The sequence below is a fragment of the Engystomops pustulosus genome, chromosome 6 (assembly GCF_040894005.1).
Source record: "Engystomops pustulosus chromosome 6, aEngPut4.maternal, whole genome shotgun sequence".
NCBI lineage: Eukaryota > Metazoa > Chordata > Amphibia > Anura > Leptodactylidae > Engystomops > Engystomops pustulosus.
This window is the reverse complement of record NC_092416.1, coordinates 76,125,969-76,198,057: the sequence shown is the minus strand read 5'-3', so window position 1 is coordinate 76,198,057 and position 72,089 is coordinate 76,125,969. Positions and strand designations below refer to the sequence as shown.

General features: G+C 46.8%; 2 protein-coding genes and 1 long non-coding RNA gene across 3 annotated transcripts in view; all 3 read right to left on the bottom strand.

The window, feature by feature from the left end:
* The window catches only part of SC5D (sterol-C5-desaturase), a 9,603-nt gene extending 8,094 nt beyond the window's left edge, over nucleotides 1–1,509 (bottom strand). Inside the window, exon 1 of the mRNA XM_072156644.1 lies at nucleotides 1,319–1,509. The gene's annotated coding sequence lies outside the window, so the exon portion shown is untranslated. The remainder of the gene's footprint in view (nucleotides 1–1,318) is intronic.
* Nucleotides 1,510–22,516: 21,007 nt separating this feature from the next.
* LOC140065787 (uncharacterized) lies at nucleotides 22,517–45,199 on the bottom strand. Its single transcript, XR_011848045.1, has 4 exons — nucleotides 45,147–45,199; nucleotides 26,935–27,141; nucleotides 25,332–25,418; nucleotides 22,517–22,607 (listed from the first exon to the last, which is right to left on the bottom strand). It is a non-coding gene; the product is annotated as an uncharacterized lncRNA (long non-coding RNA).
* Nucleotides 45,200–47,555: 2,356 nt separating this feature from the next.
* On the bottom strand, nucleotides 47,556–64,737 carry LOC140065938 (olfactory receptor 11A1-like). The gene is made up of 5 exons (XM_072113498.1): nucleotides 64,657–64,737; nucleotides 57,346–57,448; nucleotides 57,197–57,228; nucleotides 52,368–52,396; nucleotides 47,556–48,498 (listed from the first exon to the last, which is right to left on the bottom strand). The coding sequence occupies exons 1-5, from the start codon at nucleotides 64,735–64,737 to the stop codon at nucleotides 47,556–47,558; spliced, it is 1,188 nt and encodes a 395-aa protein (XP_071969599.1).
* Nucleotides 64,738–72,089: the final 7,352 nt, after the last annotated feature.

Here is a 72,089-nt window from a genome sequence, read left to right as displayed (position 1 = left end):
GGCCATACACAGAATAGATACCACAGCCAGCGCAGGGGCCATACACAGAATAGATACCACAGCCAGCGCAGGGGCCATACACAGAATAGATACCACAGCCAGCGCAGGGGCCATACACAGAATAGATACCACAGCCAGCGCAGGGGCCATACACAGAATAGATACCACAGCCAGCGCAGGGGCCATACACAGAATAGATACCACAGCCAGCGCAGGGGCCATACACAGAATAGATACCACAGCCAGCGCAGGGGCCATACACAGAATAGATACCACAGCCAGTGCAGGGGCCATACACAGAATAGATACCACAGCCAGTGCAGGGGCCATACACAGAATAGATACCACAGCCAGCGCAGGGGCCAAACACAGAATAGATACCACAGCCAGCGCAGGGGCCATACACAGAATAGATACCACAGCCAGCGCAGGGGCCAAACACAGAATAGATACCACAGCCAGCGCAGGGGCCATACCCAGAATAGATACCACAGCCAGCGCAGGGGCCATACACAGAATAGATACCACAGCCAGTGCAGGGGCCAAACACAGAATAGATACCACAGCCAGCGCAGGGGCCATACACAGAATAGATACCACAGCCAGTGCAGGGGCCATACACAGAATAGATACCACAGCCAGTGCAGGGGCCAAACACAGAATAGATACCACAGCCAGCGCAGGGGCCATACACAGAATAGATACCACAGCCAGTGCAGGGGCCATACACAGAATAGATACCACAGCCAGTGCAGGGGCCATACACAGAATAGATACCACAGCCAGTGCAGGGGCCATACACAGAATAGATACCACAGCCAGTGCAGGGGCCATACCCAGAATAGATACCACAGCCAGCGCAGGGGCCATACACAGAATAGATACCACAGCCAGTGCAGGGGCCATACACAGAATAGATACCACAGCCAGTGCAGGGGCCATACACAGAATAGATACCACAGCCAGTGCAGGGGCCATACACAGAATAGATACCACAGCCAGTGCAGGGGCCATACACAGAATAGATACCACAGCCAGTGCAGGGGCCATACACAGAATAGATACCACAGCCAGCGCAGGGGCCATACACAGAATAGGGACCTTAGCCAGCGCAGGGGCCATACCCAAAATAGGGACCATACCAAGAATAAGAACCATAGCCAGCACAGGAGCTATACCTAGCACGAATAATGGGCGCCTCAGCAGTGGCACCTGTGTAGTTGCGGATCATGCAGCATTACATAGCCTCTCTATATATAGATACATATAAAATACGGATCTTACGGGGAGCCCTCCGTTTCCTGCCCCGTGTTATTACCTGCTTCCCTCAGTGTCAGGTATCGCGCTGCAGCGGCAGTGTCGCAGGTGTCAGTAGCCGGGGGCGTGCTGCATGTGTTGTGACAGCGGTAAGTGGGCGGGGAGAGATGGACTGATGTGACATCACGTTCTTCTCTACTGGTAAGACGATCGACAGGGCGGTCATGTGAAGGAAAAGGGAGCAGCTTATTGGCTGGACTCCTGTCTCCTGTCGGTAAGAGACCCGCCCCTATGGCAGCCTGCAGCTTCGAGATAGGCGTGGTCTTTGGAGAGCGGTTTGCACAATGTAGGTAAAAGTGTTGTCAAGGGCGGGGCTACACAAGGGTGTGGGCGTGTTGTCAGAAGTGACCGGCGCTGGGTGATGTAACGACACCTAGAGGTCAGTGGTGGGTATAGCAGCACCTCTCGCTTACTGACTTCATATATGAGGCTCTTATAAGAAAGGAAGGAAAATATCTGCAGCAATAGTGGATTGTAATGTAGACGTATCCGGGGGCCCAAACCTTCTACGGGGTCCCTGACCACCCACCAAATGTTATACTGAAAAAGACCTTCACTAATGAAATCCTCATACGTCTGTCCCTGCTCTCATTACACATGTACACATGAGCCATTGCAGGAGCTTTGAGGACCTTCACTGTGCATGACACATGGGGTCAGGCATCTTCCAGTATCTTTTCAGTTGTTCTGTCTCTCACATAAAACTTGTTTCCAATCTTCCTCTGTCCAATGTCATAAACCCTGCTGGAGTCCAAACAGGGGGGTGCACCTACTCTATGGAGACCTCCAATTTAGCCCTTAAGCTCCTGCGAGCCACCTCTCGTGTCGCAGGCGCACCTGTGCCCCTTTCTGCTGCTGCCTCTCCCAGCAGCTCAATTACCTTGTCACAATCCAGGGCTGACTCCAGCAGTGGGGAGTGCGCGTCCCCGCCTCCTAGGGCTAAATTTACTCCACGCATTCGGCACCCAGATCCAGTCACTGCCACCACCCACGAGTTACTTAGGCCGCGGTCACACGTACCGCTAGACGTCCGTTCATAACGTAACGCTAGCGCACAGGGGGAGGTCCTCGGCCCGAACGCACATGCGTTTCCAGAGAAACGAATGCGATCGGCTTAACAATCGCATGCGTTTCCCTGGAAACGCATGTGCGTTCGGGCCAAGGACCTCCCCCTGTGCGCTAGCGTCGTGTTATGACGGACGCCTAGCGGTACGTGTGACCGCGGCCTAATACAAAGAAGTCCAAAGGCGCCTCAACCACACAGACAATGCACACTGATGATTCACACAGAACATGCAATGCCTACATATATTGGGGCTTATTTACTGAGGGTCTCTGATCGCACTTTCGTTGGACTGTTTGCTTTTTTCAGGATTTGCACGGTTAACAGGTATTTAACAGGTGTCTGCGCTGGGATTGTGTTGCACGCAATCGTTTTCCATGTGACAGAAATCGGGGGTCGTGCCGCCAGACAATCTGACTGAGCGCAGGATTTATCTTTCAATTTGTGCCGCAAGACAATGTTATTGTGCCGCATGAATTCAATGTTATTCATGCCTCGGCTTATGAGGAATCCAAGGAATAGCCAGCACCAATCAATAGTGCCCTGGCCCTTTAAAACTTCTGGCATGCACATACAGTGTATACAATTCATATATGCACATACATAGAGTATATTAACATCATGTACAAGCAGATACATTACATAGATATAATTTATTCCCATACATACATTATATTTACATCATGTATTCAATAAATAAACAGCATATATACAAATAAATAAAGCATATAAACCTCATATATATGCTGATATACACACCATATACATACAATAGGGTAGATTTATGAAAAGTGTCAGAAGCTACGACAGTGCAGAGTTAGGCTAGACAGTCTTATGCTGCACAAGATTCATATGAAAGTCTTATGCTGGATAAGTCTGTCGTAGTTTAAGATTGTCTAGGTATCTTTGCACCTCCTATTAGTTGGTGTCAGGCTTCTGGGATAGTGGACCCACTGGACCAACGTGGACGATGACGTAAGCCGACACCTGGAACTGGAATCTAAGTGGCACCTGTTTTTCACCAGAGTCCGCCACCAAGCGGGTTGGACTTGCAGCATTGTGGTGCCACCAGGTCGTTCCACAGGTGCGACTTTGTCCATGGTGGCAGCCAAGACATTGAGCAAAATCGTTGCCAGGGACAGACAGGAGGTCAAGACAGGCAGCACGCCGCACCGCTGGAGTCAGCCCTGGATTGCGGCAAGGTAAGTGGGCAGCAGCAGAGAGGGGCACAGGTGCGCCTGTGACACGGGAGGTGGCTCGCAGGAGCACCAGTGACTGTTGCCTTATTTTACGCCTGAAAACTGGAATACAATTCAGTCAGGTCAGCATTATTTTTGGTGCATAGACATTTTGGCGAAAAACCCTTGCTGCTTTTCATAGGCAATGCCCCTTTTGACAAATAGGTCATAGGAGTGCCTGAAAACTATCTAAAACCCTTTGTGTGGTGCACAAATGACTAAATAACTTGGCCTTAGACAATTTAATAAATCCTTCCACTTATATATTGTGGGGAATCACTCTGGCAGACGCTAGGTAGTAGTGCAGTAAGCAAGGACACACACACGTTATAATCCAAATTTATTCACATTCTTCAGTCAAATAACTTAAAGTGTTACTGAAAAGTTACTCACAAAAAATAGTGTGAGCACAGAAGGAGAGAGCCTTTGATAACAACTCCAACAATGCCTGTATCATGCTGCTGGCTTCTTCCTAGCCTGAGCTATATCTGGTATATATGAAATTAGATTCCCATTCAGCTAATTCTGATATGGGTGGACACTTCCTGATTGTAGGTGAAACAGCAAAAAAGAAATAAGTACAGCTCACCCATCCATAGCGGCAAACATCTACTGCATCAAGTGTGAACGGTGCCCGGGATCCAGAGAAACAGAAAATCCTGTGTCGGCTCAGGTCAGATAGAAATCACAGGTGAAGAGATCCAGCACTCATTCATGAAGAGTTAAAAAATCCATTTTCTTTATTGAACGTTGTTAAAAGATTTAGAGAAATGTACAAAAATAGAAAAAAGTGAATGTAAGCTTACATATCAAAAGTAAAAATACACAGATGGACCTACGCGTTTCGGACGCTGTATATTCCGTCCTTAGTCATGGTCTGGCGTGTACTGTGTATGAAGGATTTTTAAAGTGGATGTTGGGCGTGGGTAAGCTTGTGATGCGCTTGCGTGTGGTTTGTAAATGGATTGGTGGTTGGACCCATAGTAGGAATGGACACAAAATTAATGGAAGATATATAGACACTATTGGCATAGTAGTATCCTAATATAAATACATTGTGTCCGATCTGTTATTTAGTCCTGCAGGTGCTCGTGTATCCAATTTTAGTATCCAGAATATCTCCCTATTACGGAGCTTACGGATTTTGTCTCCTCCTCGTTTGGGGGTGGAGACCCTTTCTATAGCTGTCACTCGCAAGGTGGTAGTATTACCTTGGTGGAGATTTAAGAAGTGTTTAGATAGGCAAGACATGCCTCTATTAAAACTGTGATCTTTTCTCGTGGCATCTCGTACATGCTCTGATATTCTGATTTTCAGTGGTCGTATAGTAGAACCCACATATTGGATTTTACATGCCGTACAGGTAGCCAAATATATGACATAACGGGTATTACAGTTATTCATAGATAGAATGTTATATGTGTGATCTGAGCCAACAGAAGAGAAAGTTTTGGTAGATGAAATATATGAACATGCATTACATCTGGTTCCTCCGCAAGGGTAGGAACCTTTTACATTTAGCCATGTTTCTGAATGCATGTCTTTCTGGCTCAGATACACAGAGGGTGAAAGGATATCACCTATAGAGGTAGCTTTCCGAGCCACAAACCGACAGCCATTTTTTAAGATGTCATACAGTTTGTGATCTCCTGTCAAGATCGGCAGGTAAGTTTTCACAATATTTACTATTTTGTAATATTCATTACTATATGGAGTAGAAAATACTACCTGTTGTGGTTCATTATTGGAATATTTACTTGCTTCTACTAGTAAAGATGATCTGTCTTTGTTTGTGGCTTTTTTCTCTGCAATATTAATGGTATGACTATTGTAACCTCTATGTAAGAGGCGTTGTCTCATAACTTTACATTCTGATTTAAAAGTATGGTCATCACTGCAGCTCCTACGGGCTCTAATGAATTCTCCCACCGGTAGGTTTTGAGTGACATGTTTGGGATGACTACTTTCTGCATGCAATAGCGAATTCCCAGTAGTGGGTTTCCTGTATAAACGTGATGTGATGATGTTTTTGTCTGGATGGCCCGTTAAAAAGAGGTCTAGAAAAGGTATGGCATTATTTTCCTGGGTATACGTAAATTGTAGATTGTGAGTATTGTTATTAATGTATTTAATGAATTTGGGCACCTGATCTAGGGGACCCTTCCATATAATAAGCAAATCGTCTATGTATCTACCATACCAGGAAATAAATTCCTGGTATGGGTTACTGGCGTTATAAATAAATTGGTCTTCCCACATAGACACATAGATATTGGCCAGTGATGGAGAAAAGGAGGATCCCATAGGGCATCCCAGGGTCTGAAAAAAGAAACAACCATCAAATGAAAAATAGTTATTCTTAAGAAGAAATAGGGTCGTGTTCAAGATATAGTTTTTTAAATCTGGAGTATATGTAGTATATTTATTCATGGAGTACCTGAGTGCTTCTAGTGACTTGTCATGGGGAATGCACGTATATAGGGCAGAAATATCGCATGCTAGCCATATATGTTGTTCAGACCAATTTTGTTTAGACATAGCATTTAGGACTGATTTAGAATCCTGTAGATAAGCCGGGGTCTGTTTAACAATAGGCTGTAGAAATCTATCTACCCATGTACTGAGTCTTTCCGTAATGGATCCTACGCCCGATATGATAGGGCGTAATGGTGGTGGAAATTTGTTTTTATGGATTTTAGGTGTTGCATGAAAAATCGGTGTCATGGGTGCATCCGGAATCAGATATTCTGCCTCTTTGGTAGTAATGATACCTAATTGTGTACCCCAGTTAATATGTTCAGCTAGTAGTGACTTGATATGTGCAATAGGATCGGTGGATACAGGTTTGTATACTGAGACATCTGCTAACATTGTTTTAATTAGCTGTTCATATAGCCCGGAGTCAAGTATAACCACTGCACCACCTTTATCTGCATTTTTTATGCAGATATTGGTGTTCTTCTGCAGATCTGAGATAGCCCGTCTTTGTGATGGAAAAAGATTATTCTTACATGTTGCTTGTTGATCATAAAGTTTCTTAAGGTCTCTTTCTACCAAAAATTGAAAATTGTCCATATCTGTAGTCCTAGACGATATGGGGTAAAAGTGAGGATTTTTAGGCATAAAGGGGGGTAGTTGGTCCAAATGAATTTTGTTTTGTGCCTGATCTTGTATGGTTTCATGGTGAAGGTCCTTGAGATGGGAAAGTAGACATTGGTCTTGAAAGTTGAGGTCCTTAAATTCATTACTTAGGCTGGTATATGTACGATGGTTGTATGAGACTCGGCTGTCATCTATTCCATGGAAATGGCGCTTTACCGTCAAAGTTCTTATAAATTTATTTACGTCTAGTAAAGTATTATAGAAATTAAACTTTTTTGAGGGTACATAGTTTAATCCTTTTTCCAAGACTGACATTTGTATTGGACTGATGATGGATGCTGATAAATTTACTACTGTTAGTTCTTGGGGTTTCTGTTGTTCTGGTATTTCCTCGTGTTCGGGTATTGACCAGTACTTATTCCTATGTTTTTTCCCCGCTCTTCGTGTGTTTTTTCTAACGGTGGTTTGTGGTATGCTTGTCTGCCGTAGTTTTTTTGTTGTTGTTGTGTCCGATTCTGTGGATTTTGGTTGTATTGGTTTTGGGCACCGTTCACATTAGAAGTATTGGACGCCATATTTACTGCTTCGTTATCCGATAAATCCGTATTGCAGTCTGTGGATTCTTGATCTGAAGACAAGAAGGAGACCTTGGCTTTTTGATTTCGTTTCTTCAAAATAGATTTTCTGGGAAAATATTTTCTGTGTCTTTGCCAAGTAGACACCCCCAAACGAGGAGGAGACAAAATCCGTAAGCTCCGTAATAGGGAGATATTCTGGATACTAAAATTGGATACACGAGCACCTGCAGGACTAAATAACAGATCGGACACAATGTATTTATATTAGGATACTACTATGCCAATAGTGTCTATATATCTTCCATTAATTTTGTGTCCATTCCTACTATGGGTCCAACCACCAATCCATTTACAAACCACACGCAAGCGCATCACAAGCTTACCCACGCCCAACATCCACTTTAAAAATCCTTCATACACAGTACACGCCAGACCATGACTAAGGACGGAATATACAGCGTCCGAAACGCGTAGGTCCATCTGTGTATTTTTACTTTTGATATGTAAGCTTACATTCACTTTTTTCTATTTTTGTACATTTCTCTAAATCTTTTAACAACGTTCAATAAAGAAAATTGATTTTTTAACTCTTCATGAATGAGTGCTGGATCTCTTCACCTGTGATTACTTCCTGATTGTAACATCAGCTCATCCCACTGAAGCCAGAAGAGGAGAGGATGTTTGTGCTTCCAAAATATGCAGGACAGCTTCTTTGTCAGGCCCGGCGTCAGCACCCGGCTGACCCGGGCAAGTGCCGGGGCCCCAGAGCTTCCAAGGGGCCCACCACGACCATGTTCGGGTTCGCCTATTTAAAAGGCAGCCTCCGCTGATTGCAGGCCGCATAGGAGGTGGGCGGAGAAGGACCTTGGCAGCCCCGCCTTGCCCTACCCACCTCACATGTGGCCGCTCCGCCCTGCCCGCCTGCCCTACCCAGCCCAGCCCACCTGCTTCACCTGCGGCCCGGCCCGCGCGCCTTCCATCTCACCCGGCCGAGCACTTCACGTCCGGCCGGGCCTGCGCGCCTCATGTACGGCCCAGGCCGCATGCATCATAGGCCTGTCCGCCCTCTCCTACGCGGTCCCCTTCCACGTCCCGACCGAGTGACATCCAGCTGAGGTAAGTATAATTGCTACATCTGTAAATACATGTGTATATATGTTGTATATGTGTGTGTATGTTGTGTGTATACTGGATGTATGTGTATATATGTTGTATATGTGTGTGTATGCTGCATATACTGGATGTATGTGTATATATGCTGTATATCTGTGTGTATGTGTTGTGTATATACTGGATGTATGTGTATATATGCTGTATATCTGTGTGTATGTGTTGTGTATATACTGGATGTGTGTGTACATATGCTGTATAGCTGTGCGTATGCTGTATATTCTGGATGTATGTGTATATATGCTGTATATCTGTGTGTATTTGTTGTATAAACTGGATGCGTATGTATATATGTTGTATAGCTGTGCGTATGTATTGCATATACTGGATGTGTGTGTATATATTCTGTCTATCTGTGCGTATGTGTTTTGGTATTTTAAGTTTTTGTTTTTTAATGTCGCTACATAAGTTCACTGTTATGGGGCCCACTGAGGCTCTATCGCCCAAGGGCCCACTGAAACCTGGAGCCGGCCCTGTTCTTTGTAATTGCCGGCCTGTAGCATATCATGAGTCACATGCTTGTGACATCACTACAGGCCGTACATACCATCTCAACAAGCCTTCTTTGCTCTCTAGCTGTACTATATGGTTTCCCATGGCAACAACAAATGGAGATTAGCCTGGGGGACAAGGTAAAACCTCTGCTAGATGCTAAACAGCTACAGATAGCTAATCATAGTTATAGGGAATTGCTTATTTTTGCTTAATTGCAGAGTTAGGCAAAAGTTTTTATACTTTACAGTTGTACTTTAAATTCAGCCTCCACATAGGCATAAACAAAAACAAAACCTACTCGTCTGAGTACTGTCTAAGGCTACATTCACATGTATGGGGGACGTATATACGGCCGACCTATATACGGCCGATATACGTCCCACATACACTTCTATGGGCTCACGGCACCATATGGGAGCAGTACGGTGCCACACACGTGCGCCACCGTATCGCTCCAGAGCCCGTAGAAAGATAGGACATGTCCTATCTTTCTATGTGATACGGCGCCCCGGGGCTGTATATGCCTATGGAGAGTGGCACTGGTGAGCTGCGCTCATCCTCTGCTCCTCTCCGCAGCACAAATGTGGCCTAACCCAATTACAAATCCCTGTCTATACGGACACCTGGCTGCCAGGCACCCACTTTTGGCCAGCAGGATATATGTAGGCACACTTTGCTGTATGAGCAGTCCCGCATTCAGATCCTCAAAAGGTGACCCACCTGATTCTGTCTATATGAGGGACAAACAAGTCTTGTGACCTGCACCTGTGGGCTATACAAAAACCCAAGACCAAAACCCGGATGGAGTAGGTGCAACAACCTCCACCGGGGTCTGACCTTTTTGGGATGGCTGGAGTTAGCTGGAGTAATGCATACCGGAGTGGCTGGCAATGCTGCATTGTGGAAAGCGGTGCTTACAGGGCTTGGTATCAGCAGCGGAGACCTCCGCCACAGCCTGGCAGGTCTCCAGCATGTGGTGTATGCAAGAAAATGGAGGGAGAGGCTGACAGAGTAGGTTTCTCCCTGGGGCAATCCCAGTGTGTAGATAGGAATCCCTGATGATGGAGGATGGGGAACAGCCTAATCCAGGGATCACTCAGAGGTATGTTGGTACAGAATAATTTACAGTTCTTTATTGGAACAGCAAACAGCAGGCAACAGCCTTAACAGCAGTAAAGTTCAGCTGGTTAGAGGTAGCTGGGTGGAGCAGGTCCTCAGGAAGGTGCTCACCACCTAGAGGATGGTTGTTTCAGCAGCAAGGTGGAGGTACACTCCAGGTGTGGAGGTCTACAGGGGCCTCATGGCTGCCATGTGCTGAGGACTGCTGTGCCTAAGCACTCTCTGGGCTCTCCCTGGAGGAACTTCAGGGGAAAGAACCTTCCACACCCTAGGTTTATATAACTTTTTTGGGGGCTCTTTGTTTGTGCTGCAGAATTGTGGCTCAGGTGTCAGAATTGTGGCGCACAGTCCGATTAAGCACTAACATGCCCCTTTTGGTGCACATTTTTCTGTCTTGTCAGACACAGTGCAGCCACAACACAAAACTGGCACAGACACTTTATAAATACATGTACAGGTGGTGTGTGCAATAAATAAGGATGGAGAGGCTGATGTACTGGTTTCTCCCTGGGGCTGTAGGATGAGTCCCTGGGTAATGGACGGGGAAGCCCGTGGTGGTAAGCAGCCATATCCAGGGATCAGACAGAGGCAACATTGTGCAAATCAACTGACAGTTCTTTAGTGAACTTCAGAAAGCAGGCAACGGCCAAACAATAACACAGCAGATTCTAGTTACTGGAGTGGTCATGGAGAGTGGTTCGCAGGAATAGTGCACCAGCCTGATAGTAGATGCAGGCTGGCATAGTGGAGGTGGAGCTGTGTCCAAATTGTGGAAGCTGCAGCTCTGGGCTAGAGTCTCCTGACTCGCCCTAAGTGTCAGGCAGTAGGCATGAGGCACTATTGGTTCCTGGGATTAGTATCTGTGGCAGCACTGAAGGTGTGCTACATACACACTGTCTCTCTCTTCACTCTAACTCTGCAGTCTGAACCATGTGCTCCCACTGAACAGGGGTTTTTATACTCCCCCTGGTCAGGTGGTAGCAGCTCTCCAATCACACTCCAGCTAACAATACAGCCACATAAATGGATAATTACTTACACCAATTTACTGTTGCCTTTCCACGCAGTATCTACAGCTGCAATTACATCATACCTAGATTCCAGAACCTTCCTAGAGAGGTGATAAATCTCCCTTACAGCTCCTTACCTGAAGAGGGCGCTATTCACAACTACCAGCCTGCCTATGCATTAGCAGGGGTGTTGCATATGTTTATTTAATGTGTCCCTTGCTGCTTTATTTTATCCCATCAGCAGTCAGTCCCCTTCACCTCTTCAGATCTTATATCCACCTGGAAATCTATATCGGTCATTTATTTACTGTTGAATACCTATATTCACCTAAGAAGCTCAATTGAAACAGTTCCATCCACTTCTACTCTTTTCAAACAATAGATACCTATAAGTAGCATCAATACTTTGTACATGCAACATCCCCCACCAAGACCTGACCTGAGGGCTGGTACCTGACACTGGTACCTGAGTACCAGGCCTGACTCTGGTACCTGAGTGGCTGGCTTTAGCACGGCCTAGCTATGACTTACTCGCTTGGTCCCGGTAGGCAGATTGCAAGAAGAGGGAGAAGTTGCAGTATGGTGGAAGTAGTTCTCACTGTTGGACTCCCGTTATATGTATGTTTAAAGGATCCCTGGGTAGATGCTAGAGGGCAGGGCCTTGTTCTTAGTGACAGGCAGGGATCACACGTAGACAAGAGATGTAAAACATACACTCACAGTTCCTTTATTCCAGAAGACGAACACAGCAAAGGCAACAGGCCAAGGTAATATTCCAATCTGTCCAGGTCTAAGGTAGATGGGTGGATATGCTCACAGCCTAGTTTATGGAACTTTGGGCTGAAGAAGTTAGGAGCTGCTTTAGCAGTAATCCTTGGTAGGCTCTGTTGGGGGTCAGAGTTGCAGGAGGTCTGAAATCTGGAACTTTCCAGCTGCAGGGATTTTTGTATCAACATTACCTGGGGCGTCCAGGATCCAACCAGGGGCCTTGTGATAGGATTGGAGGATATTAAGGAATTAATACATCATTATAAACAATAGATATATTATTAAATGGGTATTCCCACAATGGCAAAATTCTTAAATGTACTCAGGATAACAAAATAACACATTCTCTAATTCACTGGTATTAACAAAAATACTGCATTTAACTGATATAAGTACAACCTGTCTCTATAAATCCATTATTTACACAATTTCAGTTCCTCCTAGACACGTAACTGTAACTTCTGACTTAGTGTCAGGGTAGCCATTTTGGATTTTTATGTGACTGCCATGGAGCTGAGTTTCTCTCTCTCTGCTCCCTGCACTCTAGTCCCACCCCCTGAAGTCCAGGACGGAGCTCTCACACTGATACACAGACACTGACTTCCCGCTGTGATACACATACACTGCATTTCTGCTGGCAGCAGCGTGGGGAGAACTACTAGCTACAGACAGATAAGTTCTTTATCTGGGGAGGCACAGCAGGAAGGCACAGCAGATCTAGTGTGTGGAATAGCAGAGATGTAGGACATGAGGGCGGCACGGTGGCGGAGTGAGTAGCACTTCTGCCTTGCAGCACTGGAGTCCTGGGTTCGAATCCCACTCAGGTCAACATCTGCAAAGAGTTTGTATGTTCTCTCCGTGTTTGCGTGGGTTTCCTCCGGGTACTCCGGTTTCCTCCCACACTTCAAAACATACTGTTAGGCTGTTTAGATTGTGAGCCCCATGGGGACAGGGACCAATTTGACATGCTTGTGCAGCGCTGCGTAATCTGTGTGCGCTATATAAATAAAGAATTATTATTATTATTATTATTATTATTATTATTATGTGCAATAGGCATCTCATGGATCTCATCATCTCTGATCTGTCTCATATCTCTTTCTATGTGTCAGATACTAATATAATGTTCAGAAGCTAGAATAAAGTGTTTATAAACCTGTACCCTGCTAATCTAACCACACAGTCAGCTCACAGAACTAGATGGATCATAATGTGTCTGCTTAGAGAGTTCACGCCCACACTCTGTAATCTTACACTGACTAGGGGGGAGTATAAAAACATGGGAAAACCCCTTTAAAGGTAACTTAACTTAGAAACCACTTAAATTGTCAGATTTAGTTGGCCATACTTCACATACACCTTATGGATATTGGAAGTGTATAAGATTTGTAAGGGACCTGTCCACCGGGCCATTACATACACACCAAACTGATGGTTACTAACTAAATGAATTTGATAATATAGTAAAAATAATCACTGTGCAATAACAATCGGGTAAAAAACGAATAGTTATTTACATCAGAAGGATCCAGAAAATAATGAAATGGAAGCAATGTTGACCAACATCCCAGCCACATGCCACATGCCTGCTATTTATAACGAACATCACTACTGACAGAAACATCCTCTGGCTACACGCGTAATTCGACTGGCAAGCTTGATTGTTGTCTTTTGGACTGATGAAGGGAGCGGATCGCAACAGAAACGTGTTGTTCTTCTGATTAATTTTTTGAGAAATAAAATGTCTTGAAACACATACAGCAGTGCCTCTGTATATTTCCGGTAATTTTCCTCCATTTCCCTAACAAAATTGGTCAATCTTTAATCGTGAATATAAAAAAACTAAATGGTCATTACACCTAAAAACATACATTAAAACAGTCTCAAAGCACATACAGTACTGATTGCATATAAAACAATCCACACTCTAGTACCAAGGATAAATAACAATAGTACAAAATATATTCATAAATAAGTTACATGCAGAGAAGATATATTAGTGCAATACTCAAAGGCTCAAAGTAGTTTAACCTAATAGAACAAGCCAAACACTAGGCAGAAGTCTGTATAATCAACCTGGGATCAGTGACCATCACCATACCTGGAAACACATTTCAACATCATCTTTCCCAAGGGGTACCGTGAACAGCGAAACGTGCATTGTGGTTCTGTGTTGGTAGTCCATGATCTTGGGGAACATGCACCAAAATCCTCAAAAGCTGTGGTCAAGTGGATTCTCAAACAACAGAGTAGATTTGCCCCTACCAGCAATGTCTTTAAACCAATTAAATTTATGAGTTTGATCAGAATATTCCTCTGCTTATCTCCACTCAGCCTCTCAGCCTCCAAAGCCTGATCTTGCTGATGTCTGCCAAAATATTTTAGACATCTAGAAAGGAATTTAAAGACCTCTGTTGCTATCCCTGTCATATAGCCACAACAGTTACTGTTTAAGGCACTAATCAGTGATATGGCAATTCACCACCAGGTGGCAGTATGTATCTGTGAATTCCTTTTGTATTCATTATAGTTCTGGCATCATTTGGATTCATGAGCGGAGAATTATCAAGACTTGTACGGTAGTTTTTTGGCTTACAAGTCCTGAAATAATAACTGTTACTTTCAAAAAGCCAGAAAATACGATTATTTTTCCCCTACTTGCAAGCTCCACCGTAAGTGGGCATGAAGGGGGAGCATCTGCCATTCCTTAGCTGTACCTGCACAGTTGATAAAACCTCTGCATTCACTGCAGAAAGTTTGCAAGTTTACACAAAAATACATCAGGTAGAGCTTGGCGTAATTTTTCCTGGCAACGAAACACATGCCGGATCCATAAAGAGGTCTCAACCTGGTGTACAAGTCCTGATAGATGTTCCCCAATATTTGTATGATTCTTGTCCATTAGGATGACATCATGTGTGAAGTCGTCATATGTCATGAGTGATTGCCCACAGTTCCAACAATCTTGTGATTTGCAGTACACCTGCTTCAACCAGAAGGATGTGGAAGTAAGACTTCTCATTACGGAGACTGCTAAATAATGCCTCCTTGTGGTTGTGTGGAGACTTTGACGCCATTGACGCTCCTAGGGGATTCAGGGAAAATATGCAAATAGGTTTTTCAGGGTGAGACCCAACCAGGTGGAAACAGTGCTGTCTATAGCTGGGAATCTGTTCCTTCTGGAATAGATATACTGGTTTGGTCTTAATCCTGCATCATGTCATTAGGCTTCCTGAAGGTCATGCTTGATGTCATGGGAGGTGCCTTACAAGGTAACTAAAAGAGGCATAATTTTCCTTATTTATGACTCATTTATGAACAAGACTGCTAGAAAATGAATATTATGAAAGAAAAATGTCATCTTTGTTTTAAGTAATAGTACTATATTATGAAATCCAGGAACAGAGTACTGTATATACTCAAGTATAAGCCAACCCGAGTATAAACCCAGGTACCTAATTTTACCACAAAAAACTGGGAAAATGTATTGACTCGAGTATAAGAATAGGGTGGGAAATGCAGCCTGTCAGGATCAGTGGTAGTGTATCCTCCGTACCACCACGGACGATGATGTAAGCTGACACCTGGGACCGTAGTCTAAGGGGTAACCGGTTTTCACTAGAGCCTGCCGCAAAGCAGGTTGGTTGCTGCGGTGTGGTACCACCAGCGCCTTTCTCCGTGGTGGCAGCCAAGACTAAGTGCTGAATCGTTAGGCAAACTCGTGGTCTGGGACATGCAGGAGGTCAAAACAGATTGCATAGGATCAGAGTTAGGGACATAAGGGAAGGTCTGGACGGGCAGCACAGGAGCGAGGTCAGGAATGGAATCGAGGTCACAACGGGAAATCAGGATAATCGCAGAGGGCTTGGAATACAGCTTCCTGTAAGGCTATGAGGCACAGAGATCTGTCAGGAAACACAGGAAGGGGCTGGGAATTTATCAGAATTGGCAGCCGGCCAGCGCCAATTATTGGTGCACTAGCCCTTTAAATCTCCGGAAGCCGGCGTGCACCCTATGAGACAGGGACTCATGTTCCGGACCGCCAGAGCCATCACAGGATTGTGGAGAGGTAAGAGCAGTGACAGGGGCCCACGGGCATATATAGGAGCAGTGGGTTGCAGGACCACCCATGAAAGTACCCCATCCCTTCGGCCTCACCCTCTTCTTGGACTGGAGGAATTTCTGCAGAAGGCCACAATCCAGAATGTTGTCCTCTGGCTCCCAAGACCTCTCCTCCGGCCCGAACCCCTTCCAGTCAACAAGAAAAAAACGCTTCCCTCTGATTGACTTCATACCCAGGACCTCTTTTACCTCTTTTTCATTGGTGGAATCCACCTCAGGAGCTAGAGGAGGTACTTGCCGGGAGAAGCGGTTCAGGATGACAGGTTTCAGAAGGGAGACGTAGAAGGAATTCGGGATGTGCATGGTGGGAGGAAGATGAAGCTTATAGGCCATGGGATTGCTGCGCTTCAGCACCTCAAATGGACCCAGATAGCGAGGACCAAGCTTGTAGCTGGGGATCTTCAGCTGGACGTATCTAGAAGACAGAATTCTGCCCAAGGTAGTGCCGTAGATAGCAGCCCAGAGTCTGGTTGACCCTCTCCACTTGACCATTAGTCTGCAGATGATATGCCGAAGAGAAGTACAGTTTAACTTGCAGTTAACCACACAGGAACCACTAGAAACAGGAAACAAACTGGACCCCTTGGTCCGAGACAATGTGCAGGGGAATTTCATGTAGCCGAAAGATGTGCAGGAAGAAAAGTCTGGCGAGCTGACGGCAGACCTGGCAGAGGAACAAAGTGGGACATCTTATAGAAGTGATCCGTTACCATCCAGATGACTGTATTACCGGAAGAAGATGGGAGATCCGTAATAAAGTCCATGCCTATGTGAGTCCACAGGGAATTGGGTATCGGCAACGGCAGGAGCAGACCTTCTGGCTTGAGACGTGACAACTTGTTATGGGCGCAGGAACCCACAAAATCTTGAACGTCCTTGACCAGATTTGGCCACCAGTAGCACTGAGATATGAGAGCAATAAATCTCTGCGCCCCAAGGTGCCCAGCCACATGAGAGCAATGTCCCCAAGTTAGTATCCTCTTCCGAAGAGCAGGTCAGACATAGGTCTTGCTAGGAGGAAGCTGCCATAGGTCCACAGGAGCAGCAACAACCGTATCGTTCCAGAGGAAAGATATGATGAGGAGCAGATTCTTCCCCAACGACATCAGAGGAACGAGAGAGAGTATTGGCTTTGATGTTCTTCTCGGCTGAAAGTGAATCAGGAAGTTCAATCAAGAAAAGAAGAGGGACCAGCGAGCCTAACGAGGGTTGAGATGCTGAGCAGTCTGGAGACACAGTAGATCCTTGTGGTCAGTGTAGATATAGACCGGATGATGAGCTCCTTCCTTATTTCCTCCGGAAGATAGCACCATTCCCCCAAAGCTAGATTTATGGCCAGAAGTTCCTGAGTACCAATGGAATAATTCCTTTCTGTGGTGAGAAGGTCTTAGAGAAGAAGATGCAGGTGAGGGTTCGACATTTGGGCCCTTTCTGGGTAAGAACGGCTCCAGCATCAATGGATGAGGCGTCAACCTCCGGAAGTCGACCTCTGGAGCCAGCGTGGGATTGCGAAGAGGTAAGAGCAGTGGCGGAGGTCCGGGGGCACAGATAGGAGCACGGGTGCGTCCCATGTCCAGCAGAGAGCCCCCTTAAAAAGTGAGTCAGTACTCACCCTCTGGCGCTGACCTTCAGCGTCCTCTTCTCCCCACATCCCGTCTTCGGGTTCTTGGACAGGCCGACAGATGCAGGACTGTGTGATCTGCCGGGACAGAAACCATACTGCCTTTTTTCCGTGGTTGTAGACAGCCAGGGCCCAGAATACCGAAGTGGCTGGCTTATGTGGCCATGGTCACGTGCCTGGTATTGGGACCGGAGGATGAGCCTACAGCCTGACTGGACTCCAACAGGTGTTGTGCTCAAGAAAAGTTGAGGGAGAGCCTGAAAAAAAGAGATTTCTCCCTGGGGAAACCCCTGAGGCACGTTGTGCAAATCAACTCACGGTTCTTTATTTGAACTTGAACAGCTGGCAATGGCTTAACATCGACAGCAGATTCAGTCTGGAAAGGTGGTAGGAGATAGCTGGTCTGCAGGAAGGGTTGCTTACACCCTGCTAGTAACTTCAGATTGGACTGGTAGATGGAGCCGAGTCCAGATAGTGGACCTCTGTTCTGGCCTAGTCTCCTGACCGGCAGCAGGTCTGAGACACCTCTGCTTCCTGATAGTGTGTCTGTATGGCAGATCTGCCATCAGATTTCTGTACCCTCATCAATCACAATGTTGTCCCCTATCCTGTGGAAAGTGGTTATTAAGTGGTAGCCCCGCCACTGCTCCGTCGCAGCTAGCTATAAGGTAGCATTTTTGAATATTTTAGGGCTTCTATGCCACCAACAAAGCTCTGATACACATCCCTCTGTTAGGGTTGGGTAACGCAGAAGACAGGGGATAGTGTGCCCTGAGCTTGTCCCAACCTCTGTCCCTTCCTATAGTCCCCCACGCTAAACCGTGGGGCGACTACTTGAAGACTCGAAATACACTGGATAAGTGTGGGAAGGGAAACACAAACAGACTGACAAACATAAAACACAAAAGAATGGTAAACTAGCCGGAGTCACAAAGAGAGGGTACGTCAAGAGCAAAATCAGTAAGCAAAGAGTCAATGTCAAAAACTAGCCGAGGTCACAACGATACAGAAACAGAGCAATACAACCTAATGCAGCAAGCGAGTGATGAAGGGATTTCAAACACTGGCACAGGTGACTAGGGAAGGTGCAATTTATGCAGCCAAAACTCCACCTCCAGAACCTGATAGGAGCTGGACAGCTTCTGGGAATTAACCCCTCATGGTGCAGAACAACCAGGCATCATGCAGAGGTACCACAAGTCCCAGCAGTTCCGAACACAACTCCTAGACAGCGCGAGATCTTAGCAGCCGCTGCCCGGGACGAGAGGTGGAGTTTGTGCGGATACGCGCCGGGGGTTCGGAGAACGCTGCTGGCACCAGCAGAAGAACCAGAAGTCCCAGCATTCTCCCTAGCGACCCTGACACCCTCATTTTATGCAAAGATACATTATAGCCAACACCTCAGGAGCAATACATCTAGCTAACACATGTAGCTTACAGATAATTGTCTAGATTGTATTCAGTTATAAAAAAAAAAACCCTTGTGCAAGTTTTAATCTGGGACTGTGAATAAGAACGGTTTAGTGTATTTGGAGCAAGACGGTTCCTTGAACAATATTCAAAAACAAGTTTCTGAACTCTCATATGCAGTGGCCTAACTAGAAGCTGATAGGCTGCAGTGCAAAGTCTATGCCAGGTTCTCAACTATAATGTATGGTTTATAATACAAGTCCTCTTGATTACATTGTGTGTATATTAACCCCTTAACGACTTGGTCTTTTTTAGTTTTTTCACTTCCATTTTTCACTCCCCACCTTCAAAAATCTATAACTTTTTTATTTTTCCACATAAAGAGCTCTGTTATGGCTTATTTTCTGCGTAACAAATTGCACTTCGTAGTGATGGTATTTAATATTCCATGGTGCGTACTGGGAAGCTGGAAAAAAATTCCAAATGCAGTGAAAATGGTGAAAAAACACATTTGGGACGTTTTCTTGTGGGCTTGGATTTTACAGCTTTCACTGTGCACCACAAATGACATGTCTACTTTATTCTTTGGGTCGCTACGATTATGTGGATACCAAATTTGTATAGGTTTTATAATGTTTTCATACATTTAAAAAAATTAAAACCTCCTGTACAAAATTTCTTTTTTTTATTTTGTCATCTTCTGGCGGCAATAACTTTTTCATACTTTGGTGTACGGAGCTGTGGGTGGTGTCATTTTTTGCGACTTTTGATGGCGTTTTCATTGCTATCATTTTTAGGACTGTGCGACCTTTTGATCACTTTTTATTAATTTTTTTATATTTTCCAAAATGGCAAAAAAATTTCATTTTTGACTTTGGATGCTATTTTCCGTTAAACTCAGCGAAAAACCGTTATTATATTTTGATAGATCGGACATTTTCGGACGCGGCGATACCTAATGTGTTTATGATTTTTACTGTTTATTAATATTAATATCAGTTCTAGGGAAAGGGGGGTGATTTGAATTTTTAGGTTTTTTTATTATAATTTTTTTTTTTTACTTTTTTTTCAGACTCCCTAGGGTACTTTAACCCTAGGTTGTCTGATCGATCCTACCATATACTGCCATACTGCAATATGGCAGTATATGGGGATTTTACTCCTCATTCATTACAATGTGCTGATAGCACATTGTAATGAATGTGTTAAAACAAGACATCTTCGGGCCTCCGTGAGACCCGAAGCTGTCATGGCAACGGATCACCGCTCCCCGTGACGTCATCGGGGAGCGCCAGCATTGCCGGCGGCGATCGCAGTGAAAGCACCCGCGATCGGTGCTAGCACCGATCGCGGGTGTTACCGGTAAGCCTTTGCTGCAATATGCAGCAAAGACTTACCGGCTATGAAGAGGGCTCGGCCCGCGAGTACGGCGCGCGTCGGGAAGGGGTTAAGGGATTAAGAAAGGGGGTGCCAACTGTGTATATTAATAAAATAGCCTTTAGTCTTCCAGAAGTTGGCACCAAGTATATAGTGTCACAGTCTATGGGAATAGTACATTAGGACTAAAGTCTTGTGGACTCCCTGGACCACCGCGGGAGATAAAGATGCCAGCCGCAACCCGGGAGCTGAGTCTAAGTGGACTTCTGGTCTTCGCCAGAGCCCGCCACAAAGCGGGATGGACTTGCTGCGGCGGGGAGCCACTAGGTTGCTCCACGGGTGCGACTAGGCCCGCATTGGTAGCCAAGGTAGGGACACGGGGCAGGCAGGACCACAGGAAGGCAGGACCACGGGAAGGCAGGGCCATGGGATGACAGGACCTCGGGATGACAGGACCTCGGGATGGCAGGACCTCGGAATGGCAGGACCTTGGGATGGCAGGACCTTGGGATGGCAGGACTTTGGAAGGACGGCTGGCAGGACCTCGGAAGTACGGCTGGCAGGACCTTGGAAGACCACTAGGATACCGGACCGCCACAGGATTACAGGACCGCCAGAGGATTGCAGGACCGCCACAGGAATACAGGACCGCCACAGGAATACAGGACCGCCACAGGAATACAGGACCAGCACAGGATTGGAACAAAGGAACACCACAGGAACACGGGAACAGCAGAGGAACACTGGAACAGCAGAGGAACACGGGAACAGCAGAGGAATCACAGAGGCGTCTGGAAACGCTCAGGAATCACGGAGGCATCTGGAAACGCTCAGAAAGGCTTTCACTCCATTAGAATGACCTGAAGGTCTGGCAGGGGATGCTGGGAGTCGCCAGGCTATATAGCCGAGCCAGGAATGCCAGAGCCAATAAGCAGGACACTGGCCCTTGAAGACTGGGAGAAGTTCGCATGCACCCCCTAGTGGCGGGAGCGCGCGACTGCAGGGAAGAAGCATGGGGCCTACACGCCGGGAGTCAGGAGAGGTAAGTGAGGGCAGGGGGAGCAGGGACCGAGGATCGCAGGTGTAAGCGTGACAGTACCCCCCCCCCCTTAGGGCCCCTCTTCTCTTCTTATTCAGCCCACTGTTCTTCTTTCTTTGCCTCCTCCAATTCTTCTTGGAGATGAGACACCTTGGAAGGAGAGCAGGCAGCGGGAAGACTTGGGAAGCCGCAGGCTGGGTCGGCCCTAGGCACACCAGAGCGGCCTCAGGGGAGGCCCGTGGAGACTCTACTGCCGAAAAACATAGCAGGGTGACTGAAGCAACGGGAAGAGTCGCGGGAGCCTGCTGCTAGGAGGCAATCATCTGTAAAGTGGCAGCGAGTTTGTCCAGGAGTCCTTTTTGTGCAGCAATCTCTTGGGACTTCTGGGCAATAGTGGTGGGAAGGTCTGCCAGTAGCTGGTAATAGTCCCTTAGGACTAAAGGCTTGGATTTTCTCCTTAGAGACATGTGTACCATTGACATAAGTATACAATGTGTTTCATATATATTATATTTTTGATACGCAATGTTAGTCTCTACATTCTAGGTCCTTTTTTAACTTTTAACTATGTATGCCTGACTAAGATGTATTGTTTCATTTTCTGTTTTTTAATGTGTATGTTCCGTCATTGAGTTCAGTGCCTAAGCTGAATTTGGTCATGTGACTTTATACTATCGCTACATAAACTCAGGATCATTTTGTGTTATGTTAGCCATGAAATGGATAAAGAGTTTATCCGAAATGCGTAGGCTACTAGCCTTAACTTATGTGACTACTCCATGTCAATTTATATGTACTGAAGATTCCTGCAATAAAGAATCTGTGTTTTTACCGTGCAAGTGGAGTTTCATATCTAAGAACCGGAATGTTTGAATGATCAAACAACAGTTGATAGAAAAGGCTGATATTTGACAAAATATGTGTTAAAATAACATCTATTTGGTAAGAAACAAGTTAATGTACAACTGTAAAGCACAAACAATTGCCTAACTCTGCACTAAGCAAAAATAAGCAATTCTCTAATTTACTATAATTGGCTATCTGCAGCTGTTTAGCAGCTAGCAGAGGCTTTACCTTGCTCCCCCAGGCTAATCTCCATTTGCCATGCTTTCTGGTTGGCACGGGAAACCGTATAGTACAGCTAGAGATGACAGGCTTGTTAAGAGGGGTTGAAGGACCTGTAGTGATGTTAAATATACCAGATATATCTCAGGATAGGAAGAAGCCAGCAGAATAATACAGGTAATAATACGTTGGTATTGCTATCAAAGGTTCTCCCCTGCTGTGCTCACACTATTTTTTAACTTTACAGTTATGATTTAAGTCTATGGAAATTGTGTACTTATGCTTCTAAATTAAGAACGTCCAGGGGAGATATTACTATCATTTCACATATTAGCAGAAAGGTGTAAGGTGCTGCTCCCTTCACTTGCTCACAAACATATTGGCTGTGTAGGGTCATATCATCTATGGAAAAGAATAAGCAATCCACCTGGTCTCCTTCCTCTTCATGCATCCCCTAGGGCTGCCCCGTTGCCTGGACTAGATTAATGGGCCTTAGATACCTTGGCTGAACTCCCTGTTTGGATGTGCTTTTCTAGGTTGAAATATGTATCAAAAATCCATCATCTTCTACTTGTTTTTATCAATTTGTGTTGTTGACTTAACAAATGACCGTTACATTAATAGGTTTTAGCTGCAGACAGAAACATCTCAGAGAAACAAGTACTGAGTTAATGGCATCACGTAAATCCACAGCCAGACTCCAGGTAGTGAGTTATCAGTGCATAAATGTCAGGACTTGATGTTCTAACTCATCACACACACATCCATATATCAGGCCTCTGCAAAGGGGCTAGCCGCATCACATCTCCTTACCATAAAATTGTGACTTTTTCATGCCTTTCAAGCCAAAAAGTGGTGTATTAGGCATGATAAATCTCTCCTCTGTTCCAATGTCTATGTATTATTATATAAATGCAACATCCCCCACCGGGGCCTAGCCTTTTCTTGGTGCCTGGAGGCAGACGGTGCCCAGAATAATGGAGTGGCTGGTGGTTGCGGCCTAGGGCATGCCGTTGTCATGGTGCTTGGTATGGGGACCGGAGGGCTGTCCTACAGCCTGGCAGGTCTCCAGCAGGTGGTTTTGCAAAAAATGATATAGAGGGAGAGGCTGATGTACTGGTTCTCCCTGGGGCAGCCCTTAGAGTCTGTAGTATGTGTCCCTGGTAGATGGATGAGGCGCCCTTGATGGTGATACAGCCATAGCGGGGACTAGACGGAGGCAATGTTGTGCATAAAAGTAACTTACAGTTCTTTATTCGAACCAGCGGTAACAACAGGCCAAACAATTCTGTACAAGTGCAGTACTGGAGTGATCTTGGAGAATGAACCTCAGGAGTTGGGTCAACATCCTGGATGCAGGGGCAGGCTGGGATGTAGCTGTGTCCAATGCTGGAAGCTGCAGCTTTGTCCTGTTTGTCCTGTTTTACTCTGTCTGTAGTTGCTGAGGCCTAGGAGCTTCTCATGTGGTGAGAGCTGGGCCTGAGAGATGTGCTCTCTCTGAAGTTTCTGGAACTCTCCCTCCTGTGTGGAGAGCTCGGTCTAAGACACATCTGCTTACTAGCAGAGCTGGGCCTGAAGAGATTGACTCCTCCCCTGACTAAGGGTTTAGTTAATCCCTGGTTAGGTGGTCTACTCCTCCAATCACACTCCCATTCACATTTAAGTGCATTGAGGAATTAGATGATAACAAGAAATAATGTTTAACCCTTGCCTATCCAGGCAGAATATACTGCTGCACAAACCTGAGTATATGTGTAGTGTCCTGCAGGGGAGCTCATCAGACTCACTACCTTGGGACACACACATATAAGGGGCTTATTCGCAACAACTCCTCTGCCTTGCATTGGCAGGGATGTTGCATAAACATTTAACAAGAATGGTTCAGTGGTGCCTTAGACCACCTGAATGTTTCCCAGTGTTTGTGTTTGTTTTGGGCCGGAATCATGGAGAGAGAGCTGGTAGGCCCGTTTAGGGTTCCTGAAGGTGTGAAAATGACTTTGGCATAGTACATAGAGTTTCCGACTGACCACTTTCTTCCATTGTACAAAGAGAAAAAGCAGACTTTCCAGAGCAAAATCATCTTCATCCATGACAATGCACCATCTCATGCTGCACAGATACCTCTGTATCATTGGCTGCTATGGGCATAAAAGGAGAGAATCTTATGGTGTGGCCACCATATTCCCCCATCAACCCCATAGAGAACCTTTGGAGTATCGTCAAGCAAAAGATCTCTAAGGGTGGGAGGCAGTTCACATCAAAACAGCAGCTCTGGCAGGCTATTATGACATCATGCAAAGACATTCAAGCAGAAACTCTCCAAAAACTCACAAGTTCAATGGATGCAAGAATCGTGAAGGTGATATCAGAGAAGGGTGCTATGTTACATGTAACTTGGCCTGTTATGATGTTTTGGATTGAAATAGCTTTTGATTTCAGTGGATGTCACCTCCTAATGCTGTATATTCAACAAATGATCATTATCAGTTCTTTACAACCTATAAAATGTTTGGGCGCTGCCATCTTGGCTTAGATCATTGAACTTGTGCGATAGTTAAATAGTTAGATAATGTAGATAGATAGATAGATAGATAGATAGATAGATAGATAGATAGATAGATAGATAGATAGAAAAGCGAGAATGGAAGGTAAAAATTACACATCTATAGATGGCAACTATTATGAGGGATGGATAGACAGATATAGAAGCTATAGATCGATGTATTGAAAGTGAAAGTAAAGTGTAATTTAAAAAAACGATTCTTAAAAAAAAAGGATACTAACTATCTATACTATCTTTCTACTTATCTATATAGCTTTTCTATCTATCTACTTACTGTAAAAAGTAGTAAAGTTCAAGTCCGCACAATTTGCAAGACCCCTTGGAGGCAGGGTGCAGAGACCACACAGGTCCTGGCTTGGTCCTTAGGTGAATAGAGAAAAGTGTCTTACACCGAAATGTTGCCACTTACTGCAATAAAGATCACCAACTTTTAAAAGCAGAATTTTGGAGTGCTGCCCGCTTTTTCCAAAATCCATTTACTTACTGTACCTATCTATCGACCTACCTACCTATCGATCGCTTACTGTACCTATCTATCGATCTACCAACCTACCTATCGATTTCTAAAAACCTATCTTCCTATTGATCTCTTATTTCTATTTGCCTAACTTTCTTTCTTTTATACCTCACATTTATCTATAATCTATCCATCATCTCTTTCTCTATTTATATATTAACTATTTGTCTATATCTGTCTATTTCTTCATCTAAAAAATGTAAAAACTGACACTTGCTATCTGTCCCATTGACTTCAATGTAAAAAAACGTAATATCATCTGTTATCCGGTCATTTTGGCACCATCTGTTTTGAATTTTTTTTTTTTTTAAGCAGAAAAAAAGTATTGCAAGCTCCATCTTTTTTTCCGTGAAAAAAAAACTGAAGCATAACGGATCACTGTACAACTGATGACAACGGATGGCATAAACATTTACAATTTCAATGGGATTTAAAACTGATCCATTCAATTTTTAGTTTTTACTTTTCTAGGCAGATACTAAAAACTGAAATCACAACCGTAGTGTGAACTGGGCCTAATAGAGATGTTAACAATCTATATTTTGTTGCAGTAATAATCCCATATCCACTTCGTTACTGTACAACATTACATCAAACTCTCTGGATAAATATTATTGATAATATTCACATCAGGTACAAGGACTAATGCTTGGATTTAAGATTAGTGCTAGCCTTAATGAAGGCCATGTGAAGTGGCCATTAGTGGTGTATTACTGGTGCTTGAGATTAAAACACTCTACAAATTAAGGCAACACATACAGCAAGTGTATTCCAATCTCTGCAAAACACAGAAAAGATGGGAATATGCAGGTCTTCTACCAGGTGATAGAAACAAACACAGCTGTCCTATGTTGATCGTTCAAACATCAGTAGTTACAAAATCCCCAAAATTCACTTTGCTACAAGGTTGCTGTAACTCCTATTAGTTTATTCTGAGTAACACAAAAAGTGGCAGCCATGTTTTCAACTTCTGACCACCTCAGAGAGTTGGAGGATTATTATCTCAGTTTGTTGAATAGTCCTTTAGGAATCACAGTATAACCCCAAATCGGTTAAACTGCAGGGATATGAAACCATCCAATAATGTAGCCTAGACCGTTATAAATGAATTTTTCCCCCAACACTGGAGGTCATTTATTAAGGGCCTGATTCACGTTTTCCCGACGTGTTACCCGAATATTTCCGATTTGCGCCAATTTCCCCAGAATTGCCACGGGATTTTGGCGCACGCGATCAGATTGTGGCTCATCGGCGCTGGCATGCACGCAACGGAAATGGGGGGCGTGGCCGAACGAAAACCCGACGGATTCGGAAAAACCGCCGCATTTTTTAAAAAAAGTGTCGCGGAGCTTGCACTTACCTTCACTAGGAATAGGCCGGTGAACTTGAGTGCGTTCCGATGCTCTTCAGCGCAGCAGCGCCACCTGGTGGATGTCGGAGGGACTGCCTTAATGAATCCCGACCGGACCCGAATCCACCGCAGAGAACGTGCCCCTGGATCGCGAATGGACCGGGTAAGGAAATCTGCCCCATCGTGTCTGTAGTACGGTTTCCTCTATGGTATCTCCTATGGAGAAAATTTGAACAACACAATTTTTATATATTTTTAAATCTTTTTCTTGCAAAAAATTGCATGGAACATGACGGATATTTTTTGATCATATAGTTTTACGCATACTGTTATTCTTACGTTTACTGGAATATTAAATTGTGCGGTATGTAAAAAGGACAGAAGGTACCATGCTGGAGTAACACCCCCCACACATTGGTTACATGTCTATCCACACTAAAGTTTATAATATTCCCCCATCCCCAGTGACTTCAAACATCATTAGATAAACTCCCTCCTATCTCATTACTTACATGTAAAGATGAGCGAGCACTAAAATGCTCGGGTACTCGTTATTCGAGACGAACTTTTCCCGATGCTCGAGTGCTCGTCTCGAATAACGAGCCCCATTGAAGTCAATGGGAGACTCGAGCATTTTTCAAGGGGACCAAGGCTCTGCACAGGGAAGCTTGGCCAAACACCTGGGAACCTCAGAAAAGGATGGAAACACCACGGAAATGGACAGGAAACAGCAGGGGCAGCATGCATGGATGCCTCTGAGGCTGCTTAATCGCACCATTATGCCAAAATTATGGGCAACAGCATGGCCATGACAGAGTGACAGAATGAAGCTAGATAGCATCTAAAACATCCAATAATTGACCCTGACACTATAGGGGACAGCATGCAGAGGCAGCGGCAGCAGGCTAGAGAGTGTCATGGCGACATACCCTAAATGGACTCAGGCTTCAAACCAATGGGTGGCAGAGAGGAACCAAAGGAGGTGAGCAAGAAGCGCTCAAATAATATCGGTACATGATAAAAGTTTGCCAGTATATTTTGTGGATTACACAGCAGGGTGGCGACAAAGTTAACATGGAAGCCATGAAAACAACCCAAAATTCTGCCTGACACAGCTCGTTTGATAAGGGGACCATGTATGGAGGCAGTGAACTAGTAGTAGATTAAAGGTGCTGCAGTTAAAACTTTGTTAGTTGGATCTTGGCATGGAGCTGGCGCTCCGCTGCCAGGCGAGCTTTCGCCAATCCAAGCCCCTGTCTCTAGGCTACTCCCCAAACAGCACTTCTAAGAACCTTTTGTATAAGATCAAGTGTAGTAGCGTTCTTATAAGTATGGGATATGGCGGGTGAGGGGAATGTAAACAGATGCGCAAGAAGCGCTGAAATAATATCGTTTAATCATAAAAGTTTGCCAGTATATTTTGTGGATAACACAGCAGGGTGGCGACAAAGTTAACAACTTTGATGTGGAATGCCCTGTAATAGCTCTTGGGCGGTGTGCCTTTTATCGCCTAGGCTCAGCAGTTTGAGCACCGCCTGCTGTCGCTTAGCGACGGCACTGCTGCTGTGCCTAGAGCTAGCGACTGATGGCGCCATGCCCACGGATGGTAATTCGGAGTAGGAGGAGGTGGAGGAGGGGTGGGAGGAGGAGGAGGTATAGTAGGCCTTTGAGACCTGGACCGAGGTAGGCCCCGCAATCCTCGGCGTCGGCAGTATATGACCAGCCCCAGGGTCAGACTCGGTCCCAGCCTCCACCAAGTTAAGTGTAGTAGCGTTCTTATAAGTCTGGGATATGGCGGGTGAGGGGAATGTAAACAGATGCGCAAGAAGCGCTGAAATAATATCGGTTAATCATAAAAGTTTGCCAGTATATTTTGTGGATAACACAGCAGGGTGGCGACAAAGTTAACAACTTTGATGTGGAATCCATGAAAACAACCCAAATTTCTGCCTGACACACCTCGTTTGATAAGGGGACGATGTATGGAGGCAGCTATATGGACGACTTTTGGAGGTAGCAATGGAGACAACGTGTGGAGGCTGCTATGGAGACAATTTAATTTGGATAGTGCCTGTATGTGGCAGTCCAAAAAAGTTTTCAAACCAGAGGAGCAGGTAGGTGGCCCTCCAGAAAAATGGAATAGATTGAGTGCCTGTATGTGGCAGTCCAAAAAAGTTTTCAAACCAGAGGAGCAGGTAGGTGGCCCTCCAGAAAAATGAAATAGATTGAGTGCCTGTATGTGGCAGTCCAAAAAAGTTTTCAAACCAGAGGAGCGGGTAGGTGGCCCTCCAGAAAAATGAAATAGATTGAGTGCCTGTATGTGGCAGTCCAAAATAGTTTTCAAACCAGAGGAGCAGGTAGGTGGCCCTCCAGAAAAATTGAATAGATTGAGTGCCTGTATGTGGCACTCCCAAAAATTGTTTAAAACAGAGGACCGGGTAGGTGGTACTATAGCTAGAGCCAGTGAGCCCTGTCAAAAAATAGCCAGTTTCCTCTGCTTTAGTGTACAAAGAGGAGGAGAAGGAGGAAAATGAGGAGGAGGAGTGCATAAATTATTCAGGTTGAGCTTCCTTCACCTGGTGGAGATTGGAAATTATGAGAAATCCAGGCTTTATTCATCTTAATAAGCGTCAGCCTGTCAGCGCTGTCAGTCGACAGGCGTGTACGCTTATCGGTGATGATGCCACCAGCTGCACTGAAAACCCGCTCGGACAAGACGCTAGCGGCAGGGCAGGCAAGAACCTGCAAGGCGTACAGCGCCAGTTCGTGCCACATGTCCAGCTTTGAAACCCAGTAGTTGTAGGGAGCTGTGTGATCATTTAGGACGATGGTATGGTCAGCTACGTACTCCCTCACCATCTTTCTGTAAAGATCAGCCCTACTCTGCCGAGACTGGGGACAGGTGACAGTGTCTTGCTGGGGTGACATAAAGCTGGCAAAAGCCTTGTAAAGCGTACCCTTGCCAGTGCTGGACAAGCTGCCTGCTCGCCTACTCTCCCTCGCTCCTTGTCCCGCAGAACTACGCACTCTGCCGCTAGCGCTGTCAGAAGGGAAATACTGTTTCAGCTTGTGCACCAGGGCCTGCTGGTATTCATGCATTCTCACACTCCTTTCCTCTCCAGGGATGAGAGTGGAAAGATTTTGCTTGTACCGTGGGTCCAGGAGAGTGAACACCCAGTAATCGGTGCTGGAATAAATTCTTTGAACGCGAGGGTCACGGGATAGGCAGCCTAGCATGAAATCTGCCATATGCACCAGAGTCCCAACGCGCAAGAATTCACTCCCCTCACTGGCCTGACTGCCCATTTCCTCCTCCTCCAACTCCTCCAACTCCTCTTCTTCTGCCCATACACACTGAACAGTGAAGGTCTGAGCAATGCTCCCCTCTTGTGTCTTGCCAACATTCTCCTCCTCTTCCTCCTCATCCTCCTCCACCTCCTCCGATATGCGCTGAGAAACAGACCTGAGGGTGCTTTGGCTATCAACAAGGGAATCTTCTTCCCCCGTCTCTTGTGACGAGCGCAAAGCTTCCGACTTCATGCTGATCAGAGAGTTTTTCAACAGGCCAAGCAGCGGGATGGTGAGGCTGATGATGGCGGCATCGCCACTGACCATCTGTGTTGACTCCTCAAAGTTACTCAGCACCTGACAGATATCAGACATCCACGTCCACTCCTCATTGTAGACTTGAGGAAGCTGACTGACCTGACTACCAGTTCTGGTGGAAGTTGACATCTGGCAGTCTACAATCGCTCTGCGCTGCTGGTAAACTCTGGATAACATGGTTAATGTTGAATTCCACCTCGTGGGCACGTCGCACAACAGTCAGTGAGCGGGCAGTTGGAGGCGGCGCTGCGCTGCCCTGAGAGTGGCAGCATCTGTGCTGGACTTCCTGAAATGCGCACAGATGCGGCGCACCTTCGTGAGCAAATCTGACAGATTGGGGTATGTCTTGAGGAAACGCTGAACTATCAGATTTAACACATGGGCCAGGCATGGCACATGTGTCAGTCTGCCGAGTTGCAGAGCCGCCACCAGGTTACGGCCGTTGTCACACACAACCATGCCTGGCTTCAGGTTCAGCGGTGCCAGCCACAGATCAGTCTGCGCCGTGATGCCCTGTAATAGTTCTTGGGCGGTGTGCCTTTTATCGCCTAGGCTCAGCAGTTTGAGCACCGCCTGCTGTCGCTTAGCGATGGCACTGCTGCTGTGCCTAGAGCTAGCGACTGATGGCGCCATGCCCACGGATGGTAGTTCGGAGGAGGAGGTGGAGGAGGGGTGGGAGGAGGAGGAGGCATAGTAGGCCTTTGAGACCTGGACCGAGGTAGGCCCCGCAATCCTCGGCGTCGGCAGTATATGACCAGCCCCAGGGTCAGACTCGGTCCCAGCCTCCACCAAGTTAACCCAATGTGCCGTCAGCGATATATAGTGGCCCTGCCCGGCAGCACTCGTCCACGTGTCCGTGGTCAGGTGGACCTTGTCAGAAACGGCGTTGGTCAGGGCACGGATGATGTTGTCTGACACGTGCTGGTGCAGGGCTGGGACGGCACATCGGGAAAAGTAGTGGCGGCTGGGGACCGAATACCGAGGGGCGGCCGCCGCCATGAGGTTGCGAAAGGCCTCGGTCTCTACTAGCCTATAGGGCAGCATCTCCAGGCTAAGCAATCTGGAGATGTGGACATTAAGGGCTTGGGTGTGCGGGTGGGTTGCACTATATTTTCTTTTCCGCTCCAGCGTCTGGGGTATGGAGAGCTGAACGCTGGTGGATGCTGTGGAGGATCGTGGAGGCGACGATGGGGTTTTTGTGCCAGGGTCCTGGGCAGGGGGCTGACTATCAGCTGACACAGGGGAAGGAGCAGTGGTGTGCACGGCCGGAGGTGAACGGGCTTGGTGCCACTGATTCGGGTGTTTAGCATTCATATGCCTGCGCATACTGGTGGTAGTTAAGCTAGTAGTGGTGGAACCCCTGCTGATCCTGGTTTGGCAAAGGTTGCACACCACAGTCCGTCGGTCATCCGGTGTTTCCTTAAAGAACCTCCAGACTTCTGAAAATCTAGCCCTCGCCGCGGGAGCCCTTGCCACGGGAGCTTCACTATGTGACACATTTGGCGCTGATGCACCTGCTCTGGCCCTGCCTCTCCGTCTGGCCCCACCACTGCCTCTTCCAACCTGTTCTGCTATAGGACTCTCCTCCGTCTCAGAAGCACTGTGTTCACCCGGCCTCTCAACCCAGCTTGGGTCTGTCACCTCATCATCCTCCGATCCCTCAGTCTGCTCCCCCCTCGGACTTCCTGCCCTGACAACAACTTCACCACTGTCTGACAACCGTGTCTCCTCATCGTCGGACACCTCTTTACACACTTCTTCCACTACGTCAAGAAGGTCATCATCACCCACAGACTGCGACTGGTGGAAAACCTGGGCATCGGAAAATTGCTCAGCAGCAACCGGACAAGTGGTTTGTGACTGTGGGAAGGGTCCAGAAAACAGTTCCTCAGAGTATGCCGGTTCAAATGCCAAATTTTCCTGGGAGGGGGCAGACTGGGGGGGAGGAGGCTGAGGTGCAGGAGCTGGAGGAGTGCCGATTTCGGTGACATGGGTGGACTGCGTGGAAGACTGACTGGTGGACAAATTGCTCGAAGCATTGTCGGCAATCCACGACATCACCTGTTTGCACTGTTCTGGCCTCAACAGTGCTCTACCACGAGTCCCAGTAACTTCAGACATGATGAACCTAGGGAGTGTAGCTCTGCGGCGTTCCCCTGCTCCCTCATCAGCAGGTGGTGTCTCACCACACCCAGGACCACGGCCTCTGACCCCTGCAGTAGATGGACGCCCACGTCCCCGCCCTCGTCCTCGTCCTCTACCCCTAGCCCTCGGGTTAAACATTTTGAAAATGAAAGTTATATAACTTTAATTGTGTTTTTTAGTTTTTAAAACCAAACAATGCTATCCTATTGCTATGGCTATTTTCTAGCCAAGTATGAAAGCACACTGATGAGATGACGCTGAGTTATGAAAAAATAAACGTAAAATAAAAAGAAACTGGTAGACTGTGCCTAATTGAAATCCAACCCCTAATAAATTTTCCCACTTCGGTCTTTGCGATGGATATGTGCGTCACTAAGCGCTAAACACAGCGGTCGCAAGTCTCACTCCAAATTCCTCACAATTGGCTAGTATATGCACTGCAGCAAGGACAGCCACCAGCAGATCAACCAGAAATAAAATATATATAACGCTATTGTAGGCGTAAGTAAGCCGTTTGGATTCTCCTTTGGCTATTTTCTAGCCAAGTATGAAAGCACACTGATGAGATGACGCTGAGTTATGAAAAAATAAACGTAAAATAAAAAGAAACTGGCAGACTGTGCCTAATTAAAATCCAACCCCTAATAAAATTTTCCCACTTCGGTCTTTGCGATGGATATGTGCGTCACTAAGCGCTAAACACAGCGGTCGCAAGTCTCACTCCAAATTCCTCACAATTGGCTAGTATATGCACTGCAGCAAGGACAGCCACCAGCAGATCAACCAGAAATAAAATATATATAACGCTATTGTAGGCGTAAGTAAGCCGTTTGGATTCTCCTTTGGCTATTTTCTAGCCAAGTATGAAAGCACACTGATGAGATGACGCTGAGTTATGAAAAAATAAACGTAAAATAAAAAGAAACTGGCAGACTGTGCCTAATTGAAATCCAACCCCTAATAAATTTTCCCACTTCGGTCTTTGCGATGGATATGTGCGTCACTAAGCGCTAAACACAGCGGTCGCAAGTCTCACTCCAAATTCCTCACAATTGGCTAGTATATGCACTGCAGCAAGGACAGCCACCAGCAGATCAACCAGAAATAAAATATATATAACGCTATTGTAGGCGTAAGTAAGCCGTTTGGATTCTCCTTTGGCTATTTTCTAGCCAAGTATGAAAGCACACTGATGAGATGACGCTGAGTTATGAAAAAATAAACGTAAAATAAAAAGAAACTGGCAGACTGTGCCTAATTGAAATCCAACCCCTAATAAATTTTCCCACTTCGGTCTTTGCGATGGATATGTGCGTCACTAAGCGCTAAACACAGCGGTCGCAAGTCTCACTCCAAATTCCTCACAATTGGCTAGTATATGCACTGCAGCAAGGACAGCCACCAGCAGATCAACCAGAAATAAAATATATATAACGCTATTGTAGGCGTAAGTAAGCCGTTTGGATTCTCCTTTGGCTATTTTCTAGCCAAGTATGAAAGCACACTGATGAGATGACGCTGAGTTATGAAAAAATAAACGTAAAATAAAAAGAAACTGGCAGACTGTGCCTAATTGAAATCAAACCCCTAATAAATTTTCCCACTTTGGTGTTTGAGGTGGATATGTGTGTCACTAAGAGCTAAACACAACGGTAGCAAGTCCCCCTGCAAATTCCTCACAATATGGTACTAGCTGCACTACTAGTGCCAGCAAGCCCAGCCACAAGCAAACAAAAAAAAAAAAGTATAACGTTATTGTAGCCCTAAGAAGGGCTGTTGGGTTCTTGTTGAATCACTCCTGCCTAACAGTAATCTACTAGCACCCTAACGCTGTCCCTGACCAGCAGCAGCTCTCTCCCTAGCGGCATCCAGACACAGAATGATCCGAGCAGCGCGGGCAGCGGCTAGTCTATCCCAGGGTCACCTGATCTGGCCAGCCAACCACTGCTATCGACGTGTAAGGGTACCACGTCATGCTGGGTGGAGTGCAGAGTCTCCTGGCTTGTGATTGGCTCTGTTTCTGGCCGCCAAAAAGCAAAACGGCGGGAGCTGCCATTTTCTCGAGCGGGCGAAGTATTCGTCCGAGCAACGAGCAGTTTCGAGTACGCTAATGCTCGAACGAGCATCAAGCTCGGACGAGTATGTTCGCTCATCTCTACTTACATGATTTGCTTCTTTTTTTAAAACTTTTTTTTGAGCAGGTAAATTGTCAGCCCCTCTGGACATAACACTGCTCATCAACTGCTGTTTGCTACATTCTACAATGTAGTAGCCAGTACAGTGTATGCACTTGTCATAAATTATATTGTTGTATGTTGTACCCTCAATTTTTACGTAATATATGATTTACCTATTAAAAAATAGTATATATAGCCCTTACTAATTACCCATATTTTATATATAGCCCCTCCAATGAAGTATGTTTACATACGTATATAAATTCCCTGCTAGTTAATGATGCTATATTTAATATTGTCCCTAATTATTCAATTCTATACTTATTTCCATCTACCGTAATCAGTTATTTAATACACAATCCCTCTGATAATTAAAAAAAAGTCCCAATTTTTATAGTGTCCTAATAAATAACTATATGTAATCCTGTCCAAATTTCAGTATTAATTTACATTTAACAGCCTTTAAATTTCTATAAAAGGCCTTCACTTTACATAGTGACAAATATGGTGTCGCGAAATGATTTATTCTTATATAGGCGAACAGATTTGAGGGCACTATATGTAAATTAATACTTTTGGAGGACACTATATGTAAATGAATACTTTTACACATATATAATTTATGTAAATAAATACTTTTGGGAAGTGACTTTATGTAAATAAATACCTTGGAGCAACTATATATAAAATACACTTTACAGTATTTATACACATTGCTCACCTGAGGTATTTGTTTACATATATGCCCTGCAAAGTATTGATTTACATATGTCCCCCAAACTTTTTACATACATTTTCCCCATTTTTTTCTGTTGCTGAACTGAGAATAAAATAAAACATTGATGCAATACATAATACATAAAAAAAATTCATGAATAAAAGGGAACTGACCGTGTTTCTGCATACAATGTATAGGCCAGAGGTGCACGATAGTTTTCTTAGACTAAAATGCTGTAGGGAGCATAAGTATCGTGGGGATATACTAACCTATTATTGGGGTTGTAGACAGGTGGCATAAATACAGCTCTAAGCCCCCATGTACTATATAGAGGGTGTAAATAATTATTATAGGGGGCTGTATGTAGTTATTATAGGGGGACGGTATATAGTTATTATAGGGGGCTGTATATAGTTATTATAGGGAGGCTTTATATAGTTATAACAGGGGGTGTATATAGTTATTATAGGGGGCTGTATATAGTTGTTATAGGGGGACTGTATGTAGTTATTATAAGGGGTGTATATAGTTATTATAGGAATGTACACTCACCGGCCACTTTATTAGATACACCTGTCCAACTGCTCGTTAACACTTAATTTATAATCAGCCAATCACATGGCGGCAACTCAGTGCATTTAGGCATGTAGACATGGTCAAGACAATCTCCTGCAGTTCAAACCGAGCATCAGTATGGGGAAGAAAGGTGATTTGAGTACTTTTGAACGTGGCATGGTTGTTGGTGCCAGAAGGGCTGGTCTGAGTATTTCAGAAACTGCTGATCTACTGGGATTTTCACGCACAACAATCTCTAGGGTTTACAGAGAATGGTCCGAAAAAGAAAAAACATCCAGTGAGTGACAGTTCTGTGGGCGGAAATTCCTTGTTGATGCCAGAGGTCAGAGGAGAATGGGCAGACTGGTTCCAGCTGATACAGTGACTCAAATCGCCAACCGTTACAACCAAGGTAGGCAGAAGAGCATCTCTGAACACACAGTACGTCGAACTTTGAGGCAGATGGGCTACAGCAGCAGAAGACCACACCAGGTGCCACTCCTTTCAGCTAAGATCAGGAAACTGAGGCTACAATTTGCACAAGCTCATCGAAATTGGACAGTAGAAGATTGAAAAAACGTTGCCTGGTCTGATGAGTCTCGATTTCTGCTGCGACATTCGGATGGTAGGGTCAGAATTTGGCGTCAACAACATGAAAGCATGGATCCATCCTGCTTTGTATCAACGGTTCAGGCTGGTGGTGGTGGTGTCATGGTGTGGGGAATATTTTCTTGGCACTCTTTGGGCACTTTGGTACCAATTGAGCATCGTTGCAATGCCACAGCCTCGTGGTAGAGCACTGTTGAGGCCAGAACAGTGCGAACAGGTGATGTCGTGGATTGCCGACAACGCTTCGAGCAATTTGTCCACCAGTCAGTCTTCCACGCAGTCCACCCATGTCACCGAAATCGGCACTCCTCCAGCTCCTGCACCTCAGCCTCCTCCCCCCCAGTCTGCCCCCTCCCAGGAAAATTTGGCATTTGAACCGGCATACTCTGAGGAACTGTTTTCTGGACCCTTCCCGCAGTCACAAACCACTTGTCCGGTTGCTGCTGAGCAATTTTCCGATGCCCAGGTTTTCCACCAGTCGCAGTCTGTGGGTGATGATGACCTTCTTGACGTAGTGGAAGAAGTGTGTAAAGAGGTGTCCGACGATGAGGAGACATGGTTGTCAGACAGTGGTGAAGTTGTTGTCAGGGCAGGAAGTCCGAGGGGGGAGCAGACTGAGGGATCGGAGGATGATGAGGTGACAGACCCAAGCTGGGTTGAGAGGCCGGGTGAACACAGTGCTTCTGAGACGGAGGAGAGTCCTATAGCAGAACAGGTTGGAAGAGGCAGTGGTGGGGCCAGACAGAGAGGCAGGGCCAGAGCAGGTGCATCAGCGCCAAATGTGTCACATAGTGAAGCTCCCGTGGCGAGGGCTCCCGCGGCGAGGGCTAGATTTTCAGAAGTCTGGAGGTTCTTTAAGGAAACACCGGATGACCGACGGACTGTGGTGTGCAACCTTTGCCAAACCAGGATCAGCAGGGGTTCCACCACTACTAGCTTAACTACCACCAGTATGCGCAGGCATATGAATGCTAAACACCCGAATCAGTGGCACCAAGCCCGTTCACCTCCGGCCGTGCACACCACTGCTCCTTCCTCCTTTCTCCTTCAGCTGATAGTCAGCCCCCTGCCCAGGACCCTGGCACAAAAACCCCATCGTCGCCTCCACGATCCTCCACAGCATCCACCAGCGTTCAGCTCTCCAAACCCCAGACGCTGGAGCGGAAAAGAAAATATAGTGCAACCCACCCGCACGCCCAAGCCCTTAATGTCCACATCTCCAGATTGCTTAGCCTGGAGATGCTGCCCTATAGGCTAGTAGAGACCGAGGCCTTTCGCAACCTCATGGCGGCGGCCGCCCCTCGGTATTCGGTCCCCAGCCGCCACTACTTTTCCCGATGTGCCGTCCCAGCCCTGCACCAGCACGTGTCAGACAACATCATCCGTGCCCTGACCAACGCCGTTTCTGACAAGGTCCACCTGACCACGGACACGTGGACGAGTGCTGCCGGGCAGGGCCACTATATATCGCTGACGGCACATTGGGTTAACTTGGTGGAGGCTGGGACCGAGTCTGACCCTGGGGCTGGTCATATACTGCCGACGCCGAGGATTGCGGGGCCTACCTCGGTCCAGGTCTCAAAGGCCTACTATGCCTCCTCCTCCTCCCACCCCTCCTCCACCTCCTCCTCCGAACTACCATCCGTGGGCATGGCGCCATCAGTCGCTAGCTCTAGGCACAGCAGCAGTGCCGTCGCTAAGCGACAGCAGGCGGTGCTCAAACTGCAGAGCCTAGGCGATAAAAGGCACACCGCCCAAGAACTATTACAGGGCATCACGGCGCAGACTGATCTGTGGCTGGCACCGCTGAACCTGAAGCCAGGCATGGTTGAGTGTGACAACGGCCGTAACCTGGTGGCGGCTCTGCAACTCGGCAGACTGACACATGTGCCATGCCTGGCCCATGTGTTAAATCTGATAGTTCAGCGTTTCCTCAAGACATACCCCAATCTGTCAGATTTGCTCACGAAGGTGCGCCGCATCTGTGCACATTTCAGGAAGTCCAGCACAGATGCTGCCACTCTCAGGGCAGCGCAGCGCCGCCTCCAACTGCCCGCTCACCGACTGTTGTGCGACGTGCCCACGAGGTGGAATTCAACATTAACCATGTTATCCAGAGTTTACCAGCAGCGCAGAGCGATTGTAGACTGCCAGATGTCAACTTCCACCAGAACTGGTAGTCAGGTCAGTCAGCTTCCTCAAGTCTACAATGAGGAGTGGACGTGGATGTCTGATATCTGTCAGGTGCTGAGTAACTTTGAGGAGTCAACACAGATGGTCAGTGGCGATGCCGCCATCATCAGCCTCACCATCCCGCTGCTTGGCCTGTTGAAAAACTCTCTGATCAGCATGAAGTCGGAAGCTTTGCGCTCGTCACAAGAGACGGGGGAAGAAGATTCCCTTGTTGATAGCCAAAGCACCCTCAGGTCTGTTTCTCAGCGCATATCGGAGGAGGTGGAGGAGGATGAGGAGGAAGAGGAGGAGAATGTTGGCGAGACACAAGAGGGGAGCATTGCTCAGACCTTCACTGTTCAGCGTGTATGGGCAGAAGAAGAGGAGTTGGAGGAGTTGGAGGAGGAGGAAATGGGCAGTCAGGCCAGTGAGGGGAGTGAATTCTTGCGCGTTGGGACGCTGGCGCATATGGCAGATTTCATGCTAGGCTGCCTATCCCGTGACCCTCGCGTTCAAAGAATTTATTCCAGCACCGATTACTGGGTATTCACTCTCCTGGACCCACGGTACAAGCAAAATCTTTCCACTCTCATCCCTGGAGAGGAAAGGAGTGTGAGAATGCATGAATACCAGCAGGCCCTGGTGCACAAGCTGAAACAGTATTTCCCTTCTGACAGCGCTAGCGGCAGAGTGCGTAGTTCTGCGGGACAAGTAGCGAGGGAGAGTAGGCGAGCAGGCAGCTTGTCCAGCACTGGCAAGGGTACGCTTTACAAGGCTTTTGCCAGCTTTATGTCACCCCAGCAAGACACTGTCACCTGTCCCCAGTCTCGGCAGAGTAGGGCTGATCTTTACAGAAAGATGGTGAGGGAGTACGTAGCTGACCATACCATCGTCCTAAATGATCACACAGCTCCCTACAACTACTGGGTTTCAAAGCTGGACATGTGGCACGAACTGGCGCTGTACGCCTTGGAGGTTCTTGCCTGCCCTGCCGCTAGCGTCTTGTCCGAGCGGGTTTTCAGTGCAGCTGGTGGCATCATCACCGATAAGCGTACACGCCTGTCGACTGACAGCGCTGACAGGCTGACGCTTATTAAGATGAATAAAGCCTGGATTTCTCATAATTTCCAATCTCCACCAGGTGAAGGAAGCTCAACCTGAATAATTTATGCACTCCTCCTCCTCCTCATTTTCCTCCTTCTCCTCCTCTTTGTACACTAAAGCAGAGGAAACTGGCTATTTTTTGACAGGGCCCACTGGCTCTAGGTATAGTACTTTATGCATTTAATTTTTCTGGAGGACCACCTACCCGGTCCTCTGTTTTAAACAATTTTTGGGAGTGCCACATACAGGCACTCAATCTATTCAATTTTTCTGGAGGGCCACCTACCTGCTCCTCTGGTTTGAAAACTTTTTTGGACTGCCACATACAGGCACTCAATCTATTTCATTTTTCTGGAGGGCCACCTACCTGCTCCTCTGGTTTGAAAACTTTTTTGGACTGCCACATACAGGCACTATCCAAATTAAATTGTCTCCATAGCAGCCTCCACACGTTGTCTCCATTGCTACCTCCAAAAGTCGTCCATATAGCTGCCTCCATACATCGTCCCCTTATCAAACGAGGTGTGTCAGGCAGAAATTTGGGTTGTTTTCATGGATTCCACATCAAAGTTGTTAACTTTGTCGCCACCCTGCTGTGTTATCCACAAAATATACTGGCAAACTTTTATGATTAACCGATATTATTTCAGCGCTTCTTGCGCATCTGTTTACATTCCCCTCACCCGCCATATCCCAAACTTATAAGAACGCTACTACACTTAACTTGGTGGAGGCTGGGACCGAGTCTGACCCTGGGGCTGGTCATATACTGCCGACGCCGAGGATTGCGGGGCCTACCTCGGTCCAGGTCTCAAAGGCCTACTATACCTCCTCCTCCTCCCACCCCTCCTCCACCTCCTCCTCCTCCGAATTACCATCCGTGGGCATGGCGCCATCAGTCGGTAGCTCTAGGCACAGCAGCAGTGCCGTCGCTAAGCGACAGCAGGCGGTGCTCAAACTGCTGAGCCTAGGCGATAAAAGGCACACCGCCCAAGAGCTATTACAGGGCATTCCACATCAAAGTTGTTAACTTTGTCGCCACCCTGCTGTGTTATCCACAAAATATACTGGCAAACTTTTATGATTAACCGATATTATTTCAGCGCTTCTTGCGCATCTGTTTACATTCCCCTCACCCGCCATATCCCAAACTTATAAGAACGCTACTACACTTGATCTTATACAAAAGGTTCTTAGAAGTGCTGTTTGGGGAGTAGCCTAGAGACAGGGGCTTGGATTGGCGAAAGCTCGCATGGCAGCGGAGCGCCAGCTCCATGCCAAGATCCAACTAACATAGTTTTAACTGCAGCACCTTTAATCTACTACTAGTTCACTGCCTCCATACATGGTCCCCTTATCAAACGAGCTGTGTCAGGCAGAATTTTGGGTTGTTTTCATGGCTTCCATGTTAACTTTGTCGCCACCCTGCTGTGTAATCCACAAAATATACTGGCAAACTTTTATCATGTACCGATATTATTTGAGCGCTTCTTGCTCACCTCCTTTGGTTCCTCTCTGCCACCCATTGGTTTGAAGCATGAGTCCATTTAGGGTATGTCGCCATGACACTCTTTAGCCTGCTGCCGCTGCCTCTGCATGCTGTCCCCTATAGTGTCAGGGTCAATTATTGGATGTTTTAGATGCTATCTAGCTTCATTCTGTCACTCTGTCATGGCCATGCTGTTGCCCATAATTTTGGCATAATGGTGCGATTAAGCAGCCTCAGAGGCATCCATGCATGCTGCCCCTGCTGTTTCCTGTCCATTTCCGTGGTGTTTCCATCCTTTTCTGAGGTTCCCAGGTGTTTGGCCAAGCTTCCCTGTGCAGAGCCTTGGTCCCCTTGAAAAATGCTCGAGTCTCCCATTGACTTCAATGGGGCTCGTTATTCGAGACGAGCACTCGAGCATCGGGAAAAGTTCGTCTCGAATAACGAGTACCCGAGCATTTTAGTGCTCGCTCATCTCTAGTTATGAAACATTCCTGAAAGATTGTGTCTCCAATCTGATAACTTTCAGTGATACAGAATAAGACTGGTTTGAAGCAGACAATGCATACGTATCCAAAGTTTGCTCAGTAGGTCATTAACCCCTTAATGACCGCCCTATTGGGATTCTATGGGGGTAATATACAATTTTTCATCAAACACCATCACAAAAATTTTTCTAAAAACTGATAAAAAAAGTTACGTTCCCTAATACCATATGACTGAAAAAAACAACTCTTTACACAAAAAATAAGCCCTCAACCAGATCTGACAACAGAAAAATACAGAAGTTATAACCCTGAGAAGTTGTCGATGTGATTTCCTCCAATATTGGTTTTGCTCAGTAAAATTGAGCAAAGATAAGAAAACCTATATAAATGAGGTATCACCGTAATCGTAGTGAACCAGAGAATAAAGATAAAATATTATTTTTACGTTACGTTGAGCGGGGGAAAAAATTGCTTAAAATCCAAAATAAAAATTGATGATTTTGTTTGTGTCGCCCTTGAAATAGTTAATAAAATCTCACGAATAAGCTGTAGACCCCAAAAAATAATTATCTATGCATTGTATCTCATCCCACAAATAATAAGACCTCATATGTTCACATTACCAAAAAAAATTTATTTTATAGTTTTTATAATGTGACAATACAAATCTGCTGTGAATGGCGCTGCTTTCATTCTATGCCCGACCATGCACTCATACAGCAGTTTACCACCACATATGAGGTATCGCTACAGTCGGGAGAAATTGGGAATCAAACATTGCAGAGCATTTCATCGGTTAATTTATTATGAAACTGTCAGTTTTGGCCTAAATGATTTTCCAAAAAAATTCAAGAGTTTCTAAATCGCAGGTCCATATTGTTTTAAGCCATGTGAAACACTTAGGGTTAATGGACTTAATAGAAGTTGTTTTACATACGTTAAGGGGTGAAGTTTCTATAATGGGGTAATTCATGGGGTTTTACTATTATTTAGGCCTTTGGAAGCTGAGTTACCCCTCAAAATGTTTTGGAGATTTTCATGAAAATGAGAAAAATCACACCTAAAGTTCTGCGCCTCATAACATCCTAGAAAAATGACAGGACGCATAAAATATAATTTCAACATAAAGCAGACATTCCATAAATGTTAATTATCAAGCTTTTTGGGTAGTTTTACTTCCTGTCTGGAAAGCAGAACATTTCAAACTTGGAAAATGAAGAATTTTTACGAACAAGTTTTGCCAAATTTTCCCTTTTTTTCAGACCGTAACGCAAAACTTATCACTTAAATTTTAAAACTAACATGTAGTACAATGTTTTACGAGAAAACATTCTCAAAATCTCCTAGATATGTTAAAGTGTTGCGAAGTTATAACCAATTATCGTGACACAGAGCAGAATTGGAAATTCGAGTCTGGTCATTAAGCTGAAAACTAGTGTCGGTGATAAGGGGTTAAGAAATAAATGGTAGGACTGCAGGGACTTGTAAACTAAGCCCAAAATATTCAGGCTCTTGACCCGGAAATTTTAAATCCTCGCAAAAACAAACCAGCCATCAAGGGACACTACACCATGTTTCTTGTTGAGGGTATGTGGGGGGGGGGGGGCACAGCATTTATTTTTAGAGAAACAATTAATTAATTAACAAATAGAAAAAATGCTAAAATCATGCCCATCCGGGCCCTTCGCTTCTTCTGAGCAAGAACCTTTCACCCGAATGGCGTCAGACGTCATGTGGGCACCTGCATGTCGCCTTCAGTCATGTGAAAAATAATGCCAATGCTGTGACATCTGAAGGGAAGACAGAAAGAACAGCTGGAAACCTGTAAACGAAAATTAACCTAAGGGCAGGGTGGGTTGGTTGACTTCTCGCCGCTCGGTCCTGACGGCAGAAGGAAAGAGGCCCCTCTACGTGTCCCCAAAGCTTTTAAAACCACGGGGTGGGCCCCAATAAGCCTGCCCAATCCAGCCCCTTTTTGGGACCGCCTAAAGAAGGGGCCAATTGCCTTTTTAGCCACCTTCTGCACCATCACCGTAAATCCCCTACAGTCCCCAGCCCCTTCTCTATGCGATTTGGGGCTAATGATGACTTCTTACTGAGTTTAGATAATGGGTGTTTCAGATTTATGTCCCCAGCGGAACTACCTGTGAAAAAGGTTATCCAGCAACATGGAGGCGAATAAGAACTATAAAAATCATACCTATTGATCCCAATACAGAACACCATCTCCAACGGTTTAACAAACTCAAGGAAAGAGTTTCTTGTTTACAATGAGGGGCTGTGAACACCTCCCTCAGTTTGCTTTAAATGTATCATGTCAAGATTATTCTCTTTGTGCTAAACAATGTAGACTCCAGACTGATATCTGAATCTTGCAGCAAACAAAACAGGAGAAAGATATTTGCTGCTGATGCATTTCGTTTACAAATGCTAAAAAGTATTTTAGTCAGAAAATTAACCAGCTAAACTACTAGCACCCTCTGGTAGGGTATGAAATGTCCTTTCTTGAATTTCCTCTTTACCTATAAAAAATATGCCCTAAAGTCATGTGGAAATTAGCAGAGAAGAGTCAGATGTTGCCTGAGATGAGTCAAGTTCAGAGGTTGCAGGGGGAGTGACATTTCAGATTCTCCTATCTTCAGTTCTTTAAATATGCTTTTGGTGTCATATTAATTATAAGAATGTCATGTTTTACATTTCATCAGGCTTAGACATTTCAACAGAATTATAGATTTAGACAGCTAAAAACATAGGACATGAGAGGTGCAGATAAAAATCCGATGCCCATCTCTTTCTAACGGTATGTATCTCTGACAAAATATAACTCTTCTCTGCTCATTTTCATATACCTTTGGAGGAAATTCAGAGGGAATTCTAGAAAGAACATTTTATGTATAGCATAAGAGGGTTAGTAAAATATCATCAGGAATCAAACAAAAAAATGTATTATAAAATTGCAGAATATTTGAAGACAAATTGATTAAGCCTCAATTTTATAGGACCAAACATTGGCCATGTAATTTTATTGCCATTGCTATTTCTACAAGCAGGTCTATGGGGCAGGGTGGGCGACTGCCTAGAGCACCACCCAGTGGAGGCAACTTGGGATGCCAGCAACTGCTCACCTCCCCAGGACAAAATGAAATAAACTCAGTACTAACCTTTTGGCGCTCCACGGGACTCCTCTTCTCCCTGATATTCGACAGAAGCACAGGCAGAGCCAGTTCTGTTCTCTCTGGCCACACACACTATGATGCAGCAGTGTCGTTGCATTATGACTTCATAGTGTGCGGGCAGAAGACGAGCATCAGGGAGCTCCGGTAGGTGAGTACTGAGTTTATTTTTCATGTATCTGCTTTTTAACTGAGAAATAAAGTTGGAATATAAGTATTTTTACCAAAAGCGGGAGCTGGAGTTTTTTCTTCTCATGTTTCATACTTACTTGGACAGTGTGCTGGCTACCTATATACTGGGGAGCAGTGTGCTGGGTACCTATACACTGGATGGACACTGTGCTGGATACCTATATACTGGAGGAAGTGTGCTGGCTACCTATTTACTGGGGGAGAAATGTGTTGGCTACTTATACACTGGGAAGCAGTGTGCTGGATACCTATATATTGGGGGCAGTGTGCTGGATACCGATATACTGGGGGCAGTGCACTGGGCTACCTATATACTAGCTCAGTGTGTTGGATTCCTATATACTGGGGAGCAGTGTGCTGGGTACCTATACACTGGGTGGACAGTGTGCTGGATACCTATATACTGGGGGGACAATGTGTTGGCTACTTATACACTGGGGAGCAGTGTGCTGGATACCTATATACTGGAGGCAACGTGCTTGATACCTATATATTGGGGGCAGTGTACTGGATACCGTTATACTGGGGGCAGTGAGCTGGGCTACCTATGTACTGGGGCAGTGTGTTGGATTCCTATATACTGGGGTAGTGTTCTGGCTACCTATATACTTAGAGTAGTGTGCTGGATACCTATATACTGTTGAGGCAGTATGCTGGGGCTTCCTATATACTGGGGGGCAGTGTCCTGAATACCTATATATTAGGGGGTGTTTGCAGATTACCTATATACTGAGGGGCAGTGTGCTTGGCTTTCTATATACTAAGTGGCACTGAGCTGGATACCTGTATATGGGGGGGGGGGCTGGCTACCTTTATACTGGGGGAAGTGTGCTGGATACCTATATACTGGGGGGCAATGTGCTGGCTACTTATACACTGGGGAGCAGTGTGCTGGATACCTTTATGCTGGAGGCAATGTGCTGGATACCTATATATTGGGGGCAGCGTGCTGGATACTGATATGCTGGGAGCAGTGCGTTGGGCTACCTACATACTGGGGCAGTATGCTGGATACCTATATACTGGTGTAGTGTGCTGGCTATAAATGTAGAAAATTGACTGTTCTGAAGCAAGAGAATAAACTGTGTGGAGCTACTGTCTCGGTAATCTCCCAAAAAAAACCAAAAACAACACAGTTAGTCAGTGTCAGTGCTCAGCTCTTATCAAGTAATAGTAGTTCAAACAGAATGAGTGGTCTCACCGCCTGTTCACAGGTTAAAAATAGAAGATCGCCAAGGCACACTGCTTTACTTTCCATCTCCCTCCTATGGATCCAGAGCCAGGGAGATAGTGCAGACCTCCAGGGTAAAGAAAGGATTTTTATTTGTGTATACTCACAAAGTATCAGTAAAAATGCGCGTATCAATAAAAGCATGTAGTGTCAAACACCTCGCCCGACCCAGGTTTCGCCTCTTCAGGCTTCTTCCGGGGCATGAGTATACACAAATAAAAATCCTTTCTTTACCCTGGAGGTCTGCACTATCTTTCCATTTGCTCCCTAGTATAGGATCTACAGTACCCCACGTTTACTAGTGTGCTGGATACCTATATACTGGGGGGCATTATGCTGGATACCTACATACTGGGAAGGGGTAGTGTGCTGGATACCTTTTTACTGGCGGGCAGTGTGCTGGATAACTATATACTGGACACAGCAGTGTTCTGGATACCTATATACTGGAGGGGGCAGTGTGCTTGCTACTTATATACTGGGGGGTCAGTGTTCCGGATACCTGTATGCTGTATATAGGGACCAGGGATTGGTCCTCTTGCTGTGTTTCTGTATGAAGCTTGGTTCTAGTACTGTACCTATGCATTGAACTCCATACTGGTGCTGTATTTACAGTATGTACCAAGCTTTGTTCTGGAGAAAAATACATGTAAATTGCTATTATAATAATTCATGACATGCACAATATTATAATTTGAAAGACACTATACATTGTAATTAAAGGGGGACACTGTGTATGTTGGAAGTAATTGGGGGGGGGAGAAATGTCTAAGCTAACTTAGTAGGATGGTGTTGCATACACTGCAATCCATACATAAATACATCTCTTGAATATTTTTTCAATTTGGTGGGGTCTGTTTATACTAAAATAGAGGTGCATTGGGGGGGTGGAATGATTTTTTTGAGGTTCACTATTTAGCCCATAAGCTGTTGTGATTCACCCTGCACAACACAGTACCTATAAACTGCCCTATCTACAACCCTAGTTTTTCAGCTTTTTTACATTTTAATAACACAATTTTACTGAATGTTGATTTGATCTCTTGGTTTGGTAGTGAGTATATTAAGGGGTTAAGGAAGGGGGTGATGACTGTGTACATTAATGAGAGAATCTTTAAGGCTATCACTGAATGTCCAGAAGCCGGGACTAAATATATAGCTATCAGTGACACATAGAATATAGAGACAACTATGAGATGGGAACTGCAGGTGGAGAACGCCTTCTTCCGTCCTGTCACTGTAGGAATCCTGATGATGACGGCCAATATAAAGACATAGCTAATGAAAATGGCCATAAAGGGTAATAGTGTCACTGGAGCTGTCAGGATGAGATCAATAGTTTGTAACAGTCGAGTATCAGAGCAGGAAAGCTGCAAAATGGGCACAAAGTCACAGAAGAAATGGTCAATAATGTTCTCACTGCAAAAGTTCAGTCTAGATATCATAACTGCAATGATTGATGTGATGGTGAAGCTCAAACCCCAGGAGCCAATCACAAGATGGTGCCTTAGCCGTTTGCCCATAATTGTTACGTAAGACAGAGGCTGACAGATCGCCAAGTATCGATCATAAGACATAACTGTTAGAAGCAGACATTCAGTGCCAGTAGAAGCCCCAAAGAGCTGAAATTGGGTTATGCAGTCAGGGAATGACATGGTTCTGCCATTCTTTAAAATAATGTGGAGAAGACTAGGCACAATGTCAGTGGTGAGGAGCATGTCACACAAAGACAGGTGGCAAAGGAAAAAGTACATGGGGGAGTCTAGAAGATGACTGGAGGAGACCAAAACAATTATCATGAGGTTCCCAAGCAAACATAGGACATAAGCCAGCAAACACAGTGAGAACAAAGGGATCTGAAGACCATAGAGACTCCCAAAACCAAGGAGGACGAATTCAATGACGACTGTATGATTCCTCTTCATTCTCTGGTCAGAGAATTTCTAGCAGGTCTATGAATGAGGCGAGAGTAGTCATGTGAAGCACATTGCCTTTATGTGGATGAAGCTAATCTTGGAGGATGATGTCCCCATTGTTCATCTGTAAAATATGAAACATTTAGATAATAAATAGAGAACACTGTGCAATAGTTTGGAACACTATATGGTTTATATTTACAATCTGTGGTAAAAAAAAAAAGGTCCAGATGAGCAATCACATATACTACTGGTGGCGAACCTATGGCACTGGTGCCAGAGATGGCACTCGGAGGCCTCTCTGTGGGCACACGGGCTGTCTCTCAGGCACAGAGTTTGCCAGACATGGCATCTTCCTGCAGTCTCAGGCAGTCCAGGTAGTGCCCTGCTATTTTAAAGTGACCCATCCTGTGCTGCTTGGTCCTGTCCGAAGAGTGAGAAGGTGTGGGATTGGAGCTCAAAGATTCTGGTAGCAATAAGTTTGTTACTGCTGAAATTGCCGTGTTGGCAATTTGGGAAAAGCTATTGTGTTTTGGGTCTAATCTTGGGCACTCGATCTCAAATAGGTTAGCTATCACTGCCATATACCAATTTAGTGCTAGAGAATGTCAAATGCAGCTCTGTCTGGGGCTCAATGTTTTGCTTGCTGTAGAAGTTCATAACATTCGTTAAAACTCTCCAGGGAAGGGACCCATCCTGTCCATGGGCAACACTTGGGCTTCCTGTACACAGGCAGTCCCTTACTTAAGGACACCCGACTTACAGATGACTTCTAGTTAAAGACGGATCTCTCTGCCCACTGTGACCTCTGGTGATGCTCTCTGGATGCTTTACTTTAGTCCCAGACTGCAATGATCAGCTGTAATGTGTCTGTAATGAAGCTTTATTGATAATCCTTGGTCCAAATACAGCAAAAATTTTGAAACTCTAATTGTCACTCGGGCAAAAAATTTTTACAGTTCCGACTTACATACAAATTCAACTTAGGAACAAACCTATGGAACCTATCTTGTATGTAACCCAGGGACTGCCTGTATAAAGCGACTATTGTCATTTATGGACTAGACTTGAGGTACTGTGGCTGAAATCTTTTTTCATGAATGGTATGGATAATATATAATGCTATATTTACTATCCTGCATTCCTCTGTATTCCTGTATTATTGCTTGGCAAGTGACAAGACTAAAGTGTAATCAACTATTGGTGGGAAGCTATGATGAAAACAAGTTTTGCATGTAAATTCCCATAGACATAACTTGTCTTGGCCATTTCTTGAAACAATGGGGCTTAGATCGCACTTTCATCGGACTGTTCGCTGCTTTTGGGATTTGAGCAGCTTTGACAGGTGTTTAACAGGGGTTTGCGCTGGGATTGTGTTGCATGCGATCAGATTTTGGCACAGCTGTGCAGGCTTTCATGCGACAGAAATGGGGGGGGGGCGGACTGAGCGTGGGATTTAACTTTCAAATTGTGTCGCAAGACAATGCACTTACATACACCAGGAACAAGAAGGTGAACTCTGTCTGACCTGAGTGGGGAACTGACACATGCAGGATATTGGGCGCACAATCTTAGTAAATCGGGGCACAGTGCATTATCATCGAAAAAATGCACTTTCAGGGAACTCGCTGGAGCGGGAAAGTAAATGTGCCTCATTATCTTATCAGAAATATCTTCCGAATTACTTGTTAGCAAGGCCCGAACCAGGGGGGAGTTTGCCAGCATATAATAGTGGCCTCTTGAAGTATCCGGCGGGTGACTCGGCTGCCAGGTAAAACTACTCTAGGTCCGAGCTGGGTTTTTTGAAAAAAGGAGAGCCATCTCATGCCTGACCACTCCGCCACTTGCCGGGCCCCTCTACACGCCCTGCATGCCCACATGGCGTGGAGGTGGTATAGTCGCTACCTTAGTAACAAATTCTTTGCCAGAAAACTGCCGTAGAAGCAGTGATAAATCTGCCCCAAGATGTCTTATATCTCAGACTACAGTCAGACTAAGTCTTTATTCACCAGCGCAGAGAAGACTGACAACTAGGGAAGCAGACTACAAGGATGAGAAGTGCTGTTAAATGCTCAATTCAATGAATAGAATGTGTTATATACAGTATGTACATATACTTCACTACAAAGTTTTATAAAGTAAAGGCAAAATGTGCAAATATGTCTAACATCCTGTATGATCTTCTGATGTTATTACATTTCTCATAGAATATCCTTACCTTTCTGAGAAATGGTAGAGGGACAGGAGCTTCAGCTGTCACAACCCCCACTGCTCTGGTTACCTTCCCATCATTACATGTCTTTATAATATTTACATTAGCCCAGGTGATTTCAGAAATCATTAGAAAAACTCCCACATGTCTCATTATTTACATGTTTTGTTTCTTTTCAGCCCTTATGTTTTGATCAGGGAAATCATCGACCCCTCTGGATGGATCACCGCTCATTAACTGATATTTGCCACATGTTACAATAAAACATCACATTCTGAGTAGCAAGTGTCACATGGTTTTCAGTGTGTCACTCAACTTTATTAAAAATCTTTACAGTCATGGCCATAAGTTTTGAGAATGATACAAATGTTAATTTTTACAAAGTCAGGTTTTAGAATGGCAATTTGCGTATACTCCAGAATGTTATAAAGAGTGATCAGCTAAACACCGAATTAATAGCAAAGTCAATATTTGCCTAGAAATTGAACTTTTTCCCCCAAAACACTTTTCAACTTCATTGCAGGCCTGCCTTAAAAGGAGCAGCTAACAAGATGGGTGTCGGCCACAGATTTAATTCTTAACATTATATATTATATAACTGACCTGTGGGGAATCCAGGCAATTTTTCCTAAACTTCACCTTGCTTGAGGAAAGTGTAACTCTACACTGTGCTCCGACCCCCACACAAAAGGAATAAGGCCCTCTCAATGGCGTAATGAAGCCCTGAAAGAAAAATCTAGAGGCCAATATCATTGAGGTGAACGCCATCCTCCCTTAATGAGGCTCGCAATGTCACCATCTCGAGGTCTGTGACGGATGACCACGCCACATCTGGACCTCACAAACCTGGCAACACGCATGTTAAGAATTCGCTGTGCCCTTTCGATGGAATCGGGGTTACGGGTGCCATTCCATATAATTCTCGGTACTATCTCCGACCAAACCACAACCCAGCCTGTAAAAAAGGCAGAGAAACACTCAATGTCCAACTTCATCACTGATATCAGTACAGCCAAACGTGCCGAACACATTTCCTCCAGCGTGCAACATAAGAATTGTAGGACCCAGGGAGGACTTGCTAATTGCCACCACTTAGGGAAGGACATGAAGTCACTTAAGGCCCTTGACACCCATACAGGAAAGATTAGCGGTAGTGAAGCCCAAATTCAATCCTTCCAGATGGATAGCAGCTCGACGAGCCGCCCAATAAATGAAAGTGTGGCCGACCAGCCAGACCTTAGACCGAGGACCATAAGAGAAAAGCAATTAGTCCAGTAACAAGTTAGGGCGAACATAACGTTTGAAACAATCTGACGTCCACCTGCCTATGCGCATAATGTCAGCATTCAAAAGCCCTATGGCATCAGCTGTTGTTGCAGTGCCGATACAGAAAGAATGCGTACCAAATTCTGTGTACTTTGATGACATCCCCAACTAAAAGAATGGCCCCAGTGCCAAGACTAGCAGGCACTTGGCTAGAAGCAGCTACCAGTTCACTGACCCGCAAAGCGCAAAAGAATGCCAGCGCAAAACTGCTCTGAAGCAACAAAGCCTCAAATGGTGAGGAGCACACCTCTGCAGCGGCCATGCATAAATGCTGCAATAAATCCTGGGAATAGCAAGGGGACCTGGAAGTCTTTGGTAACGTTCTGCATGACTCATAACTTAAGGACAAAAGCCACCCCAGCTAGATGGTTGACCTCGCCAGGAACATGCCTGGCCCTGAAAACTATATTCAGTTGCAAACAACTTTAAACCAGATGTCTCAGAAGTACCAAAACCTGCAAAGAACTGCACGTGTGATTGTTCAAGGTCTGAACTGTACTTTCATTGTCAGACCAAAAACATATCCTTTTATTCTCCGTCTCCTTTCCCAAAAGTTCCAGAGCAACCACCATTGAAAAAAGCTCAAGCAGCATCAGTTTCAACTACTGCGAGGGACTGCGTTTGGCAGACCATTTTTTTCCAAAATTCATGCCATAACCTACCAACCCCGCAGCATCTCTGTGCAATTAGAAGTCTGCAGTGTCAATTACGGGTTCTAGGAATGCTTACACACCACTATAGTCAGTCGAAAAGGACCTCCAAACCCTCAAGTCATCCTTCAGTACTCTCATTAAGTGTATATGATGATAAGGTATGGAGGTTCCTGCTGCAGCCAAAGGCAGCCCCTGGAAAACACCCTACCAGCCATTCTGCCTGACTCAACCTCTTTAAACAACTTTTCTGCAACCAAATACTCATTGTCCCTCACCAATTTTAAACTGTCTGCTAATATGATGTCACCTGCGGTGTTCCTGCGTTTGCCCCCGCTGCAGCCCCTGCGCCAGACTCACCAGTCTCGGTTCCTGTTCGCCATCGGACTGCCGTGCCTGTGCGCGCCGGCTGTTGAAAATTTAAAGGACCAGCGCACCGCTGATTGGTGCGCTGGCTGAAAACCTCCTCCTTATAATCCAGCACCTCCCTTCCTGCCTTGCCGGATCTTTGTACTTACGCCATTGAAAAAGCTTCCTTGCAACATTGCTGAGTTTCCCTACGTTCCCGCATGTTCCTGCTCCTGAGTCCTGTGTTACCAGAGTCTCTCCATGTTTCTGTGTTACCAGACTCCCTCCGTGTTGATGTGTTCTTGTGTTCCTGCGTCCCGTGTGCCTTTGTTCCCGTTACCATCTGCCTAGACCTCCCGTTGCTGACCCCGGATTGGACTTGACCTTGCATCTCTGCCGCCTGGCCTGACCCTGTTACTGGACCTGACCCTGAGACCATCTCCTGCTAAGGCACCTTAACCTCGGCTGCCACCTCGGGCTTGTTGCACCTGTGGAACAACTTGGTGGTACGCTACCGCAGCAAGTCCATCCCACTTTGGGGCGGGCTCTGGTGAAGACCAGGTGCCACTTTTACTCTGGTGCGAGGTGTCGGTTAGTACCACCTACCGTGGTGGTCCAGTGGATTCACGCATCCTGTATCCTGACAGTAAGTTCCGGCCATGGATCCCGCCGAGGTTCCGCTTCCCAGTCAGCCCTATATTGGCACCATCGTGGCCCTACCCCTCTTTGGGACAGAGACAACATGGTCATGGCTACTCTTACGGTATTTCTGGCAGAGTTCCGGTCAGTCTTCAAAGAACCTGCAGGGGCCTCCTCTGCTGAGACTGCATTGTTGAAGCTGTGCCAAGGCAACTCATCTGTGGGAGAGTATGCAGTTCAGTTCCGTACCCTGGCCTCTGAACTTGCCTGGAATAAAGCAGCCCTCATCTTTACCTTTAAGAAAGGACTCTCTGTGCAGGTCAAAGACGCGCTGGCAGCTCGGGACTTGCCGCCAACTCTGAGTGGTCCCATCACCCTGGCCACTCGGATTGATGTACAGTTTAAGGAGCGCACTGAGGAACTACGCTCCAAACACCCTCATGATCGTGTTAGACATTTTCTTCGTCTGGCACCTGCCTTCCAAAAGCCACTTCAGCCTCTGCCTGAATCTTCTGCTGAAGAGCCTATGTAGGTGGACCGAATCCGTCTTTCCCTACAAGAGCGTTCCAGATGACGTCAGGAGAACCTCTGCCTGTACTGTGCCTGCCCAGAGCTCTTCATCGGTACTGTCCGGCCCCAATGTCCGGGAAACACCAGCACCTAGGGTTCTTGAGAGAAGCGTCCCTAGGTGTGAACAAAGCTTCTCCACGCCTGACTCTTCCCGTGCTCCTCAGCGTTGGCACCGGTACCCAGATACAGGTTTGTGAACTGACCTGGAATCCCAGCATCACTTCCCAGTGGTTCATCTCGAGAAGCCATAGTCCATTGCCTCGGTCAGTGGCAAGATTCTCTCCGTGCCCATCTGGTTTCGCACGGAACCCCTCTGCCTGCTAGCTGGTGCCTTACATAAAGAGAGACTTTCCTATTTTCTGCTGCCCCAAAGCATCTCCGCTCTCCTGCTGGGTCTCCCCTGGTTGCAGCGTCATATCCTTGTTCTGGACTGGTCTTCTGGGAAGATTCTCCATTGGGGTCCGGGTTGTTCGTCTCACTGTATAGAGGTCCTTCATCCACTGCCTGTCAGGACTTGTACCTTGTCTCCCAAGCCTCTGGAGGGGCTTCCTGCTCCATACCAGGACTTCGCAGATGTGTTCACCAAGAAACAAGCTCCTCCAGTCTACTCCGTAATCTCGTTTTTGCTGTTGTCATGGCAGAAAACCCAGTTTCAGTGTACAGCACTGCTACTAGCACTGCTATATGCACCAGACAGCACTGTATGGGGAGGATACTGGAGGGACCTCTGTGTACAGCGCTGCTAAGTAGCAGCATTGTACATTGAGCATCAGTGTATACAGCGCTGCTGCTTAGCAGCGCTACACACTGAACACTGGTACCGGGAGTCGCATCACTGAAGCCAGTCTGCTGCCCCAGCACACCCCGCATAACGTGTTCTACCGGGGGCGTGTCAGTAAGGAGAGCCTGCTTCCCCACCCCGTCAGGAACACACCCTGCTGTGCAGGAGGACCGCATCACTAAGACCCGCCCCGTGACGTACAACAGGTACCATGTTGTGCTGTGGAGGGCTGCGTCACTAAGACCCGCCCGACGCCCCAAACCGTCCTGCATAATGTTCTCTGCCGGGAGCTGCGAGCTGTCACGGCTATGGCAGAAAACATTATAAATCCACACAAAGCGAGCTCTGACCAGGCGCAGGGCCGTGGAGCTAGCTGTCAGTGGCGCCGCGGACTGGCTGATAAACTCCAACGGCCCGGTCCTCAATGTCCGGGAAACACCAGCACCTAGGGTTCTTGAGAGAAGCGTCCCTAGGTGTGAACAAAGCTTCTCCACGCCTGACTCTTCCCGTGCTCCTCAGCGTTGGCACCGGTACCCAGATACAGGTTTGTGAACTGACCTGGAATCCCAGCATCACTTCCCAGTGGTTCGTCTCGAGAAGCCATAGTCCATTGCCTCGGTCAGTGGCCAGATGCTCTCCGTGCCCATCTGGTTTCGCACGGAACCCCTCTGCCTGCTAGCTGGTGCCTTACATAAAGAGAGACTTTCCTATTTTCTGCTGCCCCAAAGCATCTCCGCTCTCCTGCTGGGTCTCCCCTGGTTGCAGCGTCATATCCCTGTTCTGGACTGGTCTTCTGGGAAGATTCTCCATTGGGGTCCGGGTTGTTCGTCTCACTGTATAGAGGTCCTTCATCCACTGCCTGTCAGGACTTGTACCTTGTCTCCCAAGCCTCTGGAGGGGCTTCCTGCTCCATACCAGGACTTCGCAGATGTGTTCACCAAGAAACAAGCTCCTCCAGTCTACTCCGTAATCTCGTTTTTGCTGTTGTCATGGCAGAAAACCCAGTTTCAGTGTACAGCACTGCTACTAGCACTGCTATATGCACCAGACAGCACTGTATGGGGAGGATACTGGAGTAGCAGCATTGTACATTGAGCATCAGTGTATACAGCGCTGCTGCTTAGCAGCGCTACACACTGAACACTGGTACCGGGAGTCGCATCACTGAAGCCAGTCCGCTGCCCCAGCACACCCCGCATAACATGTTCTGCCGGGGGCGTGTCAGTAAGGAGAGCCTGCTTCCCCACCCCGTCAGGAACACACCCTGCTGTGCAGGAGGACCGCATCACTAAGACCAGCCCCGTGACGTACAACAGGTACCATGTTGTGCTGTGGAGGGCTGCGTCACTAAGACCCGCCCGACGCCCCAAACCGTCCTGCATAATGTTCTCTGCCGGGAGCTGCGAGCTGTCATGGCTATGGCAGAAAACATTATAAATCCACACAAAGCGAGCTCTGACCAGGCGCAGGGCCGTGGAGCTAGCTGTCAGTGGCGCCGCGGACTGGCTGATAAACTCCAACGGCCCGGTCCTGGTCCGCGGATCGGTGGTTGGGGACCTCTGGTCTACGGGGTGCGAGAATCTTTTCCAAATTGGATCTTTGTGGGGCCTACATTCTCATCCGTATCAGGAAGGGTGACGAGTGGAAGACCGCCTTTAACACCCTTGATGGACATTTTGAATATTTAGTTATGCCTTTTGGACTTTGTAATGCGCCAGCCGTTTTCCAGGAATTTGTTCACAACATCTTCAGGGACTTATTGTACAGTTGTGGTGTGGTTTACCTGGATGACATCCTTGTGTATTCTGTTGATCTCAAGTCCCACCAGTCCCACATATGGCAAGTGCTCAGCCGCCTCAGGTTAAACCATCTCTACGCCAAACTGGAGAAATGCCAATGTTTCATCAGAAGAGCCTTCCATTCCTCGGCTACATAATTTCCGATAAAGGCTTGCAGATGGATCCTGCCAAGTTATCTGCGGTTATTCAGTGGCCACGCCCAGTTGGACTGTGTGCTAATCAAATTATCATAGACAATTTATCCCACAATTCTCGTCTCTGGTAGCTCCGATGGTGTCGCTAACGTGGAAAGGCCCAAATTCCTGTGTCTGGCCTCCAGCAGCAGAAGCTGGAGCGGTCCTTACCCAGAAAGGGCCTAATGGCCGAACTCTCACCTGCGGCTTCTTCTCCAAAACTTTCTCCTCCGCTGAGAGTAAATTATTCGATTAGAGATCGTGAGCTTTGCTTGGCTATCAAGCTTGCCTTGGAGGAATGGCACCATCTGCTGGAGGGAGCCCGATTTCCAGTCAGCATTTACACGTACCACAAGAACCTTCAATATCTACAGATGGCTCAGCGATTGAACCCGCGTCAAGCCCGGTGGTCCCTTTTCTTTTCTTGCTTTGACTTTCAGATCCATTTTCGTCCTGTCGAGAAAAACATCAAGGCTGACGCCTTGTCCTGTGCTTCTGATGTCATGGGGGAGGACTCTGCTCCAAGACATATTGTTCCTCCAGAGAGGCTTGTACTGGCAGCGCCAGTGGACCTCCTGCAACTACCTCCCGGCAAAACTTATGTGCAACCTGGTCTTCGAAAGAGGGTCCTGACCTAAGGACATTCTTCTCGTTTGGCTGGGCACCCTGGGGTGCAGCGCTCTATGGCCCTCATTTCCCGATTATACTGGTAGCCTGACTTGGTCAAGGACTTTGGGATTTTGTGGGTTCCTGTGCCTCTTGTGCTTGCAATAAGCCCTCATGACAAAACCACGTCTTGCCAGTCTCTTCTTCCGGGACATCTTCCGGCTTCATGGTCTTCCCTGGCACATCATTTCGGATTGAGGTGTTCAGTTGGTATCCAAGTTCTGGAGATCTCTGTGCAGCCATTTGCAGGTGAAATTGGACTTTTCCTCTGCCTATCACCTTCAGTCTAACGGCCAAGCGGAGTGGGTGAATCAGACTTTGGGTTGCTAACTCCGCCACATGTGTCCGCCTGTCAGGACGACTGGGCTTCTCTTCTAACATTCTCCTATAATTCCCTGGACTCCACTTCTGCCGGCTCTGCTCCCTTCTTTATTAACTATGGACACACCCTCCTCTTCTGTTACACGTGTCTGCAGATGTTCCTGCTGTGGAGGACTAGGTACAGGATCTAAAAGTCATCCGGGAACAAGTCCACACCTCATTGCTCCAAGCTTCACCTCAGACCAAGCGTCAAGCAGACAAAAACCGGCAACTGTTTCCTGTCTTAGCTCCTGGTGACAGGGTCTGGTTATCCTCCAAGTACGTCCGGCTGAGGATCCCTGGCTACAAATTGGGACCCCGATTCTTGGGTCCATTTGAAATCCTCAGTCACATCAAATCGGTGACCTACAAGTTGTGACTGCCGTTGGAGGCACCCTAGCTTCGTCCACCCATAAGAAAAAGAAGCGTGCCACCATCTCCGAGACCGCCTCTCTTGGGAGCAGGTGTGACCACCACTGGATGAGGACAAAGCACCTAGAATAAATCCAGCCCCAACTGGATCAACCAGAACAACTGCTGTCTCTGCCGTGAGATGGGGATCACCTCCGGCTTGCGTAAGTGGAGCGGGAAAAGGATCGGGCTGAGCAGGATTGGTGTCTACACCACCCCCAGGTTTACGCCTAGAAGACTCAGCCCTCAAATGATGTCTTCTCGGAAATCTGTGCAGCTACAGACTACACTTGAGTGGCTATGGCCCCTGAAGCGGTTGCCCCGCAAACCACCAGCAACCAAAACAGCATGCTAGTGGTCTGGAGTTCATTGCTGTCATCTGTTTTGCCCGCGCTGGTGGGAAGTGGGGGGGATGGAGGAGGGGGGATGGATGTGTGTAAAGGGGCATGTGTGGTGCTTGGTGCATGTGGTGACTGTTGAGCCGCCGCACTTGTGTTGTAGGGAAGGACATGATTGTGGGCGGTGTTGGGGTTGTGCGTACAGTAGTAGTTATGGAATTCATCCCTAACCACCTGGTCAAGTGGCCAGGCTGTTTGGGTGGGGGGCCAGCCTAACCTGATACAGGCACAGCCAAGTTGTCCGGGTGAGGAGACGCAGGAGCAATTGTGCGGAGCGAGACCTGGCTTCTGCGGCCAACACATGGCTCCTATATGTAGCAGAGCACAGTGTGCACTCTGCAACCGATGGAGCGGAGGCAGGGTTCCGAGTCAGAGCCTGTGCTTGACTCTTTATTTTTATGGGGGAGGGACTAAGCCTGCACGGCACGATTGTGCACAGGGCAGAGGAGGGCAGAGGGTCTGGAAGAGCCAACACAGGAGGAGAGGGATCCAGCTGAGCTAGTAAAGGAGTCAGCCAGCCGGAGCCCTCTCTCCTCAGCTTCTCCTCATTAATGCAGGGTACAGCAAACTTGTCCAGCATACTTCCAAGATATTTATTGAACGCGGAGAAGTCCAAAGAGGCTGGGCTAGCTCCGCAACCAAGAATTAATATCCTTGGCAACTGCCCCCCAATGGCCAGCCAAATTTTAGCTGGCTATTTGATGCCGGTTTGTGGGGAGGAGCAGGAGGGACTGCGGCTCTTAAAGGTAAAGAGCACGACCAGTCCTGCCCCCCACCCCCCAGGCTTATAGAGCATTACGATAGGGCTACGCATTCTTATTAACATAATGGGGCAGATTTACTTACCCGGTCCTGTCGCAATCCCACGGTGCGTTGTCCGACGAGGATTCGGGTCAGCCGCGATTCACTAAGATCGTGTGCCCACGTCCCTGCATCCGTTGCTTCCCCGCTGAGGTCCGCCGGAGTTCACCTTCTTCTTCCCGGTGCTTGTAAGTGCGTGCGTAGCGACCCAATTCCAAATGTTAAATCTTGCACGTTGTCCGAATCCCCCCCCCATTTCTGTTGCATGTACGTCGGTGCCGATGTACCAAAATACGATCACGTGCGCCAAAATCCTGGGGCAATTCGGTGCAAAACGAAAATCATCAGGAAACCTGACGAAAATGCGTCCAATGGACCCTTAGTAAATGAGCCCCAATGTGAATAAATTAAAAACGTCTGAAGACTTTCCAAGTGCATTGTTTATGGCATCTGCTGGATGGTGGAGCAGACAGGTAACAAGAAGTCAAAGACTGACCAGTGTTCACACTAGGGCACAGAAATGCATAAAGGCAATAACACTAAACAGGGAAAACAGGGACACACCAGGAGAGACATGACAAAGAGAGAGAGACAAACAACAAATACAAACAAGCAGAGTCAGGCAGAACCAGGTCAAAACAAAGATTGTGGATAAGCACAGAAATGTATAGTTAGAAAGGATTAAGAAAAGGTAACAGAGGTTGGATACACAGTATGGCAAGGGAATAAGGAGCAGCAATAGGAACAGGTATAAGGGGACTAGTAGAACCATCAAGGTGTCATGAAGCTGGGCAGGTATATAAAGGAGTTCCTGGATGTGGCCCACAGTAGCCGTCCATCATTCTAGTACCCCTGATGGACAGGCCTGGGCTGGGCTGCCCAAACACAGCAGCACGCTTAGCCACAGTTCACACAGACAAAACAACCAATCCCACAGATGTTACAGATACCTAGGGAACAGGGTAAGACTCAATGAAACTAAAAAGAACAATATTATGTACATACTTGCTGTATGAGACAAATAACACACTTAAAGGGTAGACAATGATAAAATGTGTATACACACTGACCCTTAGGGTAAAGGTACAGGACATGGGCACAATGAGGGTAAAGGCCAAAGTGACAGAACAGAAGATAGAAGGTGAATAGATCTTCCGTTGACCTACTAATCCCCTTAGACTTCAGTGAATGGAAGGTTACATTATGCTACACTGCCGTTATTTCAAGTGGAAAAAAAAGATGCTAGATGCTGCATTTTTTCCCACTATTAAACAGAACTTATGGGACGCAGGTGTGAATAGGACAATGAGGTGTTAGCACTTGATGACACTATGATGCCTAAGAATCATAACAAAGATACACTGTTACTTGAGGGCAGGACAATGACATATTGACACTTGAAGGGAACAATGGAATAGAAGCTCACACAGACACATGGGGTACAGGAAAGCAACATAATAAAACTTTTGTTTCTGTCCAATGATACAGTGACTGTTCAGTACAGGTCAATAAGAGAATGAGCCTTATAGCTCAAGAAAATGATGCTCTGACTCAGGACGATGATCCACTGCCACTTAGGATGACAGTACAGTGACATGTTGGTAGCCTGTATTACATGATGTCTCTACTTTGTTGGAGAACCGCCTCGTTGTTCATGTTGGATCGGTCAGGGGGTTTGAGCCGTGCTTCTTAGTTTCTTGCCACCACATTTAAGCTTCCGACGTTTTTCTATTTTTACTTATAAGAATCTCTTTGGTAAAATGTGTATTTTAATTTTGTAAACTAAGTTCCCTCCATTCTGACAAAGCAGTAGAAATCTCCCGCACTTCACCTCCACTATAACCTCCGAGGATCAAAGCCTGAAATTGCTTCCATTACTTGCATTAGCTCGAGCAGCCGAGCCCGAGGCCTTCAGATAAAGTAAGAAATGTATTTGTGAAGCACCTGAGTAACACACTTTACTCCTAACATCTCGGATTATATTGGCTGTTTGCTGTTTCAGCTTAGCCTGTATCTGGGCACTTTATTTTAAGCACTGCAGAAGTGGATGACATGTCTGCTGCTGGCCGTCCGCTCTGCAGCCAACAAATGCATCTTCAAATAAAGCTTTTAAACTGGAAATTAGTTTTCAAAATAGCATTTGTACATTTTGAAGAATGTGGTATTGAGCAGATTGCATGACAGAAGAGGAGACCTTGTTGTAACCCCGATCAGATTAAGACTGCATTGTCTTACGCCATTAATACTGCACATTCAAAGTTACCGGATAAAAGGAGTAGAGACATCAAATGACTCAAACTTTTCTTTTCATAGAGAAACATCTGCAGTCAGTAGTCAATAAATTTGTGGACACAAACCTGAAGAGTGAGACAGATATAGCGCCAGGCATAGTATCAAATGGTCAGGTCCCAAACTATCTCCTGTAGCAGTAACAGCAGGTTTGCAAAAGGCTCATGAGGCCTGGTGCACAAACTTGTTCCCCCACGTGTCTTTGATCCCACTGTTGTATTATAACAACTAAAATTATGAGGCAAAAGGATGACAACATTAAAGGACATCTACCACCAGATTACAGCAGCTTGCTCATTAGCTCTAGGGGATGCGGGCTGTGTTTTTTAAATTAGTAATACATCTTCCAAATTCCACAGAAAAGAACTTGCCCCCTCTCATTTGGTTTACTTTTTCTTTGTATATTTTTTGCTATGCAAGATGACCGTAGGCTATTGCAGTTTACTTAGCCCTTTGTTGTAAGCTCACTATAGGATGTACCCAGGGCAGGCACTATGGGTAGGCAAAGTGGGCAATTGCCCAGGGCCCCCTGAAAGGGGAGAATCTCTTCTTTCAAATGATTCTTGAATTTTGTTTCTAGGTGCTATGGATCCAGAGATATTCAGGTTTAAAGTGAGAATATCAGGTGCCATTTTTATATATAAAAATCACTCCAGACGGCAGTTTAACAGTTAATATTTCCGTTTTCCTGACACTTAGAAAGATTTTGATTCATATGAAAGGATAGATTCTCTTCTTTCATAGGAAGAAAGAAGTGAGGTTCTATGTATCACAGAGCCAGAGATACAGCCCTCTGAAGTGTAACACCCCCCCCCCCCCTCCAGATTCTTAGCCATCAGGCTGCAGGGAGAATTTGCTGCACACAGGAGCTGCTGCACCTCACAGATAATGGAAATATTCACTACATTCTTATAACAACTAATGTTCATGTTTTTAACCCTTCTCTATGTAGAACTATCTAAGAGCACACATTCTCTCTTATTGCCTTTTATTTCATAAGCAGATATCTAGTTATTACAGTTTTAGTGATATTTTGTGGATTTATCTATGTGAACATATGAATATTGCACATTTGTGAACTCTACACATGTTCATTTATTACATTTAGGAGATATGCAGGTAAATATTTTCTGTTTGGAGTAAATTTTTTGCCATCAAAGTCAAATTTTAAGGATTTTTTATAAAAAGTCTGTTTGAATCAAAATTGCATGAGTTTTGCAGTAATTTTGATTTTATTTTTAAACGTCAAAATTTAAAAAAATTGCTCCGGCACTAACGCAACAAAATATCCAGAAATGATGGGGGGGGGGGGTGCTGAATGAAAGGATTAATCCCCCTTGGCTAAATTCCTGGGTGAAGATGCTTATCATCTATCTGTCTAGTTATCTATCTCCTATAATCTAACCATTTATAAATCTCACTTTTTCTCTATTTATCAATCTTCTATTTCTCTTCTACTGTATTTATCTCTCATATCATCTACTTTATATTCTGTGTCTTTCATATTAATCTTCTATCATAATAATAATAATTAATAATTATTTATGTATATAGCGCACACAGATTACGCAGCGCTGCACAGAGCTTGTCACATCAGTCCCTGTCCCTAATGGGGCTCACAATCTATTCAACCTACCAGTCATTTTTTGGAGTGTGGGAGGAAACTGGAGGACCCGGAGGAAACCCACGCAAACACAGAGAGAACATACAAACTCTTTGCAGATGTTGACCAGCGCTGCACGGTGCTGCCCTATCTATCTCCTATAAAATCCTCCCATATCACAGATTGTTTTACCTTACTAAAGGGAGCCTCTTGCTGACTGTGATTGGTCATAAAATAGTTTTATTTTGGGGCCCCACTTTTAGTTTTGCCCAGGGCCCCACTTTGTCTAGAACCGGCCCTGAGAATACCCATGCCTCCTTCTCCTCACACAGCCAGCATCCCCGGATCCCCCATATCCAGCACCCACAGACATCACTCCTCTTTACACAGCTAATGCCTTTCTCCAACACATTTTGTGCCCCAATGCCCACCTCCTTCTTACACAGTCTGTACCACCATATCACCTCGGAACTAACATGTTCTCTAAAAGACAGTAACCCAATGTATTCCTTCTCAAACAGCAAGCACCCCCATATTACACTCCTTCTCACAAAGCCAAAACCATCAGATACACTTCCCTTTTCTCACATTTTCTCATATGTCCAATGTCCTCTCTCCTCCTCACAGAGTCAGTCTTCCTTAGTCCCTCCTTTTACAGGCAGCACCCTCAGGTCCCCTGCCTCCTCCTTTGCCTGGCAGCACTCTCAGGTCCCAGTCTCAAACAGGGTAGATACGAATGAATAAAGTAGAATAGCACTTTATTTGTTCTGACAGGGAAACTATTTTGTACAGTACATGTTCTTTCATATAAGAAGTAATATCAATACACATCACTATACATATGGGTCAGGAGAACAGGTTCTTGGTTAGTGAGGGTTTGGGGACTAGGTCAGTGCTTTTTACTGGCCAGAAACTGCTTGTAAAGTTCAATAGTTTTTGGGATGAAGAATTCATGAAAATCTTAGTGCAATGGAATTGAAAGCTTATATGACATATGCACTTTTACTATTGAAGTAATGCAATAATTTTTTGAGTATTGTATGGATGCATAGACTGGTGGACATGCACAAGGGAGCAGAATTCACATGCTCCCCTGTGAATTAGTCTGTACAGATAGTCCCCGCATTACATACAAGATATGATATGCCCGCCGTGGCATATTTACAGCTGGATTTCGCAGCTTCCGCCTCTTGATGTGTCGGGGAGGCCGCCATGTAGCGCTTATACTACGCCATGCAGGGCCTGGCGTAGAAATAAACACAGCCGGTGACTTTTCACACTCGGCCGGTCGCACCCCCCTTCACACCCTACAGGCGTGAAGGTGGCGGATTGGGGCAAATAGTCACAAGTGCTTGCAATAAGCTAGCATTTGCGATTATTTCAGGTCCTGATAAATATGGCCCCATGACTCAAAGGTGGTTAAATCTCTGGATATCTCAGCCACCGGAGCCAAGGATCTACAGAAACTGTTCATTTGCTGTATGGTGAGCTACCTGCGTTCCTTCAGGATGCCCTGCAGAATCATATTCCCCACAAGTTTAAGACCTGATATGGATACTTAATGTCTGATTTGGATCAGTGTAGTCTCAGGGACTGTAGAGAAGCCCGGATCAGCCAGGCAGGCCAAGGGGGAACTCTGGATTGTAGGGCAGAAGGGAGAGAACGGACAAAGACTAGTGGACACCAGGCCTCTTCGCAAGGTGCCATCCCATACCTTAACCCCATAGTGCAATAAGATGTACCCTTACGCTTGTTGCGCATGGGAGAGTATGAAGAGGGCTCAAGGGCTTCTCAATGAAGCAAACCCCTTCGCTAGCACAATCGCGGGTGTTAAACCTTAATACCTGTCACAGTTGCGCAAAACTCGAATACCATGAACAGACCAACGGAAATGCGATGCGCGGACCTTAAGTAAATATGTAGTCCACTCTCAGGCTCCAGGAATAGTGGACTCACTGGATGATGACGTAAGCCGATATCTGGGAGTGGAATTTAAGTGGTACCCAGTTTTCACCAGAGCCCGCCGCAAAGCGGGTAGGACTTGCTGCAGCATGACACCACCAGATAGTTCCAAAGGAGCGACTTTGTCAGCGGTGGCTGCCAAGGCGAGGTACAGAAATGATGAGCAGAATCGTAGTCGGGGACAGGCAGGAGGTTAGGACGAGAAGCACGAAGATCCAGCAGGGGACACGAAGGGGCTGGAATTTAAGCAGAACGGGCGGCTAGGCAGCGCCAATTATCAGAGTCAGCACTGGATCGAGGCGAGTGATCCGGCGGGGTCTGGGGCAGCGGTGAGGGGCACGAGTGCACCTGCGACCCGGTGCGTGGGTCGCAGGAGCACCCGTGATAGTACCCCCCCCTCAGCCTCCCCTCCTCCCCCTCTGGACTGGAGGAATTTTTCCAGAAGGCCACAGTCCAAAATATTATCCCTGGGTTCACAGGATCTTTCCTCTTGCCCAAACCCCTTCCAGTAGACAAGGAAGAACCGCTTCCCTCTAACCGTCTTCATATCCAGGACCTCCTTTACCTTGAAGACATTGGTGGAATCAGCCTCAGGAGCAGGAGGAGGCACTTGCTTAGGAAGTGGTTCAGGATGACTGGCTCCAAGAGGTAGACGTGGAGGGAGTTCGGAATACGCAAGAAGGAGGAAGGTGAAGTTTATACTCCACAGGATTGATGCGTTTTAGTATTTCAAATGGACTCAGGACCAAGGTTATAGCTGGGAATATTCAAACAGAGGTACCTAGAAGACAGCCACACTTTGTCACCTGGGGAGAAGACTGGAGAAGACCTGCATTTCTTGTCTGCCTGAGTTTTGGTGCAGGTGGATGCCCGGAGTAAAGACTGGTGTATTTGCTCCCAGATGGATCTGAGATCTCGGACCAATTCCTTCACGGCAGGAACATCAGAGCTCTCAGCAAGAGGGAGATGTGGATGAAGATGTTGTCAATATACAATAACAAATGAAGCAGAGCTGGCAGATTCATAGTCCAGGGAGTTGTAGGAGAATTCCACCCATGGTTGCAGGGTGGACCAGTCGTCCTGTTGGGCGGAGAAAAAATGGTGGAGATTGCAGCCTAGAGTTTGATTAACCGTCTAAACTTGTCCATTGTACTGAGGATGGTATGCCGATGAGAAGTCCAGTTTCACTTGTAGTTGACTGCACTGGGATTATCAGAAATGAGAAAACTTGACCCCAAAGTCAGAAACAATGTGCAAGGGAAGTCCATAAAGCCGGAAGATGTGTAGAAAGAACGGGCTGGCAAGACATGGAGCCAATGGTATACCTGGCAGAAGAACAAAGTGGGACATCCTGGAGAACAGGTCGGTTACCACCCAGATGACGGTTTTACCCAAGGAAGATCGGTGATAAAGTCCATTGCCACGTGAGTCTTCTGGTAACGCCAGAAGAAGACCAGCTGGTTTAAGACTAGAAGGCTTGTCCCGGGCACAGGAAGTGCAGGGGCCCACAACATTCCATACGTCCTTGACCAGATCTGGCAACCAGTCGAAACGAGAAATGAGGGCAACAGAGTGTTGCACCCTAGGGTGCCCTGCTATACGAAAACAATGTCCCCAAGTCAGTATACTTTTCCGAAGGGCAGGTCGGACATAGGTCTTGCCAGGAGGAAATTTCAGAAGGTCCACTGGAGGAGCAAAAACCAGTCGTTCAGGAGTAACGATATATCGGGGAGCAGGATCTTCTCCAACAACATCTGAGGCACGAGAGAGAGCAACGGCCTTAACATTCTTCTCTGCAGGATGGAAATGTATCAGGAAGTTGAAGTAGGAGAGGAAGAGAGACCAACGAGCCTGTCTTGGATTGAGACGCTGGGCAGTCTGGAGGTACAGGAGGTTTTTGTGATCAGTATAGATACTGACTGAATGAAGAGCACCCTCTAGAAGATAGCACTACTCTTCCAAAGCAAGTTTAATAGCCTGAAGCTCCCGATCACCAATAGAGTATGTCACGGGTGACCCCGCGATCCATGTTTCGGATTGCGGGTGCACCCGTGGTCCACTGTGTGCCTGCTGCTGTGGTCCCCGCTCGCCTGCTTCCCCTGGTCCATACTCACCTCTCCGGGTTCCTGGCTTCGGTCCTGTCTGGCGGCCCTCCTGCTGTCGAATTTAAAGGGCCAGCGTCCTCCTAATTGGCGCCGGTATTCCCGGCTCTTCTATATATTCTGGAAACTCCCAGCATCCCCTGCCGAATCTTCAAGTCATTCTAACTGAAGTCAAAGCCTCCTGACCGTTTCCAGATGCCTCCGTGATTCCTGAGCGTTTCCAGACGCCTCTGTGATTCCTGAGCATTTCCAGACACCTACGTGATTACTAAGCGTTTCCAGACGCCTCCGTGATTCCTTTGGTGTTCCTGTGGTGTTCCCGTGTTCCTGTGGTGTTCCTGTGTGGATGTCCTGTTATCCTGTGGTGGTCCTGTAATCCTGTGGCAGTCCTGTAATCCTGTGGTGGTCCTGTAATCCTGTGGCGGTCCTGTTATCCTGTGGCCGTCCGGTATCCCAGTGTTCTTCCAAGGTCCTGCCAGCCATCCTTCCTGAGGTCCTGCCAGCCGTCCTTCCTGAAGTCCTGTCAGCCGTCCTTCCTGAGACCCTGCCAGCCGTCCTTCCTGAGGCCCTGCCAGCCGTCCCTCCTATGGTCCTGCCAGCCATCCTTCCTGAGGTCCTGCCAGCCGTCCTTCCTGAGGTCCTGCCAGCCATCCTTCCTGAAGTCCTGCCAGCCATCCTTCCTGAGGTCCTGCCTTCCTGTGGTCCTGCCATCCCGTGGTCCCTGTGTCCCTACCTTGGCTGCCACTGTGGGCCTAGTCGCACCCGTGGAGCGACCTGGTGGCTCCCTGTTGCAGTAAGACCATTCAGCTTCCCGGCGGGCTCTGGTGAAGACCAGGAGTCCACCTAGACTCCGCTTCTGGGTTGCAGCTAGTATCATTATTCCCTGCAGTGGTCCAGGGAGTCCACAGACTCTGCCCATAGACTCTCTGATGGTTCGTCCCTATGAACCGTGACAGTACGATCTGGCTATGGACTCCGCCAAGGTATTGTATCCTGCTAAAGCCCTGGACTGGGCCACGCCACGCCAGCTACTGGGTGACCTTCCCAGCCGTATTGCCCAGCAGTCTCAAGAGATTGCTACCCAAAAAGAACTCCTGGACAAACTCACTGCCACCCTTCGCTGGATTATTGCCTCCCAGCAGCAGGCTCCTGCGACTCTACCTCCTGTTGCTCCAGTCACCCCGCTATATTTTCCGGAAGTAGGGTCTGGACCTGAAATTTTTTTGCCTGAAAAATTTGATGACAACCCCAAATTGTGCAGGAGATTCGTTTCCCAGTGATCCCACATTGAACTGATGTCCTCCCAGTTCCCCAACGAATGCTCTAAGGTGGCCTTTGTCTACTGTTTGCTCTCTGCAGAGGCCCTGGCATGGGCTACTCCTCTATGGGATATTGGTGACCCAGACATGGTTACCTATACCACGTTCCTGGCAAAAATCCGGTCCAGATTTGAACCACCTCAAGTCCAACCACCACGCCTGTCCTGCTTGGCCCCGGTGTCCCCAGTGTCTCTGCAGCCTCCCAGAGTTGTTCTGGCTTTCACAAAAGCCGCTCCAGTGTCTCCGCAGCTTCCCACAGCTGCTTCAGCTTTCCCAGAAGCCGCTCCAGAGTCTTCACCGCAGCTTCCCAGAGCTGCTCCGGCTTTCCCAGAAGCCGCTCCAGAGTCTTCTCCACAGCTTCCCAGAGTTGTTCCGGCTTTCCCAGAAGCCGCTCCAGAGTCTTCTCCGCAGCTTCTCAGAGCTGCTCCAGCTTTCACAAAAGCCACTCCAGAGTCCCCACCGGCCTTTCCAGAAGCCGCTCCAGAGTCTCCACCGGCCTTCCCACAGGCCACTCCAGAGTCTCCATCGGCCTTCCCACAGGCCGCTCTGGAGTATCCATTGGCGTTCCCACAGGCCGCTCCAGAGTCTTCACCGGCCCTCCCAGAGGCCACTCCAGAGGCTCTCTCCGGTGTGCCAAGAGCCTTCTGAGCTTCAGCAGCTTCCCAGTGCTGTTCCAGTAGCGCCCCAGCCTCTGCAGCCTCCCAGTGCTGCTGCAGCGGTGCTCCAGTCTCCGCAGCCTCCCAGTGCTGCTCCAGCGGCACTCCAGCCTCCGCAGCTTCCCAGAGCTGCTCTGGCTTTCCCACAAGCCGCTCCAGTGTCTCCGAAGCTTCCCAGAGCTGCTCTGGCTTTCCCACAAGCCGCACCAGCGTCTCTCCGCAGCTTCCCAAAGCTGCTCCGGCTTTCCAAAACGCCGCTCCAGTGTCTCCGCAGCTTCCCAGAGCTGCTCCGGCTTTCCCACAAGCCACTCCAGTGTCTCTGCTGCTTCCCAGAGCTGCTCTGGCTTTCCCACAAGCCGCTCCAGTGTCTCCACAGCTTGCCGATGCGGCTTCCCAAGAGTCACTCTAGCCTGCAGCCAAAAAACGTTCAAGATGTCCTCAAGATGTCCTTGGCTTGTTCCATGCCGGGTCCAAGTGTCACACAGTTGGTCCGGTCTTAACTGTTCGTGAAGAATTGGAGGAAGCGAAGGAAGAAGAAGAGGCTGAAGAAGAAGAGAAGAGGGGCCCTAGGGGGGGGGGTCTGTCACCCGTGGTCCGCTGTGTGCCAGCTGCTGTGGTCCCTGCTCGCCTGCTTCCCCTGGTCCATACACACCTCTCCGGGTTCCTGGCTCCAGTCCTGTCTGGCGGCGCTCCTGTGGTCAGACTAGGCCGTACGTGACTTTCCAGGAATTTAAAGGGCCAGCGTCCTCCTAATTGGCGCCACCATTCCCGGCTCTGCTATATATTCTGGAAACTCCTAGCATCCCCTGCCAGATCTTCAAGTCATTCTAACTAAAGTGAAAGCCTCCGTGATTCACTAAAGTGAAGCCTCTGTGATTTCTTCCTGAGGTCCTGCCAGCTGTCCTTCCTGAGGTCCTCCCAGTCATCCTTCCTAAGGTCCTGCCAGCCATCCTTCCTGAGGTCCTGCCAGCCATCCTTCCTGAGGTCCTGCCAGCCGTCCTTCCTGAGGTCCTGCCAGCCATCCTTCCTGAGGTCCTGCCAGCCGTCCTTCCTGAAGTCCTGCCAGCCATCCTTCCTGAGGTCCTGCCAGCCATCCTTCCTGAGGTCCTGCCAGCCGTCCTTCCACTGAAGTACTGCAGACAACTTTGCAGGATCCATCTGTAGTTCCTTGTCTGAGATAATATATCCTAGGAATGGGAGGCTCTTCTGATGAAATTGGCACTTTTCGAGCTTGGCATATAGGCGAATGGTCTTTAGGCACCTGAGAACTTGCTGTACATGGATCTGATGGGACTCAATGTCAGCGGAGAACATCAGTATATCGTTTTGTTTGACCATGAGGTATAAAGGAAGTCTCTGAATGTGTTGTTGATAAACTTCTGGGAAACCGCTGGTGCATTACAGAGACCAAAGGGCATAACAAGGTATTCAAAGTGCCGAGTATTGAAGGCAGTTTTCCATTCATTACCTTCCCATATGCGGATGAGGTTATACTTGATCCAACTTGGTGAAAACCTTGGCACCACGTAGACAATCAAACAGCTCCATGATCAAGGGTAGTGGGTAGCGTTTTTTCACTGTGACCTTATTGAGACCGCGGCAATTGATGCACGGACGGATAGAGCCATTGCTCTTGTCCACGAAGAATAATCCCGCATCGGCAGGGGAAGAAGATTTGCGTATAAAGCCCTTCTGCTGGTTCTCCTTCACATAGGCCAGTGATGGCAAACCTTTTGGAGAATTAGTGCCCAAGCTACAACCAAAACCCACTGCTATTTCGCAAAGTGCCAACATGACAATTTAAGCAGTAACTTATTGATCGCTGCTGTATCACAGGTTTTATTCGTATTGGTGTCCTAAGTTCACCAAAACAATAGAAAGATGGAGAAAATTGGATTGTAGCTTCCCTCCAGGGTCCCCTGAAAAGGAAGAATCAGGGGACCCAGAGCAGGAGCTTAAATGACAATCCATCTCTATCCACATCTCACTCCTCCTGTAGACCTGGCAGCCAAGGATGTCACTTTAAAATAGCACTGAGCATGCCACTTTGTGGGCTTAATTGGACCACAGGAGAAAGCCTTGAGTCAATCTCCCAAACTCTTTGTTTGGGTGAAGCCCTGGGTGCCCACAGAAAGGGTTCTGAGTGCCACCTCTGGCACCCGTGCCATAGGTTCGCCACCACTGACATAGGCTGACATGGCCGCTTTTCAGGAACAGATAGGGGATACACTCGACCCGTGGAGGAGTCATAGGGTCGGTGTGGCGGCAGAGTCTCTGCCTTCTTCTCTGAAAAGACATCTGGAAAGTCTTTGTAAGAAGCTGGAAGACACATCATAGGCTTGGTGGACACCGAAGAGACCGTGATGGACACAAGATGAGGAACCACCATACAAACGAGACTGGCACTCTGGTCCCCAACTAAGAATCTTCCCCATCTTCTTGTTAAGCAGTGCGTGGAGCTGCAACTATGGAAAACCCAACAAGATAGAAGATGTGGTTCGGGGTAGAAAGAAATTCTCTCCTTGTG

Coding starts and splice junctions, on each gene's coding strand:
- LOC140065938 (XM_072113498.1), bottom strand. CDS start 64,737: ATGGCGGCCTCCCCGACACATCAAGAGGCGGAAGCTGCGAAATCCAGC. Junction 57,449..64,656: donor CGGCGGGCATATCATATCTT/GTATGTAATGCG, acceptor TTTTCTCGACAG/GACGAAAATGGATCTGAAAG. Junction 52,397..57,196: donor TTTTGGAGAAGAAGCCGCAG/GTGAGAGTTCGG, acceptor TCAACCATCTAG/CTGGGGTGGCTTTTGTCCTT.